Source organism: Arachis stenosperma, chromosome 4 (assembly GCF_014773155.1).
Source record: "Arachis stenosperma cultivar V10309 chromosome 4, arast.V10309.gnm1.PFL2, whole genome shotgun sequence".
Classification (NCBI taxonomy): Eukaryota; Viridiplantae; Streptophyta; class Magnoliopsida; order Fabales; family Fabaceae; genus Arachis; species Arachis stenosperma.
Genome location: NC_080380.1, coordinates 81,947,928 through 82,020,016, shown reverse-complemented (window position 1 = coordinate 82,020,016; position 72,089 = coordinate 81,947,928). Strand labels below are relative to the sequence as shown.

General features: G+C 39.6%; 1 long non-coding RNA gene, 1 other non-coding gene and 1 pseudogene across 4 annotated transcripts; 2 read left to right on the top strand and 1 right to left on the bottom strand.

Moving 5' to 3' along the window:
* Nucleotides 1–14,787: 14,787 nt before the first annotated feature.
* LOC130975142 (cystathionine beta-lyase, chloroplastic-like) lies at nucleotides 14,788–41,700 on the top strand (annotated as a pseudogene).
* On the bottom strand, nucleotides 30,640–30,747 carry LOC130977386 (small nucleolar RNA R71). Its single transcript, XR_009085078.1, has one exon. It is a non-coding gene; the product is annotated as a small nucleolar RNA R71 (small nucleolar RNA).
* A 27,076-nt stretch (nucleotides 41,701–68,776) lies between the features above and the next one.
* On the top strand, nucleotides 68,777–71,328 carry LOC130977069 (uncharacterized). 3 transcript variants are annotated; one of them, XR_009084830.1, is made up of 5 exons: nucleotides 68,777–68,822; nucleotides 69,240–69,394; nucleotides 70,720–70,807; nucleotides 70,884–70,926; nucleotides 71,275–71,308. It is a non-coding gene; the product is annotated as an uncharacterized LOC130977069 (long non-coding RNA). The 3 variants fall into 3 exon arrangements; XR_009084829.1 differs by lacking the exon at nucleotides 70,884–70,926 and having other exon boundaries at nucleotides 71,275–71,328; XR_009084828.1 differs by having other exon boundaries at nucleotides 70,720–70,926; nucleotides 71,275–71,305.
* The last annotated feature ends 761 nt before the right edge of the window (nucleotides 71,329–72,089 follow it).

The following is a 72,089-nucleotide window of genomic DNA, read 5'->3' as shown; positions in this document are numbered from 1 at the left end:
CCAAACCTCCAAACAGCTACCAAAACACCATAAAATCTTATTTAACATATTAAACTACCAAATAAACTCAACTAACTAAACAAAACATGAAATCAAACTAATTTCTACCAATATTTACAAAAAGGAAAGATGAAAAGATGTTACCATGGTGGGGTGTCTCCCACCTAGCACTTTTATTTTAAGTCCTTAAGTTGGACATTTGGTGAGCTCCTTGTCATGGTCGCTTGTGCTTGAATCCATCCTTGAACATCCACCAATGCTTGAACTTCCAATAAGCTCCATCATTCATAATTAATAATTCCAATCTTTGATGGAGTTCCGCACAAGCTAAGGGCTCCCAAAATTGATCCTCATGTATGCCGGGATCCCAAATCTTATTTCTACACCCGTCTTCAAGTTGATCATCGTTAATCCATCCGGGAGGCAAGCAAGAGGAATTCTCAATGTAGTGCCAAATTCTCCTTCTAGACCCGTCTAGTTGAGCGCTAGTCCACCATTTGTATTTCATCTTTGATGTGTCAACCAAAATGAGCCTTGATTGCAACGCCAACCATGTAACATCCTTTTTTTACGCTTTATCCCGCAAGGCACCCTAAGTTGACCATCCGTTACAAGCAAGCCATACTCAAGTGGCACAATAAAGCTAATAGAGATGACTTTTAGCCACTCAAATGAAGCAGTAGATGACAACCTAGGTAGAGAAGCTTCCAAGGATCTTGATAAAGCGTATTCAACTCCCGTCCTTCTCTTTTTAAGGACCTCCACTTCTTTACAAGATTTCTCAAATTCAATCTTTTGTTCATCAATTTCATCTAACTCTTCTCCATCACTCAAATCATAAATGGGAGGATGAGAGAAATCTACCTCCACATTAGTTCCTATCTCACTGGGAGAAGGTTCTTCAAGTTCAAAGGATTCACCACCAAGAAGGTTTAATGCATGATCTTCGTCACCAATGGAACTCAATTCTTGCTTCATTCCCCCCAAGTCTTCATTCAAGAATTGTTTTGGAGGTTGTGCACTCTCCTCCTTACATCAAATTCAATTTTCTTGGAGGAATTTTCTATAACTTTAGGTTCCTATGGAGGTTCCGCATCTCCTAAATCTTCATCCACTTCTTCCTCTTCTTCAATAATCATAGGTTCCTCCAATTGTTCTAACACAAAGTAACATTCCTCATTTTCCACCGGAGTTTCCAATCTCTCCTTCATACTATGCTCTTCAATTGATTCTCCATATGTGGCCATGGGAGTTCCTTTAGTGTTCAAACATTGGGAGGCTAATCGATTTACTACCTCGGCCAAAGCGGCTGTGAATTTTAGTACCTCCCTTTGCATTTCTCTTTGCCCTTGAAGAATGAGGCCAAGGGTTTCATCTATTGGAGATTGGGATGGATAAGATGATTCATTATTTTGTGGGAAGGGTTCATGATAGGAAGATGGTTCTTCTTGGTAAGGATATGAAGGTGGTGTGTATGAAATTTATGGTCCTTGGGAGTGATTGTATAGGAATGTGGGTGGTTCTATAGGTTTTCTCTCATAATGGTCACAAGGATGAGCTAAGGGTGATTGGTTATATGATGAATGACGGTCATAGGAAGGTATTTGGTAAAAAGGAGCTTGTGAGTATGGTGGTTGAGGGCTATGTTGAGGATGGGGCTCATAGGCATATGGTGATGGTTGTTGACAACCACAATGAGGATCACCACATCCATTAGATTGATATACATTAGGAGTGGGATTATACCTATAAGAAACCAGAGGAGGTTGTTGCCAAGAAGGTTGTCCATAAGCTTGAGGCTCCTCCTACCTTTGATTGTTCCATCCTTGATGCCTATTCTCACTGAAATTCCCATTTCCTACAATATAATTTGAACCAAACTCATAGCCAAAGGGGTGAGAATTCATTGTAACAAGACAAAATAAACTCAAAAGCTAACAAGAAATAATGAAAGAAAACTACTAAAACTAGCAACAACTAAAAAAGAAGCATATTCACAATATTCACATATACACAATAACCAATAACAAGGCACACATTTGCAACTCCCCGGCAACTCCTCGGCAACGGCGCCAAAATTTTGATGTAGGATAATTGTCGGCAAATAATTTTTCAATGAAATCTCGTTGCAAGTATAGTTTTAAACCAACAAATAATCCTCATATTGAAATTTAATTTGTTTGTCACAAGAACAAACTCCAATAAAAATAACCGATGTATTTAAACCTCGGGTCATCTCTTAAGGAATTGCAGGAAAGTGTGCTCAATTATTGGTTATGGACTGTATCTTTTGGGAGTTTTTGAATAAGAAACAAGAAATACAAATGATAAGAGAGTAAATAAAATTCAAATGATAAAAAGGTCATGGCAAGGGTTGATGATTAAGGATCTCTATCCTTATCACTAACCACAACATGATAATTGCAAGGATCAATCTCATACGTCATCCTCCAACAAGTGAAGGAAAGTCAAATGAGCTTTATCAATCTCAATCCATAAGTCCTAGCCACTCACTAATGGACTTAGTGAGAGCTAGTGTCAATGGATACCAATTATCAACCACTTGGACATTAGCAACTCAAGGTCACCCAAGTTATTATCCCAAACCAAGAACACAAAAATCTACACTAAAATCCAACCAAGCATTTTGTCAAACACTTGGAAGGCATAAAAAAAAGCATAATAAATTGTAAGGAATAATAAAATCTACTACTACCCAATGCAAGAAAAGTACAATTAACAACTCAATTGAATAATAAAAGAACATAAAATGCCAGTTGCATTAAAAGGAAAGCCAAATCCAACAAGAGTGCAACAACATAACATAGGCATAAAAAGAGAGATTAACAAGGGAAACTAAGGGAATTAAGACAATAGAACAAGGAATTGTAAAGAAAACAAGATAAAAGCAAGAAATTAAACCTAGATCTAAGAGAATTTAACCTAATCCTAACCTAATTCTAGAGAGAAGAGGGAGCTTCTCTCTCTAGAAGACTAACTAAAGCCTCCTCATAACTAATCTAAGTGCCCCCCTTTGACCCATCTTGAATTCTGCATGAAATAGTCTCTGAAATCAGTTGGATTTGGGCTTGGGAAGCTGGTGCATGGATTTGTGATCATCAAGAATGGCTCCAATAACTTGGTAGTGCTCTCAAACGTGAATCACACTTAGTCACAACTCCGCACAACTAACCAGCAAGTGCACTGGGTCGTCCAAGTAATACCTTACGTGAGTAAGGGTTGATCCCACGGAGATTGTTGGTATGAAGCAAGCTATGGTCGTCTTGTAAATCTCAGTTAGGCGGATAATAATTGATTATGGAGTTTTCGAATAATAATAATAAATAAAACATAAAATAAAGATAGAAATACTTACGTAAATCATTGGCGAGAATTTCGGATAAGTGCATGGAGATGAATTGTCCCTGTTGGATCTCTGCTTTTCTACTTCCTTCCCTCAATCCTTCTTACTCCTTTCCATGGCAAGCTGTAGGTAGGGCATCACCGTTGTCAATGGCTACATCCCATCCTCTCAGTGAAAATGGTCCAAATGCTCTGTCACAGCACGGCTAATCATCTGTCGGTTCTCGATCATGTCGGAATAGAATTCCTTGATTCTTTTGCGTTTGTCATCATGCCCAACAATCGCGAGTTTGAAGCTCGTCACAGTCATTCAATCTCGGAATCCTACTCTGAATACCACAGGCAAAGTTAAACTTTCTGGATTCCCATGAATGCCGCCATCAATTCTAGCTTATACCACGAAGATTCTGATTAAGAAATCCAAGAGATATACGCCCGGTCTAAGGTAGAACGGAAGTGGTTGTCAGTCACGTGTTCATAGGTGAGAATGATGATGAGTTTCACGAATCATCACATTCATCATGTTGATGTGCAACGAATATCTTAGAATAAGAACAAGCGGAATTGAATAGAAAATAGTAGTAACTGCATTGAAACTTGAGGTACAGCAGAGCTCCACACCCTTAATCTATGGTGTGTAGAAACTCCACCGTTGAAAATACATAAGTGATGGAGGTTCAGGCATGGCCGAATGGCCAGCCCCGAAATGTGATCAATAGTCTCCTAAGATGAATAATAAAATAAAACTGAGACCAAAGATGTAACGTGGTCAAAAGACTAATACACTAGTAAAAAGTTCTATTTATACTAAACTAGCTGCTAGGGTTTACAGAAGTAAGTAATTGATGCAGAAATCCACTTCCGGGGCTCACTTGGTGTGTGCTTGGGCTGAGATTGAACTTTACATGAGCTGAGGCTTCTTTTGGAGTTGAACGCCAAGTTGTAACGTGTTTTTGGCGTTCAACTCTGGTTCGTGACGTGTTTCTGGCGTTTGACTCCAGAATGCAGCATGGAACTGGCGTTGAGCGCCAGTTTACGTCATCAAATCTCGAATAAAGTATGAACTATTATATATTTCTGGAAAGCTCTGGATGTCTACTTTCCAAAGCCGGTGAGAGCGCGCCATTTGGAGTTTTTTAGCTCCAGAAAATCTGTTTCGAGTGCAGGGAGGTCAGAATCCAACAGCATTACCAGTCCTTTGTCAGCCTTTTATCAGAGTTGTGCTCAGGTCCCTCAATTTCAGCCAGAAAATACCTGAAATCATAGAAAAACACACAAACTCATAGTAAAGTCCAGAAATGTGAATTTAGCATAAAAACTAATGAAAACATCCCCAAAAGTAACTAGATCATACTAAAAACTACCTAAAAACAATGGCAAAAAGCATATAAATTATCCGCTCATCACAACACCAAACTTAAATTGTTGCTTGTCCCCAAGCAACTGAAAATCAATTAGGATAAAAAGAAGAGAATATACTATAAATCCCAAAATATCAATGAATATTAATTCTAATTAGATGAGCGGGACTTGTAGCTTTTTGCTTCTAAACAGTTTTAGCATCTCACTTTCTCCTTTGAAGTTTAGAATGATTGGCATCTAACTTAGAATTTCAGATAGTGTTATTGATTCTCCTAGTTAAGTTTGTTGATTCTTGAACACAGCTACTATTATGAGTCATGGCCGTGGCCCTAAGCATTTTGTTTTCCAGTATTACCACCGGATACATAAATGCCACAGACACATAACTGGGTGAACCTTTTCAGATTGTGACTCAGCTTTGCTAAAGTCCCCAGTTAGAGGTGTCTAGAGCTCTTAAGCACACTCTTTTTGCTTTGGATCATGAATTTAACCACTCAGTCTCAAGCTTTTCACTTGGACCTGCATGCCACAAGCACATGGTTAGGGACAGCTTGATTTTAGCCGCTTAGGCCTGGATTTTATTTCCTTGGGCCCTCCTATCCATTGATGCTCAAAACCTTGGATCCTTTTTACCCTTGCCTTTTGGTTTTAATGGCTATTGGCTTTTTTTGCTTGCTTTTTCTTTTTCTTATATTTTTTTCTTTTTTTTTTCGCAAGCTTTTGATTTTCACTGCTTTTTCTTGCTTCAAGAATCAATTTTATGATTTTTCAGATAATCAATAACATTTTTCTTTGTTCATTATTCTTTCAAGAGCCAACAATTTTAACATTCATAAACAACAAGATCAAAATTATGCATTGTTCAAGCATTCATTCAGAAAACAAAAAGTATTGTCACCACATCAATATAATTAGACTAAATTCAAGGATAATTTCGAAATTTATGTACTTCTTGTTCTTTTGAATTAGAATATTTTTTTCTTTTAAGAAAGGTGAAGGATTCAGGGAATTATTCATAGCTTTAAGACATAGTTACTAAATACTAATGATCATGAAGTAGAGACACAAAACATAAACAAACATATAGCATAAAAATCGAAAAACAGAGAAATAAGAACAAGGAATGAGTCCACCTTAGTGGCGTCTTATTCTTGAAGGACCAATAATGTCCTTAAGCTCTTCTATGTCTCTTCCTTGCCTTTGTTGCTCCTCCCTCATTGCTCTTTGATATTCTCTAATTTCATGGAGAATGATGGAGTTCTCTTGATGTTCCACCCTTAATTGATCCACATTGTAACTCAAATTTTCAAGAGAAGTGTTGAGTTGTTCCCAATAGTTGTTGGGAGAAAAGTGCATCCCTTGAGGCATCTCTGGGATTTCTTGGTGATGAGCTTCCTCATGCGTCTCTTGGGTTCCATGAGTGGGCTCTCTTGTTTACTCCATCCTTTTCTTAGTGATGCGCTTGTCCTCCTCAATGGGGATGTCTCCTTCTATGATGACTCCAGCTGAGTAACATAGATGGCAAATAAGATGAGGAAAAGCTAGCCTTGCCAAAGTAGAGGACTTATCGGCTATTTTGTAGAATTCAAGGGAGATAACTTCATGAATTTCTACTTCCTCTACATTCATGATGCTATGAATCATGATGGCCCGATCCACAGTAACTTCAGATCGGTTGCTAGTGGGGATGATGGAGTGTTGGATGAACTCTAACCATCCTCTAGCCACAGGCTTGAGGTCCAGTCTTCTTAATTGAGCCGGCTTGCCTTTGGAGTCTCTTTTCCATTGAGCTCCTTCAACACATATGTCCCTAAGGACTTGGTCCAACCTTTGATCAAAGTTGACCCTTCTTGTGTAGAGGTGTGCATCTCATTGCATCATGGGCAAGTTGAATGCCAACCTTACATTTTCCATACTAAAATCTAAGTATTTCCCCCGAACCATTGTAAGATAGTTCTTTGGATTCGGGTTTATACTTTGATCATGGTTCCTAGTGATCCATGCATTGGCATAGAACTCTTGAACCATTAAGATTCTGACTTGTTGCATGGGGTTGGTTCCTAACCTCTTCTTTGGATCTCATGTCAAATTTCCGGATACTCATTTTTCTTGAGCTTGAAAGGGACCTCGGGGATCACCTTCTTCTTGGCCACAACATCATAGAAGTGGTCTTGATGGGCTTTGGAGATGAATCTTTCCATCTTCCATGACTCGGAGGTGGAAGCTTTTGTCTTCCCTTTTCCTTTTCTAGAGGATTCTCCGACCTTAGGTGCCATCAATGGTAATGGAAAAACAAAAAGCTTATGCTTTTACCACACCAAACTTAAAATATTGCTCGTCCTCGAGCAAGAGAAGAAAGAAAAGAAGAAAAAATATGGAAGAGAGTAAGGGAGGTGTATTCGGCCAAGGTGTAGAAGAGGGGGTTGTGTTGTGTGAAAATTAAGGAGAATGGAGGGGTTTATACAGTGAGGGGAGAGGGAGTAAGTTCGGCCATTTAGGGTGGGTTTGGGTGGGAAAGAAATTTGAATTTTGAAGGTAGGTGGGGTTTATAGGGAAGAGTGGATGGATGTGAGTGATGAAGGGGGTAATTGGGAAGAGAGATTGAGGTGATTGGTGAAGGGTTTTGGGGAAGAGTGTTTATTGGAAAGAGAGGATGAATGTTGAGAAGAGGGGAGAATATGGTAGGTGGGGATCCTGTAGGGTCCACAGATCCTGAGGTGTCAAGGATTTACATCCCTGCACCAATTAGGCATGTAAAATGCCTTTGCATGCAATTCTGGCATTTAAACGCCGAAGTGATGCATGTTCTGGGTGTTCAACGCCCATGTGCAGCATGTTTCTGGCGTTGAACGCCAATTCCATGCTTGTTTCTAGCGTTCAGCACCAGCTCTCCTCAGGGTGCATTCCTGGCGTTTGAACGCCAGTTCCATGCTTGTTTCTGGCGTTCAACGCCAGATCCATGCTCTGTTCTGGCGTTGAACGCCAGCCAGATGCTCCTTATTGGTGTTTAAACGCCAGTAAGTCCTTCCGCCAGGGTGTGATTTTTCTTCTGCTGTTTTTGATTCTGTTTTTAATTTTAATATTTTTTTCGTGGCTCCATATGATCATGAACCTAATAAAACATAAAAGAACAATAAAAAGAAAAATAAAATTAGATAAATAAAAATTGGGTTGCCTCCCAATAAGCGCTTCTTTAATGTCAATAGCTTGACAGTAGGCTCTCATGGAGCCACACAGGTGATCAGGTCAATGTTGTATAGTCTCATCACCAAACTTAGAGTTTGGTTGTGGGGATTCAACACCAAACTTAGAGTTTGGTTGTGACCTCCCAACACCAAACTTAGAGTTTGACTGTGGGGGTTCTGTTTGACTATGTACTGAGAGAAGCTCTACATGCTTACTCTCCCTTGTTACAGAAGGATAGCTGTGTGCCTTAAACACAAGGTAGTCCTTATTCAATTGAAGGACTAATTCACCTCTGTTAACATCTATCACAGCTTCTGCTGTGGCTAGGAAAGGTCTTCCAAGGATGATGCATTCATCCTCCTCCTTCCTAGTGTCTAAGATTATGAAATCAGCAGGAATGTAAAGGCCTTTAACCTTTACTAACACGTCCTCTACTAATCCATAAGCTTGTCTTACTGACTTGTTTGCCAATTGTAATGAGAATAAGGTAGGTTGGACCTCAATGATCCCCAGCTTCTCCATTACAGAGAGTGGCATAAGATTTATGCCTGACCCTAGGTCACACAGAGCTTTCTCAAAGGTCATGGTGCCTATGGTACAGGGTATTAAGAATTTCCCAGGATCTTGTTTCTTTTGAGGTAAAGTTTGCTGAACCCATGTATCAAGTTCACTAATGAGCAAGGGAGGTTCACCTTCCCAAGTCTTATTACCAAATAACTTGGCATTTAGCTTCATGATGGCTCCTAGATATTGAGCAACTTGCTCTCCAGTTACATCTTCATCCTCTTCAGAGGAAGAATAATCTTCAGAGCTCATGAATGGTAGAAGGAGATTTAATGGAATCTCTATGGTCTCTATATGAGCCTCAGATTTCTTTGGATCCTCAATAGGGAACTCCTTCCTGCTTGAGAGACGTCCCATGAGATCTTCCTCATTGGGATTCGCGTCCTCTCCCTCCTTCTTGCATTCGGCCATGTTGAGTATATCAATGGCCTTGCATTCTCTCTTTGGATTCTCTTCTGTATTGCTTGGAAGAGTACTAGGAGTGGTTTCAGTAACTTTCTTACTCAGCTAGCCCACTTGTGCCTCCAAATTTCTAATGGAGGATCTTGTTTCACTCATGAAACTTAAAGTGGCCTTAAACAGATCAGAGACTAGATTAGCTAAATTAGAAGTGCTCTACTCAGAATTCTCTGTCTGTTGCTAAGAAGATGAAGGAAAAGGCTTGCTATTGCTGAGCCTAGTTCGTCCACCATTATTAAAGCCTTGTTGAGGCTTTTGTTGATCCTTCCATGAGAAATTTGGATAATTTCTCCATGATGAATTGTAGGTGTTTCCATATGGTTCACCTAAGTAATTTACCTCTGCTATTGCAGGGTTATCAGGATCATAAGCTTCTTCTTCAGAAGATGCCTCTTTAGTACTGTTGGATGCATTTTGCCATCCATTCAGACTTTGAGAAATCATGTTGACTTGCTGAGTCAACATTTTGTTCTGAGCCAATATGGCATTCAAAGCATCAATCTCAAGAATTCCCTTCCTCTGAGGCATCCCATTATTCACGGATATCCTCTCAGAAGTGTACATGAACTGGTTATTTGCAACCATGTCAATAAGTTCTTGAGGTTCTGCAGGCGTTTTCTTTAGGTGAATGGATCCACCTGCAAAACGGTCCAATGACATCTTAGAGAACTCAGATAGACCATAATAGAATATATCTATCATGGTCCATTCTGAAAACATGTCAGAAGGACATCTTTTGGTCATCTGTTTGTATCTTTCCCAAGCTTCATAGAGGGATGCACCATCTTTTTGTTTGAAGGTCTGAACATCCACTCTAAGCTTGCTCAACTTTTGAGGAGGAAAGAATTTAGCCAAGAAGGCCGTGACCAGCTTATCCCAGGAGTCCAGGCTATCCTTAGGTTGTGAATCCAACCATGTTCTAGCTCTGTCTCTTACAGCAAAAGGGAAAAGCATGAGCCTGTAGATTTCAGGATCTACTCCATTCGTCTTTACAGTCTCGCAGATCTGCAAGAACTCAGTTAAAAACTAATAGGGATCTTCTGATAGAAGTCCATGAAACTTGCAGTTTTGTTGCATTAGAGCAACTAGTTGAGGTTTCAGCTCAAAATTGCTTGCCCCAATGGTAGGGATTGAGATGCTTCTTCCATTAAACTTGGAAGTAGGTGTAGTATAATCACCAAGCATCCTCCTTGCATTATTGTTGTTAGGTTCCGCTGCCATCTTCTTCTCTTGTTCGAAAATTTCAGTAAGGTTGTCTCTGGATTGTTGTAATTTAGCTTCTCTTAGTTTCCTCTTCAGAGTCCTTTCAGGTTCTGGATCAGCTTCAACAAGAATGCCTTTTTCCTTGTTCCTGCTCATATAAAAGAGAATAGAACAAGAAAAGAAGAGAAAAGGAATCCTCTATGTCACAGTAAATAGGTTCTTTATTATTAGTAGAAGAAGAAAAGAAAGGAGAATCCAAACACAAGGGTAAGGATAGGGGCAGTGATTTGAGATGAAGAGAGGTGAAGAGAGGTGTTAGTGAATGAATAAATAAATAAGAAAAGATGAGAGAGGGAAAAATTTTCGAAATTAAATTTTGAAAAGGAGTTAAATGATTTTCGAAAATAAAGATAAGAAATGAAATTAAAATTAAAATTTAAAATAATTAATTAATTAAAAAAAAAGAATTTTTGAAAAAGAGGGAGGTATTTTCGAAAATTAGAGAGAGAAAAGTTGTTAGGTGGTTTTTGAAAAAGATAAGAAACAAACAAAAAGTCAAATAGTTAGTTGAAAAAGATTTGAAAATCAAATTTGAAAGGATGAGAAGATAAGAAGTTAGAAAAGATATTTTAAAATCAAATTTTGAAAAAGATAAAATTTTGAAAAAGATATGATATAGATAAGATAAATTTAATTTTTTAAAATTAAAATTAATTACTTACTAACAAAACTAAAGATAAGATTCTAGATTTAAAGATTGACCTTTCTTAACAAGAAAGTAACAAACTTCAAATTTTTGAATCAATCATATAATTGTTAGCATAATTTTGAAAAATAAAATTAAGAAAATTTTGAAAAATTTTTAAAGAATTTTGAAAATAAATAAGAAAAATGAAAAGATTAATTTTGAAAAAGTTTTGAAAAGATAAGATTTTTAAAATTTGAAAATTTGACTTGACTTACAAGAAACAACTAATTTTAAAAATTTTTGACTAAGTCAACCCAAATTTTTGAAATATTGAGAGAAAAAAGGAAAAGATATTTTTTGTTTTTTGAATTTTTAATGATGAGAGAGAAAAACATAAAAAAGACCCAAAACATAAAAATTTTGGATCAAAACATAAGATGCATGCAAGAACACTATGAATGTCAAGATGAACACCAAGAACACTTTGAAGATCATGATGAACATCAAGAACATATTTTTGAAAAATTTTTGATGCAAAGAAAACATGCAAGACACCAAACTTAGAAATCTTTAATCCATGGACACTATGAATGCAAAGATACACATGAAAAACAATAAAAGACACAAAACAAGAAAACATCAAGATCAAACAAGAAGACTTACCAAGAACAACTTGAAGATCATGAAGAACACCATGAATGCATGAATTTTCGAAAAATAATGCATAAATTTTTAAAAACATGCAATTGACACCAAACTTAAAAATTGACTGAAGACTCAAACAAGAAACACAAAATATTTTTGGTTTTTTTATGATTTTATGATTTTTTTGGATTTTCTTTTAATTTTTTTTTGAAAAACACATAGAAAAAAAAAGAAAATAAGAAATCCAAAATTTTTAATAAGAATTCCAAGAATCTTTCAATGTTAGCCTAAAGCTCCAATCTAAGGGTTGGGCATGGCTTAATAGCCAGCCAGCTTCAGAAGATATAAATCAGGCATGCAACAGCTGATATTTCATCCAACTCTCTATACATACCCTTTTATGTTAACAAGTGGAAGCCTCAATCCAATTGAGTTAGACATGGCTTTACAGCCAGCCAAGCTTCAACATGCTTTATGAAACACTAGAATTCATTCTTAAAAATTTTGAAAAATCTTCGAAAACAAGTGAGAACATTTTGAAAAATGTTTTGAAAAATTATATATATATATATATATATATATTTGAAAACGTTTGAAAAGAAAATAAAAAGAAAATTACCTAATCTGAGCAACAAGATGAACCGTCAGTTGTCCAAACTCGAACAATCCCCGGCAGCAGCGCCAAAAACATGGTGCATGGATTTGTGATCATCAACAATGGCTCCAATAACTTGGTAGCGCTCTCAAACATGAATCACACTTAGTCACAACTCCGCACAACTAACCAGCAAGTGCACTGGGTCGTCCAAGTAATACCTTACGTGAGTAAGGGTCGATCCCACGGAGATTGTTGGTATGAAGCAAGCTATGGTCATCTTGTAAATCTCAGTTAGGCGGATAATAATTGATTATGGAGTTTTCAAATATTAATAATAAATAAAATATAAAATAGAGATAGCAGTACTTATGTAAATCATTGGTGAGAATTTCGGATAAGTGCATGGAGATGAATTGTCCCTGTTGGATCTCTGCTTTCCTACTGCCTTCCCTCAATCCTTCTTACTCCTTTCCATGGCAAGCTGTATGTAGGGCATCACCGTTGTCAATGGATACATCCCATCCTCTCAGTAAAAATGGTCCAAATGCTCTGTCACAGCACGGCTAATCATCTGTCGGTTCTCGATCATGTCGGAATAGAATCCCTTGATTCTTTTGCGTTTGTCATCACGCCCAACAATTGCGAGTTTGAAGCTCGTCACAGTCATTCAATCCCGGAATCCTACTCTGAATTCCACAGACAAGGTTAAACTTTCTGGATTCCCATGAATGTCGCCATCAATTCTAGCTTTTACCACGAAGATTGTGATTAAGAAATCCAAGAGATATGTGCCCGGTCTAAGGTAGAACGGATGTGGTTGTCAGTCATGCGTTCATAGGTGAGAATGATGATGAGTGTCACGGATCATCACATTCATCATGTTGAAGTGCAACGAATATCTTAGAATAAGAACAAGTGGAATTGAATAGAAAATAGTAGTAATTGCATTAAAACTTGAGGTACAGCAGAGCTCCACACCCTTAATCTATGGTGTGTAGAAACTCCACCGTTGAAAATACATAAGTGATGGAGGTTCAGGCATGGCCGAATGGCCAGCCCCCAAATGTGATCAATAGTCTCCTAAGATGAATAATAAAATAAAACTGAGACCAAAGATGTAACGTGGTCAAAAGACTAATACACTAGTAAAAGGTTCTATTTATACTAAACTAGCTACTAGGATTTACAGAAGTAAGTAATTGATACAGAAATCCACTTCCGGGGCCCACTTAGTGTGTGCTTGGGCTGAGCTTGAACTTTACACGAGCTGAGGCTTCCTTTGGAGTTGAACTCCAAGTTGTAACGTGTTTTTGGCGTTCAACTCTGGTTCGTGACGTGTTTCTGGCGTTTGACTCCAGAATGCAGCATGGAACTGGCGTTGAGCGCCAGTTTACGTCGTCAAATCTCGAATAAAGTATAGACTATTATATATTGCTGGAAAGCTCTGGATGTCTACTTTCCAACGTCGTTGAGAGCGCGCCTTTTGGAGTTTTTAGCTCCAGAAAATCCATTTCGAATGCAGGGAGGTCAGAATCCAACAGCATTAGCAGTCCTTTGTCAGCCTTTTATCAGAGTTTTGCTCAGGTCCCTCAATTTCAGCCAGAAAATACCTGAAATCACAAAAAAACACACAAACTCATAGTAAAGTCCAGAAATGTAAATTTAGCATTAAAACTAATGAAAACATCCCTAAAAGTAACTAGATCATGCTAAAAACTACCTAAAAACAATGCCAAAAAGCGTATAAATTATCCGCTCATCAGAAGCTCAGAAATCTCCCCCAGCGTTTTCACTTTATTGAGGTCACGTGCGTGCTGTGAGGCATACGCATGGGTCACGTGTACACATCGCTTGGCATTTTCTTCTCATGTATACGCGTCATGTCACGCGTACGCGTCGCCATGTAATTTCATCTCCACGCGTGCACATCTGTCACGCGTGCGCGTCGATGTATGCGCTCCAAATCCTTGATTTTCCATGAATTCTCCACTTTGCATGCTTTTCTCTTCACTCCTTTGATCCATTCCTAACCTTTTCAACCTGAATTCACTAACAAACACATCAAGGCATCTAGTTGAATCAAAAAGGAATTAAAATTAGAAAATTAAAGGCCTAAATAGCATGTTTTTACACTAAGCACAAATTAAGGGAGAATTACAAAACCATACTATTTCATTGAAAAAGTGTGAGAAAAGTTGATAAAATTTCCTAAATTAAGTACAAGATAAACCACAAAATTGGGGTTTATCAAGAAGCACTGAGTTAGCCGAGAGAGAGGCATGAAACCCTAAATTTTCTACCACCATTTTCGCCACTATTCTCGCTGCCGTTTTTGCCGCCGTTTTTGCCGCTGGCACCATTATCACTGCCGTGTCCGTTGCAGTAGAGAGCTTCTGAATCGAGCCACCTCTTCTATTAACGCATCTCTTCTCTCTATACTGTCGTTGCTGCCACTGTTGCCACCGCAGTTTTTGCTGCCATTTCTGCCACAGTTTCTGCCGTCGGTGCCACCTCCTCTATCAACGCATTTTCAGATTTGTTCACTTCGGAGCTTCTTCTTCAACGACGCTTTCTCTCACTCCAATTTCTCCTTTGAACCACTGCTGGTACTTCTTTTTCTTCTTCTTCCCTATTAATTTGCTGATATTACTCCTTTGAATGACGCGTTGTTTATTATATTTTAGGATTGCGTTGTTCGAACAAACATGAATTAGAAAGAATGCTAGCCACGTATGTTTCTTCAACTTCAATCACTTCTCGATGATTTAATTCTTTTTTCTGAGGCTTTTTTTTCTACAACGAAGATCATTGTTATTTTGTTTGAATGTTACTTAATTTTGTTTTCTTTGCCAAAGTCTCAATGCAATTATCTTATTGACTCAATGCAATGATCCTTTAGGAGCAGTCAGTAATCCGCTCTATTAGACTGCTACTTTTAAGCAGGTGAAGCTTTGATTTTTTGATAAACACTGTGACATGAACCTTTCCAATGTATATGGACATAAATGTGTCTAGATACATTGATTTTCTGATGTACTGGAAAAGTAAGAGTGCTAATTGGAATGGAGAGAGTAGTTTTCTCTTGATCTCATTATGTTTATTGACCAGTACTCTTATTCATGTAGCCTAATGCAATAGAAAATGCTCCCTATGATTATACTAGAAGTGGAAATCCCACTCGAGATGCTTTAGAAAGGTTCGCTGTGTCTTGTTAGTTGTGTTTGTTTACCATTGCAACTGCCAATATTGGGGCATTAATGTTTTCTTTTCTCACCATGTTTTACCTTGCATGCTGTGTTCTCAGTTTGTTGGCGAAACTTGATAAGGCGGATAGAGCCCTATGCTTCACCAGTGGAATGGCTGCTCTGAGTGCTATTTTTTATCTTGTTCAAGCTGGTGCCTTTTCTTTCTTGATTGTGCTATAATCTGGTTTTTCGTCATTTTTAGTTGTGAAATTTAGATTAGATTCATCACTGAGTATTTAAGAATATGAGTAGTTTCATGCTTTGGAGTCTCTGCATGCATTCACTCATGCAGTGTAGTGTCATCACTATTGGTATTTTTCCAAGATTATTCGTTTGTTGGATTCATTTGGAAAACTTACCGATTACTACACTATGGGACTGAAAGCCGTGAATTCTCAAAGGACTGTTCTTTTTCCCCTTTTTGATGCAAAAATTATATTTTCTGATATTTGGCACTGATAATATAATATAGTGTAGGTGAGAAAATTGTTGCTGGAGATGATCTATACGGTGGAACAGACATGTTGCTGTCTTGAGTAATTCCAAAGAATGGCATTGTGGTCAAGTTAGTCTAACTTGTCAGTTAATGTTGTTCATTTTTTCCCTAACTAGTAATTAATTATGGCAACAAACAAACAAGTTTGTTTGTTCCAAGAAGTAAAATACCAATTACTGATTGTAGTTGAATTCTTATGTTTGCAGACGGGTAAATACAAGTGCTCTTAATGAGGTTGCATCTACTATTGGACTCGTACTAAGCTATGTGGCTTGAGAGCCCAACCAATCCTCGACTAGAAATTACTGAAATTCGAGTATGATGCTGAATGTGAAGTTCTAAATTTTTAGTGTTGTTACCTGAAGTTTTTTGTTGTTTTCAGCTATGAAGTCATTTATAATCATGATTTTAGATTTGACTATGGAATATTCTTTGGTGGTTTCTTCTCACAATAATGATATTTTTACCCTTTATTAATTCATTAACAGAAAATATCTGAGATGGCTCATGCACACGGTGCTCTGGTGTTGGTGGATAATAGTATAATATCACCTGTGTTTCCTCGGCCATTAGAACTTGGAGCAGGTATAAGCATTATTATTATTTTTTTTATTATTACTATTATTTGATGGTATAAGCTTTATAAGGAAATAGCAATGATAAACCACTATTTTATGGTTTATATTGTATTTAATTGAGTGGTTTTATCAAGCTTTTCACCCACTTATTCATATGATTTGCATGATTTTACAATTCCTTCCTAGTTTAGTTCTATGATTGAAAACATGCTTCTTTGGTCTTAATTTAGCTAATCTTAATCTTCTCCTATTACCATTCGATGTCTTGATCTGTGTGTTAAGTGTTTCAGGCTTCATAGGGCAGGAATGGCTTAGAGAATAAAGAGGAAGCGTGCAAAAAATGGAAAGAACACAAGGAATTGAGGAGATGACCAGCGAGAAGTCACGCGGTCGCATGGCTCTCGCGATTGCGTGAAATGGAAGAAATCAGAGTGACATGATCGCGTGCCTGACGCGACCGCGTGGATTGGAAGCTGCACGAACGACGCGAATGCGTGGACGACGCGCACGCGTGATACGAAAAATGCTGAGTGACGCGATCGCGTGGACAACGCGGACGCGTGACGTGCGCGATCTGTAGAATTACAAAAGTCACTGGCAGAGATTCTGGGCCGCATTTCAACCCAGTTTTTGGCCCAGAAACGCAGATTAAAGTCAGGGAACATGTAGAGACTCAAGATGCTCTCATAATTCATAATTTTAGTTTTAGATGTAGTTTTTAGAGAGAGAGGTTCTCTCCTCTCTCTTAGGATTAGGATTAGGATTTCATCTTCTTCAATCACAGGTTCAATATCCCTTTTATATATTTTTCCAATTTAGTTTATGAACTCTTTATGTTTGGATTGATTTTCTTAATTAATGTTATTTGAGGTATTTCAGTTTATGATTGTTTTATTTATATGAATGCTTTTGATTTAATTTAGATATTTTCCCTTTTGGCTTATGTTGAATAATTGGTGACTCTTGAGTTATCAAACTCATTGTTGATTGAAAATTGGAATTCTTCAAGAATTAATTCGAGATCCAATAACTCCAACTTTTCCCAAGGAAAGACTGGGACTTGAGGATTCGAATTAATTCATCCACTTAACTTACCTTCATAGTTAGAGGTTAACAAAGTGGGAGAAAAATCCAATTCTCATCACAATTGATAAGGATAACTAGGATAGGACTTCCAGTTCTTATACCTTGCCAAGAGATTTTATTATTGTTAATTTATTTTACTTGTCATTTAAATATACCTGTGCCCATTGCCCAAACTTCAAAACCCTAATTTACAATCTTCATAACCAATAATAAGAACATACCTCCCTTCAATTCCTTGAGAAGACGACCCGAGGTTTAAATACTCGGTTATCAATTTTAAAGGGGTTTGTTACTTGTGACAACCAAAACGTTTGCACGAAGGGATTTCTGTTGGTTTAGAATCTATATCTTCAACGCGACTATTTTTATAAAATTCTTTACTAGCAAAAATCCTAACATCAAAATGGCGCCGTTATTGGGGAATTGCAAACGTGTGCCTTACTATTGGTTATTTTAAATATTTAAAAAAAATTTCAGATTTTAAAAATTTTTATCTTATCTTATATTTTTTTAAAAAAATCATATCTTTTTCAGAATCCTATCTTATTTTTTTTCAAAAATTATATCTTTTTTAAAATATTTTCTTTTTGTTAGTTTTTGTTTTTATTTTCTTCTACTACTATGAACTTTCACCCCTTTGGCTATGAGTCTGGTTACAACTATGTTGCAGGAAGAGGAGATTATAATGGGAAGAGGCATCAAGGTTAGAACAATCAAAGATGGGAAGAGCCACAAGGATTTAATCAACCCTCATGGCAACAACCACCTCCATACGCCTATGAACCCCCTCCTCAACATAGCTTTGGACCACCATACTCACGAATCCCTTACCACCAAACACCCTCATACGATCCTAACTCTTACCCACCATACCAACCACCATATGAGCCAAATGAACCATACACAGAACCACCACCTCAATATACACCATCTCCTTATCATTATCAAGATGAACCACCTGCCTACCATGAACCCCTTCTCCCAACAAATGAACCCTCCTATCCACCCCAAACCTCTATGGAGAAAGCATTTACCAATCTAAACTCTACTATACAAGCTCTCGCTGCTCGAATCGGACCACCAAATACCTTCAACAATCAACCCTCAAGCTCTAGTGCACTTCCTTTTCAACCACATAATGATCCACCCATCCCATCACCACCATCCATGGAAGAGCACCCACATCCATCAATCCAAGAGCAAGATGATCCCAATGATGCTATTGATATGGAACAAGAGAGAGAGGATCATCTTCGCGAATCCATACTTCATAAGGAGCTAGAGGAGGCACTAAAGATGAAGGTAGGAGAGACCCTTGAAGATGAAGGAGTAATTGAAGGGAGTTGTCACGGAAAGGTAATCATCAAGGAGGAACAAGAGTCAATGGATCATTTTCCTAAAACAGTAGATCAATTTCATGCAACCCTTCATCAATTGGAGCAAGCAATATATCAATTAGCTTCCCGACGTTCGAACACTCAAGGAACCCCCATGGCTTCATGTGTACAATCTAATGAAGAATGTAGCATGAAGGAGACATTAGAAACTCCAGTGGACAATAAGGAGCATGAATTTGTACTGGAACAAGTGGTTGAAGACTTAGGAGATGCAGAACCTCCAGGGGAAATTCAAGTCATAAAGCCTCCTTCCAAGGTATTTGAAATTGATGTTGAGGAGGGTGTACAACCTCCAAGGCATGTCATAATAGAAGAATTGGAAGAGGTTAATCAAGAGATAGAGATTCAAGAAGAAGAAGCACAACCTCCCATGCCCTTGGTGTGCAATGAAAAAGAGTTTGAATTAGAAGAAAGCTACCAAGAGGAAGAGGTTGAAATCAAAGAAGTTTGCAAAGAGGTGGACGTTGTCAAAGAGCACAAGGGAGTGGAGCTTGGAATCACCTTGCCAAAGTTGTTGGAGACCCTTCCCCCTAAGTTGCCATCATCCTTCACAATATTCAAGTGGGTAAAATTCATATCCCTTAGCTTTCTAATTCCACTTGAATATGGGCTACTGGAGACGGATGGTCAACTTAGAGCTCTTTGTGGCATTAAGAGTAAGAGGAAGATGGCCAGTGGTAAGAATTGTCAAGCAAGGTTCAACATGGTTGTGTGCTAAAAGTTTAAATGCAAAGGTTGGTGTAAAGCTCAACTAAATGGGTCTAGGAAGTTGTTTGGCCGCTTACGTGAGAATTCAGACTGCTTGCCACCCGGATGGAACAATATTGCTCAACCAAAAGACGGGTGCAAAGGCAAGGTCTGAGACCCAGGAATCCATTCTATCAATCACCACTCTTGGGGCCTTGTCACTTGCTTTAACTTACTTAAAGGCTTTCTGTGCCTAGTTTGGGACCCCGGAGGTTACTGGAATCACAAACATTGGTGGAGATTCCTGGATGAGTTCAAGCACAAGCCACCATAACAGGGAGCTCACTGATAAACCACTATTTTATGGTTTATATTGTGTTTAATTGTGTGGTTTTATCATGATCCTTACCCACTTATTCATTAATTTAGCATGCATTTATATTTCCTTCCTGAAATTATTACATGATTGAAAACTGCTTCCTAGAGACTTTTAATTATGCATTTTAATTCTCCTTTATTCCATTCGATGCCGTAATCTGTGTGTTAAGTGTTTCAGGCTTTATAGGGCAAGAGTGAGTTGGAGATTGGAAAGGAAGCTAGCAAAAATGGAAGGAACACAAGAAATTGAGGTAATAACCAGTGAGAAGTGACGCGGCCGCATGGCTCACGCATTCGCGCGAAAGAGGAGAAATCGCAGTGACGCGGCCGCATGGCTCCTGCGACCGTGCGGATTGGAAAAGCACAAGTGATGCGGAAGCGTGGACGACGCAACCGCGTGGCAGGGAAAAACACAAATGACGCGTCCGCATGGATGACGCGATCGCGTGACGAGCGCGATCTGCATAATCTGCAGAATTCGCTGGGGGCCATTTTGGACCTTATTTTGACCTAGTTTTTGGCCCAGAACAGCAGACTAGAGCCAGAGAACATGCAGAAACCAGAACAACAATTCATTCTACACAGTTTTAGTTTTAGATCTAGTTTTTACTCTTCCTCTAGGTTTTCTCTCTGGAGACATTGATAGTTCTTAGGATTTTATTTTTCTACCACTTTTTGCATTGGGATACTGAGAAGAGTTATTACCTCATCAAGACTTCGTCATTCTAGTTCGTTTTCTTTACTTGGCTTTACTCTTCCATGTCCTTTGCTTTGTTAATTTTACCATTGGAATATTTTTAGGATTATTTAATACAAGGATTATTTTTATTTTTAATTGATTATTTTGATTTTTATTTACAATGTCTTTCTTCAATTCCCTTTCATATGTTATGAATTTTACATTCACAATGAGCGAGTAGTTCCCTAACTTGATGGGGAGTTGATTGAAAGGAACCCTTGAGTTGGAAGGCTTAAAAGAAAGATTGTAATTGGGTTTATTGTTGGATTGGCCTCTAGTCACTAACACCAATCCCTTTTAATTAAGTGGGTTGCAACTTGTGAACGGACATAGCATTCAAACTTGTTTGACTTTCCCTTACCTAGTAAGAGATAACTAAACAGGATAACCTTTAATTATCAATCAATCTAGTGAGTAATCCAACAATAATGGGGCTTCCAACTAATCAACTCCCAGTCAAGGCTTTTATTTACATTATTCAAATTCTCCAATTTTATTTCCTGTTTACTTAACTCAAACCTTTTTGAAAACATCTGATTAATAAAATAGCACACTTTTCTGCAACTCGTTGGGAGACGACCTGGGATTCATACTCCCAGTATTTTAATTTTAAATTCCTGTGACACATTTCTAAATTGATAAGTGGATTTCTGGCGAGTTAAGAACTATACTTGCAACGTATATATTTTAATAATTTTTAATTCACCAATTTCCGCCGCATCACTCAACAAATGTCCAACTTAAGGACTTTAACTAAAAGCGCTAGGTGGGAGACAACCCACCATGGTATGATCGTTCCTTTTTCAATTTTAATTTTATTTAGTTTTGTTTGTTTTTGAATTTTCTTTTATTTTATTGAACCTGGAATCATACATAGCATTCACATTAAGCATTGCATTCTGCATTTTGCATAAAAAAAATAATGCACGCAACGCGGCAGCGTCGCTGACGCGTCCGCGTCACTAGTGCGCTGTGAAGAAAAGAAAGTGAACAGAGAGTCACGCGAAAGCGTGGCTGGAGGAGCGCTTTAGGCACAAACATGCTCACGCGTCTGCGTCACCCACGCGGCCGCGTCATATGGAAAATAAGCCTCCCACGCGTCCGCGTCATCCACGTGGCCGCGTGCCCTGATTTTTGACGTAAAAAGGGTGCACAACGAATTATTGTGCAAGAGTGGTGCTGGATTGGCGCTGAACGCACAATTCTACCCACGCGGACGCATGGCTCACGCATCCGCGTCATATCCCCATATTGGCCACTCACGCGATCGCGTCGACCACGCGATTGCGTCACCCAAAATTTGGCAAAATATGATTTTGAACAGAGAGTTGTGCGAGCGCGAGGCTGCCCTCGCGCCAGTAGCATAAAACGTGTCACGCGACCGCGTGACCGACGCGACCGTGTCAATTAACTTAAAGCGCAAGTCACGCGACCGCGTGCCCCACGCGTCCGCGTCGCTTGCGCCGCACAGCTTATCCTAATTTGCCAAATATCTTATCTTTTCTTCCCCAAACCTAATTTTTCCCTCCCTCCTTTCTTACTCACTTATTTCCCTTCTCATTCTTCTTATCTTTCATTTTATTTATTTGCATATTTCATTCATTGCATTTTAATTTAGTGCATATTTTTCTTTTCTTTTCTTTTCTACACTTATTATTTTTCCTTTGGTGTTACTTTTCTTATTTAACTGTTGAATCTTTTCTGGTATAATTTTTAGTGACTTGTTTTACAATGTTGGGTAATGCTATTTTTCGGTCAATGTCAATCTTTTATGATACCTGTATTCCTTTTGCATTAACATGAACTTACATTATCTTTCATTACCCAATCTCTTCCCCATTGTTGTACATTTTGTACCACTGGCATGCCATGGCTTCTATTGTTTTCTCACGTACATGTTGAAGCTTCCCTATAAATGAGACCCTTATCATTTGGCATTAACCCATCCATACTTCATTTACTTTCTTATCTTTATTTATGGGTTACTTTTCTTCCCTTTTTCTTTCAGGATGGCCACCCGGATGGGAACCGGAAGACCTTTACATGGGGAGACAAGACAAGTCCATCTGCACAATCTTTGGAGAGAAGCATCAGTTGGAATAACCCGTCCACCTGCCCATCTTAGCATGCACCGAGGACGGTGCAATCTTTAAGTGTGAAGAGGTCGATACCGATCTCCATGGGTTAGCTATTTTCTTCCTTTCAACACCATTATTTTATTTTTTTTTGTTTATTCATTATTGCATTTGCATATTTGATTGCATGTTTGTTTGATTTTTTTTTTGCATATTTTACCACTTGGTTAAAGTGATATTTTCTTTTTCAAGAAATTTTTATAGTATTTCACTAATTTGAATAAAACTTTTTGACAAAAAAACTTGTTTGAAGAAATCTTATTTTGGAACATGGTTTAAAGCTCGAACACACAAAACCAGTGAGATTTTGAGCCTATTTGATTGGTTGCATTTTATCAACCAATATTTTATTTTTGGTGTGTGTTTTTCTCTCTAAAATTGTGATCTTTGTCTTGCTTAATTCTATATTTCTATTGTTTGATGTATGCATGCACTGATATGATTGAGGCCCTTGTTTCACTAAGCTTACATACCCATATGGCCTTACCCTTTCATTATCTTTTGCAAACCAATTTGAGCCTAATATACCCATTTGTTATTTACTTTAGCTCATTACTAACTCTAAGCGGAAAACAATAATGTCCTTAATTTGAATTCTTGGTTAGCTTAGACTAGTAAAGTGCTCATGATTTAAGTGTGGGGAAGTTGGGTTTGAAAATATTAGGTTTGAATAATTGGGTGTTGTATATTTTAGTGAAAATGTGCAAAATAATAGTTGAGCACATATTATTGCATTCAATACTTTAATCATATGCATTGAGAAAAATAAAAAGAAAAAGAAAAAAATAATAAATAAATAAAAAGAAAAAAAAGTGAAAAAGAAAAAGAAAAGAGCAATTAATAAAAGGGGACAAAATGCCCCAAAGTAAATGTTGGTATCAATGCATATGTACTAAACTCAATTTTAGGATGCATGAACATGTGGAAAGCACAGTTAATGGGAAGTTAGATTTTGCATTTTAATTAAATGGATTGTCTTAAGTTAGGTGGAAAGTTTATGTTAATTAAAGATTCAGATTTTAGTCCACTTGGCCAAATACAATCCTACCTTGACCTTAACCCCATTACAACCCTTAAAAGACCTCTTGATTTGTGTATTGGTGCATTAAATTTTTGTTGATTAGATGAAGAGCAAGCTATAGAAAGCATGATTAGTAGAGAATTGAGAGAATTGACCCTAGACACTTGAGAGTTAGAATGATATACACCACCAAGTAAGGGTTCAGCGCTTAATTCTATGTCCCCTGCTTTTATGAGCTATCTTCTTCTTGCAAGTTATTTGTATTGTATTTTGTGATTTGAATTAGTAAAATCCAGTTCATATTTATTCTTGAAAGATTTATTTACTTTTTCACCAAGTAGGTAGAATCATTTTAGCATGTAGTTGCATTCACATTCATAGGTTGCATTGCATGAGTCTTGCCTTTCCCTACTCATTTATTTGGTCTCCTTGAGTTTAGCATGAGGACATGCTAATGTTTAAGTGTGGGGAGGTTGATAAATCACTATTTTATAGTTTATATTGTATTTAATTGAGTGGTTTTATCAAGCTTTTCACCCACTTATTCATATGATTTGCATGATTTTATAATTCCTTCCTAGTTTGGTTCTATGATTGAAAACATGCTTCTTTGGTCTTAATTTAGCTAATCTTAATCCTCTCCTATTACCATTCGATGCCTTGATCTGTGTGTTAAGTGTTTCAGGCTTCATAGGGCAGGAATGACTTAGAGAATAAAGAGGAAGCGTGCAAAAATGAAAGAAACACAAGGAATTGAGGAGATAACCAGCGAGAAGTCACGCGGTCGCATGGCTCACGTGACCGCGTGAAATGGAAGAAATCAGAGTGACGCGATCGCGTGCCTGACGCGACCGCGTGGATTGGAAGCTGCATGAACGACGCGAATGCGTGGACGACGCGCATGCGTGATACGAAAAATGCTTAGTGACGCGATCGCGTGGACGACGCGGACGCGTGACGTGCGCGATCTGCAGAATTACAAAAGTCGCTGGCAGAGATTCTGGGCCGTATTTCAACCCAGTTTGTGGCCCAGAAACACAGATTAAAGTCAGGGAACATGTAGAGACTCAAGATGCTCTCATAATTCATAATTTTAGTTTTAGATGTAGTTTTTAGAGAGAGAGGTTCTCTCCTCTCTCTTAGGATTAGGATTAGGATTAGGATTTCATCTTCTTCAATCACAGGTTCAATATCCCTTTTATATATTTTTCCAATTTAGTTTATGAACTCTTTATGTTTGGATTGATTTTCTTAATTAATGTTATTTGAGGTATTTCAGTTTATGATTGTTTTATTTATCTGAATGATTTTGATTTAATTTAGATATTTTCCCTTTTGGCTTTGGTTGAATAATTGGTGACTCTTGAGTTATCAAACTCATTGATGATTGAAAATTGGAATTCTTCAAGAATTAATTCGAGATCCAATAACTCCAACTTTTCCTAAGGAAAGACTGGGACTTGAGGATTCGAATTAATTCATCCACTTAATTTACCTTCATAGTTAGAGGTTAACAAAGTGGGAGAAAAATCCAATTCTCATCACAATTGATAAGGATAACTAGGATAGGACTTCCAGTTCTTATACCTTGCCAAGAGATTTTATTATTGTTAATTTATTTTACTTGTCATTTAAATATACCTGTGCCCATTGCCCAAATTTCAAAATCCCGATTTACAATCTTCATAACCAATAATAAGAACATACCTCCCTGCAATTCCTTGAGAAGACGACCCGAGGTTTAAATACTCGGTTATCAATTTTAAAGGGGTTTGTTACTTGTGACAACTAAAACGTTTGCACAAAGGGATTTCTGTTGGTTTAGAATCTATATCTACAATGGGACTATTTTTATAAAATTCTTTACTAGCAAAAATCCTAACGTCAGGCAATGAACATATTCTCCCACTTTTCTTGTATTTTATGATTTGGTCACTTAATACTCTGTTCTTATCTAATATTTACTCCATTTTTTTTAAGTAGAAATATATATTGGATGAGATAAAATGAAAAGCTTTAACTCTTTATTGTCCCCTGCAGATATTGTTATGCATGGCCGTGAGGCCAGCCTCCCAATGATCTAAGAACTAGATGTCCCAAGATATCACCTGTTCTTCAACTTGATGAATGTGATGATCCGTGACACTCATCATCATTCTCACTTATGAACAAAGTGACTGACAACCACTCTTGTTCTACAAGCATACGAGGCTTGGTGAATATCTCTTGGATTCTTTAATCGGAATCTTCGTGGTATAGGCAGGACCTGATGGCGGCATTCAAGAGAATCCGGAAGGTCTAAACCTTGTCTGTGGTATTCTGAGTAGGATTCAATGATTGAATGACTGTGACGTGCTTCAAACTTGTAACCTGCTGGGCGTTAGTGACAGACGCAAAAGAGGGATTCTATTCCAGTAGGGGAGGGAACCAACCGGTGATTAGCCGTACTGTGACAGAGTGCGTGAGCATTAGTTTTCACTGAGAGGATGGGAGGTAGCCATTGACAACGGTGAAACCCTACACGAGCTTGCCATGGAAAGGAGTAAGAAGGATTGGATGAAGGCAGTAGGAAAGTAGAGAGACGGAAGGGAAGGCATCTTCATTCGCTTATCTGAAGCTCTCACTAATGATATACATAAGTATCTCTATCTTTATCTTTGTGTTATTTTCGTTTATCACTATACCCATTTGAGTCTGCCTGACTGAGATTTACAAGGTGACCATAGCTTGCTTCATACCAACAATCTCTGTGGGATAGACCCTTACTCACGTAAGGTATTACTTGGACGACCCAGTGCACTTGCTGGTTAGTTGTGCGAAGTTGTGTTTATGCCATGGTATTGAGCACCAAGTCTTTGGAGCCATTACTAGGGATTGTTTATGTTTTGAAAAGTAGTGATCACAATTTCGTGCACCAAGTTTTTGGCGCTTTTTGGCATTGTTTTTAGTATGTTTTTGGTAGTTTTAGTTGAGTTCTTAGTATATTTTTATTAGTTTTTAATTAAAATTCACTTTTCTGGACTTTACTATGAGTTTGTGTGTTTTTCTGTGATTTCAGGTATTTTCTGGCTGAAATTGAGGGACCTGAGCAAAAATCTGATTCAGAGACTGAAAAGGACTGCAGATGCTGTTGGATTCTGACCTCCCTGCACTCGAAGTGGATTTTCTGGAGCTACAGAAGCCCAATTGGCGCGCTCTTAACGGCGTTGGAAAGTAGACATCCTGAGCTTTCCAGCAATATATGATAGTCCATACTTTGCCCAAGATTTGATGGCCCAAACTGGCGTTCAAAGTCACCTACAGAAATTCCAGCGTTAAACGCCGGAACTGGCACCTAAATGGGAGTTAAACGCCCAAACTGGCATAAAAGCTGGCGTTTAACTCCAAGAAGAGTCTCTACACGAAAATGCTTCATTGCTCAGCCTAAGCATACACCAAGTGGGCCCGGAAGTGGATTTTTATGTCATTTACTCATCTTTGTACACCTTAGGCTACTAGTTTTCTATAAGTAGGACCTTTTACTATTGTATTTAGAATCTTCTGATCTTTGGAACCTTTTTCTTGAGATCTTTTGATCACTTTGGGAGGCTGGCCTCATGGCCATGCCTAGACCTTGTTCTTATGTATTTTCAACGGTGGAGTTTCTACACACCATAGATTAAGGTGTGGAGCTCTGCTGTACCTCGAGTATTAATGCAATTATTATTGTTCTTCCATTCAATTCCGCTTGTTCTTTGTCCAAGATATCACTTGTTCTTCAACTTGATGAAGGTGATGATTGACACTCATCATCATTCTCACCTATGAACAAGGTGACTGACAACCATTCTTGTTCTACAAGCATCCGAGGCTCTAGTGAATATCTCTTGGATTCTTTAATCGGAATCTTCGTGGTATAGGCAGGACCTGATGGCGGCATTCAAGAGAATCCGGAAGGTCTAACCTTGTCTGTGGTATTCTGAGTAGGATTCAATGATTGAATGACTGTGACGTGCTTCAAACTCCTAACCTGCTGGGCGTTAGTGACAGACGCAAAAGAGGGATTCTATTCCAGTAGGGGCGGGAACCAACCGGTGATTGGCCGTACTGTGACAGAGTGCGTGAGCATTAGCTTTCACTGCGAGGATGGGAGGTAGCCACTGACAACGGTGAAACCCTACACGAGCTTGCCATGGAAAGGAGTAAGAAGGATTGGATGAAGACTGTAGGAAAGTAGAGAGACGGAAGGGAAGGCATCTTCATGCGCTTATCTGAAGCTCTCACCAGTGATATACATAAGTATCTCTATCTTTATCTTTTATGTATTTTCGTTCATCACCATTATACATTTGAGTCTGCCTGACTGAGATTTACAAGATGACCATAGCTTGCTTCATACCACCAATCTCCGTGGGATCGACCCTTACTCGCGTAAGGTTTATTACTTGGACGACCCAGTGCACTTGCTGGTTAGTTGTGCGAAGTTGTGTTTATGCCATGGTATTGAGCACCAAGTCTTTGGAGCCATTACTAGGGATTGTTTATGTTTTAAAAAGTAGTGATCACAATTTCGTGCACCAAGTTTTTGGCGCCGTTGCCGGGGAATTAAATGTCCTAACTACAGTTTCGCATTTGTTCCCTGCAATAACAGTGCCAAGTTTTGATCCGGCAACAACACCAAGTTTTTGGCGCCGTTGCCGGGGATTGTTCTTGTGTATGGACAACTGACGGTTCATCTTGTTGCTTAGATTAGGCATTTATTTTTTTCGAAATTCTTGAAGATGAATTCTAGAGTTTCATGATGATTTGTTGAAATCTGGCTGGCTGAGAAGCCATGTCTAATTTCATTGGACCGAGGTTTCAACTTATCATCACAAGAGCTTGTTGATCTTGCTTTTGGAGCAGTGATCTGCTAAGGCTTGGCTGGCCTTTGGCCATGTCTAGTGTTTTGGACCGAAGCTTTCTTTGAAAGCTTGGCTGGCTGTGAAGGCATGTCTAATTCCTGGACCGGAGTCTTAGACTAGCATTGCACTGATTCCTGGAATTCTCATTAAGAATTTTGATATCTTTTTCCACTTAATTTTCGAAAATCACAAAAAAAATTCACAAAAACCATAAAAATAAAAAATATTTGATGTTTCTTGATTGAGTCTAGTGTCTCATCTTAATTTTGGTGTCAATTGCATGCATTCATTCATGTGTCTTAAGGATCTTCAAGTAATTCTTGATGATTTCTTACTCTAATCTTTGAATTCTTTTGACTTGAGTGTTTATGTGTCTCATATAGTGTCAATAGTATACAAACTGCTAAGTTTGGTGTCTTGCATGCATTGTTATTTGATTCTTGTTGCATTTTGATTATTAAAAATCCAAAAATATTTTTAATTTGTGTCTTTGCAAGTCAATAATACAGAGAATTGAAGATTCAGAACATACTGCAGAGGAATTATACAGAAAAAGCTGGGCATTCGAAAATGCCCAGTGAAGAAGGCAGACTGGCGTTTAAACGCCAGCCAGGGTACCTGGTTGGGCGTTTAACGCCCAAAAAGGGTGCATTTTGGGCGTTAAACGCCAGAATGGATACCATTCTGGGCGTTTAACGCCAGGATGGTGCTAGGGGGAAGATTTTGTTTTCAAAACCAATTTTTTTCAAGTTTTCAAAGTTTTTCAAAATCAAATCTTTTTCAAATCATATCTTTTCAATCAAATGTTTTCAAAATTAATTTCTTTCCTTTTTCAAAGATACTTACTAATAATTAATGATTTGATTGAACATCTCTAGTATATTGCCTTTTCTGTTGAGAAAGGTTTAAATGTTTGAATCATATCTTTTCTTGTTAGGCAAGTCATTAACTTTCAAAATCAAATCTTTTTAAAATGTTTTTCAAATCATATCTTTTTAAAATTGTTTTCAAATCATATCTTCTCAATCACATCTTTTTCAAAATAAGTTTTCAATCAAATCCTTTTAACTTCTAATTTCAAAATCTTTTTCAAAAATCAATTGATTCCTTTTTCACTTTGAATTTTCGAAAATTATCAATCAAATTTTCAAAATGTTTTCAAAATATTTTTAATTGAACTTTCGAAAATTCTCTTCCCTCCTTCTCACATCCTTCTATTTATGGAGTACCACTCCTTCTCAATGCACAATTCGAACCTTATCTAAGTAAAGTTCGAATTCTTCTTCTCCTTCTTCTTTCTATTTCTCTTTTCCTCTGACACCTCAAGGAATCTCTATACTGTGACATAGAGGACTCCACATTTTCTTGTTCTCTTCTCTTTCATATGAGCAGGAGCAGAGACAAAGGCATTCTTGTTGAAGCTGACCCTGAACCCGAAAGGACCTTGAAGAGAAAACTAAGAGAAGCCAAAGCACAACTCTCTTTAGAGGACCTGACCGAATTCTTCAAAGAAGAAGAAGACATGGCAGCCGAAAATAACAATAATGCAAACAATGCAAGGAAGGTGCTGGGTGACTTTACTGCACCTACTCCTGATTTTTATGGGAGAAGCATCTCTATCCCTGCCATTGGAGCAAACAACTTTGAGCTTAAACCTCAATTAGTTTCTCTAATGCAACAGAATTGCAAGTTCCATGGACTTCCAATGGAAGATCCTCATCAGTTTTTAGCTGAATTCTTGCAAATCTGTGACACAGTCAAGACTAATGGGTTGACCCTGAGGTCTATAGACTGATGCTATTCCCTTTTGCTGTAAGAGACAGAGCTAGGATATGGTTGGACTCTCAACCTAAAGAAAGCCTGGACTCTTGGGAAAAGCTAGTCAATGCCTTCTTGGCAAAGTTCTTTCCACCACAAAGATGGAGTAAGCTTAGAGTGGAAGTCCAAACCTTCAGACAGAAGGATGGAGAATCCCTCTATGAAGCTTGGGAAAGATACAAACAATTGATCAGAAGATGTCCTTCTGACATGCTTTCTGAATGGAGCATCATAGGTATTTTCTATGATGGTCTCTCTGAACTATCCAAGATGTCCTTGGATAGCTCTGCTGGAGGATCTCTTTATCTGAAGAAGACGCCTACAGAGGCTCAAGAGCTCATTGAAATGGTTGCAAATAACCAATTCATGTACACTTCTGAAAGGAATCCTGTGAACAATGGGACAAGTCAGAAGAAAGGAGTTCTTGAGATTGATGCTCTGAAGGCCATATTGGTGCACGAAATTGTGATCACTACTTTTCAAAACATAAACAATCCCTAGTAATGGCTCCAAAGACTTGGTGCTCAATACCATGGCATAAACACAACTTCGCACAACTAACCAGCAAGTGCACTGGGTCGTCCAAGTAATAAACCTTACGCGAGTAAGGGTCGATCCCACGGAGATTGGTGGTATGAAGCAAGCTATGGTCATCTTGTAAATCTCAGTCAGGCAGACTCAAATGTATAATGGTGATGAACGAAAATACATAAAAGATAAAGATAGAGATACTTATGTATATCACTGGTGAGAGCTTCAGATAAGCGCATGAAGATGCCTTCCCTTCCGTCTCTCTACTTTCCTACAGTCTTCATCCAATCCTTCTTACTCCTTTCCATGGCAAGCTCGTGTAGGGTTTCACCGTTGTCAGTGGCTACCTCCCATCCTTGCAGTGAAAGCTAATGCTCACGCACTCTGTCACAGTACGGCCAATCACCGGTTGGTTCCCGCCCCTACTGGAATAGAATCCCTCTTTTGCGTCTGTCACTAACGCCCAGCAGGTTAGGAGTTTGAAGCACGTCACAGTCATTCAATCATTGAATCCTACTCAGAATACCACAGACAAGGTTAGACCTTCCGGATTCTCTTGAATGCCGCCATCAGGTCCTGCCTATACCACGAAGATTCCGATTAAAGAATCCAAGAGATATTCACTAGAGCCTCGGATGCTTGTAGAACAAGAATGGTTGTCAGTCACCTTGTTCATGGGTGAGAATGATGATGAGTGTCAATCATCACCTTCATCAAGTTGAAGAACAAGTGATATCTTAGAACAAGAACAAGCGGAATTGAATGGAAGAACAATAATAATTGCATTAATACTCGAGATACAGCAGAGCTCCACACCTTAATCTATGGTGTGTAGAAACTCCACCGTTGAAAATACATAAGAACAAGGTCTAGGCATGGCCGTGAGGCCAGCCTCCCAAAGTGATCAAAAGATCTAAAGAAAAAGGTTCCCAAGATCAGAAGATTCTAAATACAATAGTAAAAGGTCCTACTTATAGAAAACTAGTAGCCTAAGGTGTACAAAGATGAGTAAATGACATAGAAATCCACTTCCGGGCCCACTTGGTGTGTGCTTGGGCTGAGCAATGAAGCATTTTCGTGTAGAGACTCTCCTTGGAGTTAAACGCCAGCTTTTATGCCAGTTTGGGCGTTTAACTCCCATTTAGGTGCCAGTTCCGGCGTTTAACGCTGGAATTTCTGTAGGTGACTTTGAACGCCGGTTTGGGCCATCAAATCTTGGGCAAAGTATAGACTATCATATATTGCTGGAAAGCCCAGGATGTCTATTTTCCAACGCCGTTGAGAGCGCGCCAATTGGGCTTCTGTAGCTCCAGAAAATCCACTTCGAGTACAGGGAGGTCAGAATCCAACAGCATCTGCAGTCCTTTTGAGTCTCTGGATCAGATTTTTGCTCAGATCCCTCAATTTCAGCCAGAAAATACCTGAAATCACAGAAATCACACAAACTCATAGTAAAGTCCAGAAAAGTGAATTTTAACTAAAAACTAATAAAAATATAATAAAAACTAACTAAAAGATACTAAAAACATACTAAAAACAATGCCAAAAAGTGTACAAATTATCCGCTCATCACAACACCAAACTTAAATTGTTGCTTGTCCCCAAGCAACTGAAGATCAAATAAGATAAAAAGAAGAGAATATGCAATGAACTCCAAAAACATCTATGAAGATCAGTATTAATTAGATGAGCGGGGCTTTTAGCTTTTTGCCTCTGAATAGTTTTGGCATCTCACTTTATCCTTTGGAACTCAGAATGATTGGCTTCTTTAGGAACTCAGAATCCAGATAGTGTTATTGATTCTCCTAGTTAAGTATGATGATTCTTGAACACAGCTACTTTATTGAGTCTTGGCTGTGGCCCAAAGCACTCTGTCTTCCAGTATTACCACCGGATACATACATGCCACAGACACATAATTGGGTGAACCTTTTCAGATTGTGACTCAGCTTTGCTAAAGTCCCCAATTAGAGGTGTCCAGGGTTCTTAAGCACACTCTTATTGCCTTGGATCACAACTTTATTTCTTTCTTTTTCTTTCTCTTTTCCCCTTTTTTTTTTCGTTTTCTCCCCTTTTTTTTCGTTTGCTTTTTTTTTTTTTTGTATTCACTGCTTTTTCTTGCTTCAAGAATCATTTTTATGATTTTTCAGATCCTCAGTAACATGTCTCCTTTTTCATCATTCTTTCAAGAGCCAACATTCATGAACCACAAATTCAAAAGATATATGCACTGTTCAAGCATACATTCAGAGAACAAAAGTGTTGCCACCACATCAAAATAATTAAACTGTTATAAAATTCAAAATTCATGCAATTCTTTTCCTTTTCAATTAAGCACGTTTTTATTTAAGAAAGGTGATGGATTCATAGGACATTCATAGCTTTAAGGCATAAACACTAAGACACTAATGATCATAGGACACAAACATGGATAAACATAAGCACTAAAATTCGAATAAAGAACAAGGAAATCAAGGAACGGGTCCACCTTAGTGATGGCGGCTCTTCCTTCCTCTTGAAGGTCCTATGGAGTGCTTGAGCTCCTCAATGTCTCTTCCTTGCCTTTGTTGCTCCTCTCTCATGATTCTTTGATCTTCTCTTATTTCATGGAGGAGAATGGAGTGTTCTTGGTGCTCCACCCTTAGTTGTCCCATGTTGGAACTCAATTCTCCTAGGGAGGTGTTTAGTTGCTCCCAATAGTTTTGTGGAGGAAAGTGCATCCCTTGAGGCATCTCAGGGATCTCATGATGAGAGGGGTCTCTTGTGTGCTCCATCCTTTTCTTGGTAATGGGCTTATCCTCATCAATGGTGATGTCTCCCTCTATGTCAACTCCAACTGAATAATAGAGGTGACAAATGAGGTGAGGGAAGGCTAACCTTGCTAAGGTAGAGGACTTATCCGCCACCTTGTAGAGTTCTTGGGCTATAACCTCATGAACTTCCACTTCTTCTCCAATCATGATGCTATGGATCATGATGGCCCGGTCTAAAGTAACTTCGGACCGGTTGCTAGTGGGAATGATTGAGCGTTGGATAAACTCCAACCATCCTCTAGCCACGGGTTTGAGGTCATGCCTTCTCAATTGAACCGGCTTACCTCTTGAATCTCTCTTCCATTGTGCGCCCTCTTCACATATGATTGTGAGGACTTGGTCCAACCTTTGATCAAAGTTGACCCTTCTTGTGTAAGGATGTTCATCTCCTTGCATCATAGGCAAGTTGAACGCCACCCTCACACTTTCCGGACTAAAATCCAAGTATTTCCCCCGAACCATAGTAAGATAATTCTTTGGATCCGGGTTCACACTTTGATCATGGTTCTTGGTGATCCATGCATTGGCATAGAACTCTTGAACCATCAAGATTCCAACTTGTTGAATGGGGTTGGTAAGTACTTCCCAACCTCTTCTTTGGATCTCATGGCGGATCTCCGGATATTCACCCTTTTTGAGTGAAAAGGGGACCTCGGGGATCACCTTCTTCAAGGCCACAACTTCAAAAAAGTGGTCTTGATGCACCCTTGAGATGAACCTATCCATCTCCCATGACTCGGAGGTGGAAGCTTTTGTCTTCCCTTTCCTCTTTCTAGAGGTTTCTCCGGCCTTGGATGCCATAAATGGTTATGGAAAAACGAAAAAGCAACGCTTTTACCACACCAAACTTAAAGGTTTGCTCGTCCTCGAGCAAAAGAAGAAAGAAGAGAGGAGAAGAAGAAGAAATGAAGAAGGAGGGAATGGCTTAGTGTATTCGGCCAAGGAGGGGGAGAAGTGGTTTTTTGGTTGTGTGAAAATGAAGGAGTGAAGAAGGGTATATATAGGAGAGAGGGGAGATGGGGTTCGGCCATATTGGGTGGGTTTGGGAGGGAAAGTGGTTTGAATTTGAAGGGTGAGGTTGGTGGGGTTTATGAAGGATGGATGTGAGTGGTGAAGAGAAAGATGGGATTTGATAGGTGAAGGGTTTTTGGGGAAGAGGTGTTGAGGTGATTGGTGAATGGGGGAAGAAGAGAGAGAGTGGTGGTGGGGTCCTGTGGGGCCCACAGATCCTGTGGTGTCAAGGAAAAGTCATCCCTGCACCATATGTTGCTCAAAATCACGTTTTGAGCCATTTCTGGCGTTAAACGCCGGGCTGGTGCCCATTCCTGGCGTTTAACGCCAGGTTCTTACCCTTTTCTGGCGTTTAACGCCAGTCTGGTGCCCCCTTTCTGGCGTTAAACGCCCAGAATGGTGCCAGACTGGGCGTTAAACGCCCAACTGCTAGGTTTACTGGCGTTTGAACGCCAGCAACATCTTCCTCCAGGGTGTGCTGTTTTTCTTCCTGTTTTTCATTTTGTTTTTGCTTTTTTAATGGATTTTGTGACTTCTTATGATCATCAACCTACAAAAAACATAAAATAACAAAAGAAACTATATAAATTATAATCATTGGGTTACCTCCCAACAAGCGCTTCTTTAATGTCAGTAGCTTGACAGAGAGCTCTCATGGAGCCTCACAGATACTCAGAGCAATGTTGGAACCTCCCAACACCAAACTTAGAGTTTGAATGTGGGGGTTCAACACCAAACTTAGAGTTTGGTTGTGGCCTCCCAACACCAAACTTAGAGTTTGACTGTGGGGGCTCTGTTTGACTCTGAATTGAGAGAAGCTCTTCATGCTTCCTCTCCATGGTGACAGAGGGATATCCTTGAGCCTTAAACACAAAGGATTCTTCATTCACTTGAATGATCAGTTCACCTCTATCAACATCAATCACAGCTTTTGCTGTGGCTAGGAAGGGTCTGCCAAGGATGATGGATTCATCCATGCACTTCCCAGTCTCTAGGACTATGAAATCAGTAGGGATGTAATGGTCTTCAACTTTTACCAAAACATTCTCTACAAGTCCATGAGCTTGTTTTCTTGAGTTGTCTGCCATCTCTAATGAGATTCTTGCAGCTTGTACCTCAAAGATCCTTAGCTTCTCCATTACTGAGAGAGGCATGAGGTTTACACTTGACCCTAAGTCACACAGAGCCTTCTTGAAGGTCATGGTGCCTATGGTACAAGGTATTGAAAACTTCTCAGGATCTTGTCTCTTTTGAGGTAGTTTCTGCCTAGACAAGTCATCCTAGTTCTTTGGTGAGCAAAAGGAGGTTCATCCTCCCAAGTCTCATTTCCAAATAACTTGTCATTTAGCTTCATGATTGCCCCAAGGTATTTAGCAACTTGCTCTTCAGTGACATACTCATCCTCTCCAGAGGAAGAATACTCATCAGAGCTCATGAATGGCAGAAGTAAGTCCAATGGAATCTCTATGGTCTCATTTTGAGCCTCAGATTCCCATGGTTCCTCATTGGGGAACTCATTGGAAGTTGGTGCACGCCCATTGAGGCCTTCCTCAGTGGCGTCCACTTCCTTTCCATCCTCTCCAAATTCGGCCATGTTTATGGCTTTGCACTCTCCTTTTGGATTTTCTTCTATGTTGCTTGGGAGAGTACTTGGAGGGAGTTCAGTAACTTTCTTGCTCAGCTGTCCCACTTGTGCCTCCAAATTTCTAATGGAGGACCTTGTTTCATTCATGAAACTTTGAGTGGTTTTAATTAGATCAGAGACCATGGTTGCTAAGTCAGAGGGGTTCTGCTTAGGATTCTCTGTCTGTTGCTGAGAAGATGATGGAAAAGGTTTGCCATTGTTAAACCTGTTTCTTCCACCATTATTATTGAAACCTTGTTGAGGTCCCTCTTGATTCTTCCATGAGAGATTTGGGTGATTTCTCCATGAAGAATTATAGGTGTTACCATAGGGTTCTCCTAGGTAATTCACCTCTTCCATTGAAGGGTTCTCAGGATCATAAGCTCCTTCCTCAGATGAAGCATCCTTAGTACTGTCCGGCGCATGCTGCATTCCGGACAGACTTTGAGAAATCAAATTGACTTGTTGAGTCAATATTTTATTCTGAGCCAAAATGGCGTTCAGAGTGTCAATCTCAAGAACTCCTTTCTTCTGACTTGTCCTATTGTTCACAGGATTTCTCTCAGAAGTGTACATGAATTGGTTATTTGCAACCATTTCAATGAGCTCTTGAGCTTTTGTAGGCGTCTTCTTCAGATGAAGAGATCCTCCAGCAGAGCTATCCAAGGACATCTTAGATAGTTCAGAGCGACCATCATAGAAAATACCTATGATGCTCCATTCAGAAAGCATGTCAGAAGGACATTTTCTGATTAATTGTTTGTATCTTTCCCAAGCTTCATAAGGGATTCTCCATCCTTCTGTCTGAAGGTTTGGACTTCCACTCTAAGCTTACTCCATCTTTGTGGTGGAAAGAACTTTGCCAAGAAGGCATTGACTAGCTTTTCCCAAGAGTCCAGGCTTTCTTTAGGTTGAGAGTCCAACCATATTCTAGCTCTGTCTCTTACAGCAAAAGGGAATAGCATCAGTCTATAGACCTCAGGGTCAACCCCATTAGTCTTGACTGTGTCACAGATTTGCAAGAATTCAGCTAAAAACTGATGAGGATCTTCCATTGGAAGTCCATGGAACTTGCAATTCTGTTGCATTAGAGAAACTAATTGAGGTTTAAGCTCAAAGTTGTTTGCTCCAATGGCAGGGATAGAGATGCTTCTCCCATAAAAATCAGGGGTAGGTGCAGTAAAGTCACCCAGCACCTTCCTTGCATTGTTTGCATTATTGTTGTTTTCGGCTGCCATGTCTTCTTCTTCTTTGAAGAATTCGGTCAGGTCCTCTAAAGAGAGTTGTGCTTTGGCTTCTCTTAGCTTTCTCTTCAAGGTCCTTCCGGGTTCAGGGTCAGCTTCAACAAGAATGCCTTTGTCTCTGCTCCTGCTCATATGAAAGAGAAGAGAACAAGAAAATGTGGAATCCTCTATGTCACAGTATAGAGATTCCTTGAGGTGTCAGAGGAAAAGAGAAATAGGAAGAAGAAGGAGAAGAAGAATTCGAACTTTAATTAGATAAGGTTCGAATTGTGCATTGAGAAGGAGTGGTACTCCATAAATAGAAGGATGTGAGAAGGAGGGAAGAGAATTTTCGAAAGTTCAATTAAAAATATTTTGAAAACATTTTGAAAATTTGATTGATAATTTTCGAAAATTCAAAGTGAAAAAGGAATCAATTGATTTTTGAAAAAGATTTTGAAATTAGAAGTTAAAAGGATTTGATTGAAAACTTATTTTGAAAAAGATGTGATTGAGAAGATATGATTTGAAAACAATTTTAAAAAGATATGATTTGAAAAACATTTTAAAAAGATTTGATTTTGAAAGTTAATGACTTGCCTAACAAGAAAAGATATGATTCAAACATTTAAACCTTTCTCAACAGAAAAGGCAATATACTAGAGATGTTCAATCAAATCATTAATTATTAGTAAGTATCTTTGAAAAAGGAAAGAAATTGATTTTGAAAACATTTGATTGAAAAGATATGATTTGAAAAAGATTTGATTTTGAAAAACTTTGAAAACTTGAAAAAAATTGATTTGAAAACAAAATCTTTCCCCTAGCACCATCCTGGCGTTAAACGCCCAGAATGGTATCCATTCTGGCGTTTAACGCCCAAAATGCACCCTTTTTGGGCGTTAAACACCCAACCAGGTACCCTGGCTGGCGTTTAAACGCCAGTCTGCCTTCTTCACTGGGCATTTTTGAATGCCCAGCTTTTTCTGTATAATTCCTCTGCAGTATGTTCTGAATCTTCAATTCTCTGTATTATTGATTTGAAAAGACACAAATAAAAAATATTTTTGGATTTTTAATAATCAAAATGCAACAAGAATCAAATAACAATGCATGCAAGACACCAAACTTAGCAGTTTGTATATTATTGACACTATATGAGACACATAAACACTCAAGTCAAAAGAATTCAAAGATCAGAGTAAGAAATCATCAAGAATTACTTGAAGATCCTTAAGACACATGAATGCATGCAATTGACACCAAACTTAAAATGAGACACTAGACTCAAGCAAGAAATATTTTTGGTTTTTATGGTTTTTGTGAATTTTTTTGTGATTTTCGAAAATTAAGTGGAAAAAGATATCAAAATTCTTAATGAGAATTCCAGGAATCAGTGCAATGCTAGTCTAAGACTCCGGTCCAGGAATTAGACATGGCTTCACAGCCAGCCAAGCTTTCAAAGAAAGCTTCGGTCCAAAACACTAGACATGGCCAAAGGCCAGCCAAGCCTTAGCAGATCACTGCTCCAAAAGCAAGATCAACAAGCTCTTGTGATGATAAGTTGAAACCTCGGTCCAATGAAATTAGACATGAAATTTCAAAATCATCAAAAATCTAGAATTCCTAATCTAAGCAACAAGATGAACCGTCAGTTGTCCATACACAAGAACAATCCCCGGCAACGGCGCCAAAAACTTGGTGTTGTTGCCGGATCAAAACTTGGCACTGTTATTGCAGGGAACAAATGCGAAACTGTAGTTAGGACATTTAATTCCCCGGCAACGGCGCCAAAAACTTGGTGCACGAAATTGTGATCACTACTTTTCAAAACATAAACAATCCCTAGTAATGGCTCCAAAGACTTGGTGCTCAATACCATGGCATAAACACAACTTCGCACAACTAACCAGCAAGTGCACTGGGTCGTCCAAGTAATAAACCTTACGCGAGTAAGGGTCGATCCCACGGAGATTGGTGGTATGAAGCAAGCTATGGTCATCTTGTAAATCTCAGTCAGGCAGACTCAAATGTATAATGGTGATGAACGAAAATACATAAAAGATAAAGATAGAGATACTTATGTATATCACTGGTGAGAGCTTCAGATAAGCGCATGAAGATGCCTTCCCTTCCGTCTCTCTGCTTTCCTACAGTCTTCATCCAATCCTTCTTACTCCTTTCCATGGCAAGCTCGTGTAGGGTTTCACCGTTGTCAGTGGCTACCTCCCATCCTCGCAGTGAAAGCTAATGCTCACGCACTCTGTCACAGTACGGCCAATCACCGGTTGGTTCCCGCCCCTACTGGAATAGAATCCCTCTTTTGCGTCTGTCACTAACGGCCAGCAGGTTAGGAGTTTGAAGCACGTCACAGTCATTCAATCATTGAATCCTACTCAGAATACCACAGACAAGGTTAGACCTTCCGGATTCTCTTGAATGCCGCCATCAGGTCCTGCCTATACCACGAAGATTCCGATTAAAGAATCCAAGAGATATTCACTGGAGCCTCGGATGCTTGTAGAACAAGAATGGTTGTCAGTCACCTTGTTCATGGGTGAGAATGATGATGAGTGTCAATCATCACCTTCATCAAGTTGAAGAACAAGTGATATCTTAGAACAAGAACAAGCGGAATTGAATGGAAGAACAATAATAATTGCATTAATACTCGAGGTACAGCAGAGCTCCACACCTTAATCTATGGTGTGTAGAAACTCCACCGTTGAAAATACATAAGAACAAGGTCTAGGCATGGCCGTGAGGCCAGCCTCCCAAAGTGATCAAAAGATCTAAAGAAAAAGGTTCCCAAGATCAGAAGATTCTAAATACAATAGTAAAAGGTCCTACTTATAGAAAACTAGTAGCCTAAGGTGTACAAAGATGAGTAAATGACATAGAAATCCACTTTCGGGCCCACTTGGTGTGTGCTTGGGCTGAGCAATGAAGCATTTTCGTGTAGAGACTCTCCTTGGAGTTAAACGCCAGCTTTTATGCCAGTTTGGGCGTTTAACTCCCATTTAGGTGCCAGTTCCGGCGTTTAACGCTGGAATTTCTGTAGGTGACTTTGAACGCCGGTTTGGGCCATCAAATCTTGGGCAAAGTATGGACTATCATATATTGCTGGAAAGCCCAGGATGTCTACTTTCCAACGCCGTTGAGAGCGCGCCAATTGGGCTTCTGTAGCTCCAGAAAATTTACTTCGAGTACAGGGAGGTCAGAATCCAACAGCATCTGCAGTCCTTTTGAGTCTCTGGATCAGATTTTTGCTCAGATCCCTCAATTTCAGCTAGAAAATACCTGAAATCACAGAAAATCACACAAACTCATAGTAAAGTCCAGAAAAGTGAATTTTAACTAAAAACTAATAAAAATATAATAAAAACTAACTAAAAGATACTAAAACATACTAAAAACAATGCCAAAAAGTGTACAAATTATCCGCTCATCATTATGCATTCAACTACCAAATTTATTTCTGGAAATAGTGATATTATGACTGGTGTGCTTGCTGTGAAAGATAAAAGGTGGTTCCTGATTTTTAAGGTCTATCTATCCCTTAGTATGTTAATTTCTAAGCTTAAATGATTATGATTAATGTACTTTTATGTGATTTGATGAAATTTGATTGGTCAAAGACTCACATTATTTTTTACGTTTCAATGATCTATTTGTAATTTGTACAATTCAATTTCCGGTCTTGTAGCTTCTTCTATACTTATCAGATTCCTTTTTTTATTGATATAGTGATTGAGAAAATTTGATTTATCCAAAACACTTTGATTGTCATTTTGTATTTTATGTTTATCTGTATGTGATTTCATAGGATTACAATTTGTCATTTAGTACTCATAATCGTAATGTGTCATATAACTCAAAATATTACACATGGTTTTGCTCCAGCATCTTGTCTACTTCCTCAAAAAGGAAAAAATTGCATATTGAAGAACATAGCTATTCAATATAGGGCATTCATGCTTTCATGGTGTTATGGTTTAAAAATAGACATTCCTTTTTTATCCTCATCAACTTTTATCATGGCCAATGACATGTTTGATTTGTGTTGATGAATATTAATGAGGGTATTATGTGAAGTTGTCAACCTCTTCATTGTCTTTTTATTGTTTGGAGCTATACATGCCTCATGTAATTCATGTAAAACTCCTCTAGTAGGAAAAAGGCTTCTATCATTGTTGTATGTTGTTAACAGCATAGACACATGCATATTTTAAGGATGACACCAGCTATTTAGATGATTGATGCTGTTCATACCCTGACCGGGCTCCTCCAACTCGGCAGATCCATAAAAGGTCCGACCTCGTCCTAAGGCCCACGCCTAAAGGTCGGACCTCGGACAATGAAGCAAAGGAAGGCCCATCAAAAGGAACACAGCCCAAAACCCAAAGGCCGAAAGGGCCTAGAAAAGGCGGTTCCACAAAGATAGAGATAAAACTCCCAAAAGATAAGATAAGATAAGAATAATCTTATCCAGGGAAAGATCACGGCCAACTACTATAAATACACTGGAACACCCAGGTATGACATTCATTCCACATTCTACACATATCTGCTTGGACCCATGCTAACTTAAGCATCGGAGTGTCATTGCAGGTACAACCACCAACCACTCCACACATCAAGCTCGGGTCACGGAACCCCCACCTCGGGCCTCTCCAGACAACCGAGCTACACGTTTCAGGTAACCCTCGGAACATTGGCGCCGTTGCCGGGGACCTGGAAATCATCCCTCTATCATGGCGGACGACCCTCTCAACAATGACCACGCTGCATCTGAACAAGAGGACAAAATTGACACCGGAGAACGACCGGACAGCCCTCTATCACCACGCACCCCAGGAGGAAACAAACAGAATCGCCCAAAGACATCACTCCCAAACAAAGATCCACAAAATTCCGAAAAAGAAAAGAACTCGGAGATTCTAGAAACAGTCCGGGCACAACAAGACCGACTGAAACAACTCGAAGAGGACATAAAGAAGCAGAAAGAAACTGAACAAGATCTGAGAAGGGAGGCTCGCAAGCGCAGAGAATTAGAAGAAAAACTACGGAAAGTAGAGGCCAACCTGAAAAGCCGGACAGAGCGCGGCACCACCCCCGAAGGCAACCATGATCCCTTCACACAAGAGATCATGAAGGAGAAGGCACCACGAAACTTCAAGCCACCCGATATGGATCTCTACGACGGCACCACCGATCCAAGTCACCACCTCAGCAACTTCAGAAGCAGAATGTACCTAGTCGACGCCTCCGACGCGATTCGGTGCAAAGCCTTCCCCACCACTCTCACCAAGTCAGCCATGAAGTGGTTTGACAACCTGCCACCAAGATCAATCACCAGCTTCGAAGACCTAACCAAAAAATTCCTAACAAGGTTCTCTATTCAAAAAGACAAGACAAAACATGCCCCCAGTCTACTCGGGATCAAGCAAGGTAACCAAGAAACTCTCCGAGAATACATGGAGCGATTCAACAAAGCCTGCCTGGACATACAACACTTGCCCACTGAAGCAGCCGTCATGGGACTAGCAAACGGCCTAAAAGAGGGGCCATTTAGCCAATCCCTATCCAAACGATACCCGACCTCCCTATACGAGGTGCAGGAGCGGGCAGAAAAATATATCAACATGGAGGAAACCTCCCAGCTAAAAGACTCTTCTAGGAAAGAATCAACCTACCCACTCCGAGATCGGGATCGGGAACAGAAGAAAAAAGAAGATCCCAACTCGGACAAGCCATGGAAGTACCACAACTACACCCCCCTCCGGGTCTCTGGTGCGCGAAATTGTGAACTATACTTTTTCACAACTCTCATAATCCCTGGTAATGGCTCCAAAAACTTGGTGCGCTCAATACCATGGCATTACACAACTTCGCACAACTAACCAGCAAGTGCACTGGGTCGTCCAAGTAATAAACCTTACGTGAGTAAGGGTCGATCCCACGGAGATTGTTAGTATTGAAGCAAGCTATGGTCATCTTGTAAATCTTAGTTAGGCAAACTCAGATATATATATGGTGATGAATGAAAATAACATAAAAGATAGAGATAGTGATACTTATGTAATTCATTGGTAGGAACTTCAGATAAGCGCATGAAGATGCCTTCCCTTCCGTCTCTCTGCTTTCCTACTGTCTTCATCCAACCCTTCTTACTCCTTTCCATGGCAAGCTCGTATAGGGTCTCACTGTTGTCAGCAGCTACCTCCCATCCGCGCAGTGAAAGCTAATGCTCAATACTCTGTCACAGTACGGCCAATCACCGGTTTGGTTCCCTCCCCTACCGGAATAGAATAACTCTTTTGCGTCTGTCACTAACGCCCAGTAGGTTACAGGTTTGAAGCACGTCACAGTCATTCAATCATTGAATCCTACTCAGAATACCACAGACAAGGTTAGACCTTCCGGATTCTCTTGAATGCTGCCATCAGTTCTTGCCTATACCACGAAGACTCTGATCTCACGGAATGGCTGGCTCGTTTGTCAAGCGAGCACTCGGTTGTCAGGCGATCAACCATGCATCATGCAATCAGGAATCCAAGAGATATTCACTAAGCCTTAGATGCTTGTAGAACAAGGATGGTTGTCAGTCACCTTGTTCATGGGTGAGAATGGTGATGGGCGTCAATCATCACCTTCATCATGTTGAAGAACAAGTGATATCTTGGTAAAAGAACAAGCGGAATTTGAATGGAAGAACAATAGTAATTGCATTAATACTCGAGGTACAGCAGAGCTTCACACCTTAATCTATGGTGTAGAAACTCCACCGTTGAAAATACATAAGCATAAGGTCTAGGCATGGCCGATGGCCAGCCTCCCAATGATCTAAGAACTAAAATGTCCAAAGATGATCTAGAGATCTAAAAGTGATCAAAAGATTTCTATACAATAGTAAAAGGTCCTACTTATAAGAACTAGTGGCCTAGGGTGTACAGAAATGAGTAAATGACATAAAAATCCTCTTCCGGGCCCACTTGGTGTGTGCTTGGGCTGAGCAATGAAGCAATTTCGTGTAGAGACTCTTCTTGGAGTTAAACGCCAGCTTTGGTGCCAGTTTGGGCGTTTAACTCCCATTTAGGTGCCAGTTCCGGCGTTTAACGCTGGAATTTCTTGAGGTGACTTTGAACGCCGGTTTGGGCCATCAAATCTTGGGCAAAGTATGAACTATTATATATTGCTGGAAAGCCCAGGATGTCTACTTTCCAACGCCGTTGAGAGCTCGCCAATTGGGCTTCTGTAGCTCCAGAAAATCAACTTTGAGTGCAGGAAGGTCAGAATCCAACAGCATCTGCAGTCCTTTAGAGTCTCTGAATCAGATTTTTGCTCAGGTCCCTCAATTTCAGCCAGAAAATACCTGAAATCACAGAAAAACACACAAACTCACAGTAAAGTCCAGAAAAGTGAATTTTAATTAAAAACTAATAAAAATATACTAAAAACTAACTATATCATATCAAAAACATACTAAAAGTAATGCCAAAAAGTATACAAATTATCCGCTCATCACAACACCAAACTTAAATTGTTGCTTGTCCCCAAGCAACTGAAAATCAAATAAGATAAAAAGAAGAGAATATGCAATGAACTCCAAAAACATCTATGAAGATCAGTATTAATTAGATGAGCGGGGCTTTTACTTTTTGCCTCTGAATAGTTTTGGCATCTCACTCTATCCCTTGTAATTCAGAATGATTGGCTTCTTTAGGAACTCAGAATCCAGATAGTGTTAATGATTCTCCTAGTAAAGTATGATGATTCTTGAACATAGCTATTTATTGAGTCTTGGCTGTGGCCCAAAGCACTCTGTCTTCCAGTATTACCACCGGATACATACATGCCACAGACACATAATTGGGTGAACCTTTTCAGATTGTGACTCAGCTTTGCTAAAGTCCCCAATTAGAGGTGTCCAAGGTTCTTAAGCACACTCTTATTTGCCTTGGATCACAACTTTATTCTTTCTTTTTTTTTTCTTTTTTTTTTCGGTTTTTTTTTTTTTTTGAAATGCTTTTTCTTGCTTCAAGAATTATTTTATTGATTTTTCAGATCCTCAGTTAACATGTCTCCTTTTTCATCATTCTTTCAAGAGCCAATATTCATGAACCACAAATTCAAAAGACATATGCACTGTTCAAGCATACATTCAGAGAACAAAGTGTTGCCACCACATCAAAATAATTAAACTATTATAAAATTCAGAATTCATGCAATTCTTTTCTTTTATCAATTAGGCACGTTTTTATTTGAAGAAAGGTGATGGATTCATAGGACATTCATAACTTTAAGGCATAGACACTAAGACACTAATGATCATAAGACACTAACATGGATAAACATAAGCATTAAAATTCGAAAAACAGAAGACAATAACAAGGAAATCAAAGAACGGGTCCACCTTAGTGATGGCGGCTCTTTCTTGCTCTTGAAGATCCTATGGAGTGCTTGAGCTCCTCAATGTCTCTTCCTTGTCTTTGTTGCTCCTCCCTCATGATTCTTTGATCTTCTCTAATTTCATGAAGGATGATGGAGTGTTCTTGATGCTCCACCCTCAGTTGTCCCATGTTGGAACTTAGTTCTCCTAGGGAGGTGTTTAGTTGCTCCCAATAGTTTTGTGGAGGAAAATTCATCCCTTGAGGAATCTCAGGGATCTCATGATTAGTGAGATCTCTTGTGTACTCCATCCTTTTCTTGGTGATGGGCTTGTCCTCATCAATGGGAATGTCTCCCTCTATGTCAACTCCAACTGAATAACAGAGGTGACAAATGAGATGAGGAAAGGCTAACCTTGCCAAGGTGGAGGTCTTGTCTGCCACCTTATAGAGTTCTTGGGCTATAACCTCATGAACCTCTATTTCTTCTCCAATCATGATACTATGGATCATGATGGCCCGGTCTATGGTAACTTCGGACCGGTTGCTAGTGGGGATGATTGAGCGTTGTATGAACTCTAACCATCCTCTAGCCACGGGCTTGAGGTCATGCCTTCTCAATTGGACCGGCTTTCCTCTTGAATCTTGCTTCCATTGTGCGCCCTCTTCACATATGACTGTGAGGACTTGGTCCAACCTTTGATCAAAGTTGACCCTTCTAGTGTAAGGATGCTCATCTCCTTGCATCATAGGCAAGTTGAACGCCACCCTCACACTCTCCGGACTAAAATCCAAGTATTTCCCCCGAACCATAGTGAGATAGTTCTTTGGATTCGGGTTCACACTTTGGTCATGGTTCTTTGTGATCCATGCATTGGCATAGAACTCTTGAACCATCAAGATTCCGACTTGTTGAATGGGGTTGGTAAGAACTTCCCAACCTCTTCTTTGGATCTCATGGCGGATCTCCGGATATTCACCCTTTTTGAGTGAAAAGGGAACTTCGGGGATCACCTTCTTCAAGGCCACAACTTCATAGAAGTGGACTTGATGCACCCTTGAGAGGAATCTATCCATCTCCCATGACTCGGAGGTGGAAGCTTTTGCCTTCCCTTTCCTCTTTTTAGAGGTTTCTCCGGCCTTGGATGCCATAAATGGTTATGAAAAAGCAACGCTTTTACCACACCAAACTTAAAATGTTTGCTCGTCCTCGAGCAAAAGAAGAAAGAAGAGAGTAGAAGAAGAAGAAATGAAGAAGAGGGAGATGGTTGTGTGAAAATGAAGAGTTGAAGAAGGGTACTTATAGGAGAGAAGGGGGTGAAGGTTCGGCCATGGTGGGTGGGTTTGGGGGGGAAAGTGGTTTGAATTTGAAGGGTGAGGTTGGTGGGGATTTATGAAGGATGGATGTGAGTGGTGAAGAGAAAGATGGGATTTGATAGGTGAGGGGTTTTTGGGAAAGAGGTGTTGAGGTGATTGGTGAATGGGGGAAGAAGAGAGAGAGTGATGGTAGGGTCCTGTGGGGTCCACAGATCCTGTAGTGTCAAGGAAAAGTCATCCCTGCACCAAATAGCATCAAAATCCACGTTTTGAGCTATTTCTGGCGTTAAACGCCGGGCTGGTGCCCATTCCTGGCGTTTAACGCCAGGTTCTTGCCCTTTACTGGCGTTTAACGCCAGTCTGGTGCCCCTTTCTGGCGTTAAACGCCCAGAATGGTGCCAGACTGGGCGTTAAACGCCCAACTGCTAGGCTTACTGGCGTTTAAACGCCAGCAGCTTCTTCCTCCAGGGTGTGCTATTTTTCTTCCTGTTTTTCATTCTGTTTTTGCTTTTTTCATTGTTTTTGTGACTTCTTATGATCATCAACCTACAAAAAAAGATAAAATAACAAAAGAAAATAATTAATTATAAAACATTGGGTTGCCTCCCAACAAGCGCTTCTTTAATGTCATTAGCTTGACAGAGGGCTCTCATGGAGCCTCAGAAATGCTCAGAACCGTGTTGAAACCTTCCAACACCAAACTTAGAGTTTGGTTGTAGCCTCCCAACACCAAACTTAGAGTTTGACTGTGGGGGCTCTGTTTGGCTCTGTTTTGAGAGGAGCTCTTCATGCTTCCTCTCCATGATGACAGAGGGATATCCTTGGGCCTTAAACACCAAGGATTCTTTATTCACTTGAATGATCAACTCTCCTCTATCAACATCAATCACAGCCCTTGCTGTGGCTAGGAAGGGTCTGCCAAGGATGATGGATTCATCCATGCACTTCCCAGTCTCTAGGACTATGAAATCAGTAGGGATGTAATGGTCTTCAATCTTCACCAAAACATTCTCTACAAGTCCATGAGCTTGTTTTCTTGAATTGTCTGCCATCTCTAATGAGATTCTTGCAGCTTGCACCTCAAAGATCCCTATTTTCTCCATTACAGAGAGGGGCATGAGGTTTACACTTGACCCTAAGTCACACAAGGCCTTCTTGAAGGTCATGGTGCCTATGGTACAAGGTATAGAAAACTTCCCAGGATCCTGCCTCTTTTGAGGCAGTTTCTGCTTAGACAAGTCATCCAGTTCTTTGGTGAGCAAGGGTGGTTCATCCTCCCAAGTCTCATTTCCAAATAACTTGTCATTCAGTTTCATGATTGCTCCAAGGTATTTAGCAACTTTCTCTTCAGTGACATACTCATCCTCTTCAGAGGAAGAATATTCATCAGAGCTCATGAATGGCAGAAGTAGGTCCAATGGGATCTCTATGGTCTCAATTTGAGCCTCAGATTCCCATTGTTCCTCATTGGGGAACTCATTGGAGGTTAGTGCACGCCCACTGAGGTCTTCCTCAGTGGCGTCCTCCTCCTCTCTTTCCTCCCAGAATTCGGCCATGTTAATGGCTTTGCACTCTCCTTTTGGATTTTCTTCTGTATTACTTGGGAGAGTACTAGGAGGGAGTTCAGTAATTTTCTTGCTCAGCTGACCCACTTGTCCTTCCAAATTTCTGATGGAGGACCTTGTTTCATTCATGAAACTTTGAGTGGTCTTTATTAGATCAGAGACCATTGTTGCTAAGTCAGAAGTATTCTGCTTAGAACTCTCTGTCTGTTGCTGAGAAGATGATGGAAAAGGCTTGTTATTGCTAAACCTGTTTCTTCCACCATTATTGTTATTGAAACCTTGTTGAGGTCTCTCTTGATTCTTCCATGAGAGATTTGGGTGATTTCTCCATGAAGAATTGTAGGTATTTCCATAGGGTTCTCCTAGGTAATTCACCTCTTCCATGGAAGGGTTCTCAGGATCATAAGCTTCTTCCTCAGATGAAGCATCCTTAGTACTGTTTGGTGCATTTTGCATTCCAGACAGACTTTGAGAAATCAAATTGACTTGTTGAGTCAATATCTTGTTCTGAGCCAATATGGCATTCAGAGTGTCAATCTCAAGAACTCCTTTCTTCTGACTAGTCCCATTGTTCACAGGATTCCTTTCAGAAGTGTACATGAATTGGTTATTTGCAACCATTTCAATCAATTCTTGAGCTTCTGCAGGCGTCTTCTTCAGATGAAGAGATCCTCCAGCAGAGCTATCCAAGGACATCTTAGATAGTTCAGAGAGACCATCATAGAAAATACCTATGATGCTCCATTCAGAAAGCATGTCCGAGGGACATCTTCTGATTAATTGTTTGTATCTTTCCCAAGCTTCATAGAGGGATTCTCCATCCTTCTGTCTGAAGGTTTGGACTTCCACTCTAAGCTTACTCCATCTTTGTGGTGGAAAGAACTTTGCCAAGAAGGCATTGACTAGCTTTTCCCAAGAGTCCAGGCTTTCTTTAGGTTGAGAATCCAACCATATTCTAGCTCTGTCTCTTACAGCAAAAGGGAATAGCATCAGTCTATAGACCTCAGGGTTAACCCCATTAGTCTTGACTGTGTCACAGATTTGCAAGAATTCAGCTAAAAACTGATGAGGATCTTCCATTGGAAGTCCATGGAACTTGCAATTCTGTTGCATTAGAGAAACTAATTGAGGCTTAAGCTCAAAGTTGTTTGCTCCAATGGCAGGGATAGAGATGCTTCTCCCATAGAAGTCGGGAGTAGGTGCAGTAAAGTCACCCAGCACCTTCCTTGCATTGTTGGCATTGTTGTTGTTTTCGGCTGCCATGGGTTCTTCTTCCTTGAAGAATTCGGTCAGGTCCTCTAAAGAGAGTTGTGCTTTGGCTTCTCTTAGCTTTCTCTTCAAGGTCCTTTCGGGTTCAGGATCAGCTTCAACAAGAATGCCTTTATCTCTGCTCCTGCTCATATGAAAGAGAAGAGAAAAAGAAAATGTGGAATCCTCTATGTCACAGTATAGAGATTCCTTGAAATGTCAGAGGAAAAGAGAAATAGAAAGAAGAAGGAGAAGAAGAATTCGAACTTTAATTAGATAAGGTTCGAATTGTGCATTTAGAAGGAGTGGTACTCCATAAACAGAAGGATGTGAGAAGGAGGGAAGAGGATTTTCGAAAATTCAATTAAAAGATTTTGAAAACATTTTGAAAATTTGATTGATAATTTTCGAAAATTGAAAGTGGAAGAGAAATCAAGTGATTTTTGAAAAAGATTTTGAAATTGGAAACTAAAAAGATTTGATTGAAAACTAATTTGAAAAAGATATGATAAAAAAAATATGATTGAAAGGTTATTGTCTTAAAAAGATGTGATTGAGAAGATATGATTTGAAAACCATTTTAAAAGATATGTTTTGAAAATTATTTTAAAAGATTTGATTTGGAAAATTAGTGACTTGCCTAACAAGAAAAGATATGATTCAAACATAAACCTTCCTTAACAGAAAAGGCAAAAAATGTTCAATCAAATCATTAATTGTTAGTAAGTATCTTTGAAAGGAAAGAAATTAATTTTGAAAACATTTGAGTGAAAAGATTTGATTTGAAAAAGATTTGATTTGAAAAACTTGAAAAAAATTGATTTGAAAACAAAATCTTCCCCCTAGCACCATCCTGGCGTTAAACGCCCAGAATGGTATACATTCTGGCGTTTAACGCCCAAAATGCTACCTCTTTGGGCGTTAAACGCCCAACCAGGTACCCTGGCTGGCGTTTAAACGCCAGTTTGCCTTCTTCACTGGGCATTTTTGAATGCTCAGCTTTTTCTGTATAATTCCTCTGCAGTGTGTTCTGAATCTTCAATCCCTTGTATCATTGACTTGAAAAGACACAAATTAAAAATATTTTTGGATTTTTAATAATTAAAATGCAACAAGAATCAAATAACAATGCATGCAAGACACCAAACTTAGCGGTTTGTATACTACTGACACTATATGAGACACATGAACACTCAAGTCAATAGAAATTAAAGATTAAAACAAGAAATATATGCATGGATTCGAAAAATGTAACAAAAACATGCATTTGACACCAAACTTAAGATGAGACTCTAGACTCAAACAAGAAATATTTTTGGATTTTTATGGTTTTGTAATTTTTTGTGTTTTTCGAAAATTAAGTGGAAAAAGGTATCAAAATTCTTTAATGAGAATTCCAGGAATCAGTGCAATGCTAGTCTAAGACTCCGGTCCAGGAATTAGACATGGCTTCACAGCCAGCCAAGCTTTCAAAGAAAGCTTCGGTCCAAAACACTAGACATGACCAAAGGTCAGCCAAGCCTTAGCAGATCACTGCTCCAAAAGCAAAATTGATTAAAATCAACAAGCTCTTGTGGTGATAAGTTGAAACCTCGGTCCAATCAGATTAGACATGGCTTCTCAGCCAGCCAGATTTCAACAAATCATCATGAAACTCTAGAATTCATCTTCAAGAATTTCGAAAAAAAATACCTAATCTAAGCAACAAGATGAACCGTCAGTTGTCCAGCCTAAACAATCCCGGGCAATAACACCAAAAAATTGATGTTGTTGCCGGATCTTGGCACTGATGTTACCAAAGGCTTGCTCAAAACTAGAACAATCCCCGGCAACGGCGCCAAAAACTTGGTGCGCGAAATTGTGAACTATACTTTTTTCACAACTCTCATAATCCCTGGTAATGGCTCCAAAAACTTGGTGCGCTCAATACATGGCATTACACAACTTCGCACAACTAACCAGCAAGTGCACTGGGTCGTCCAAGTAATAAACCTTACGTGAGTAAGGGTCGATCCCACGGAGATTGTTAGTATTGAAGCAAGCTATGGTCATCTTGTAAATCTTAGTTAGGCAAACTCAGATATATATATGGTGATGAACGAAAATAACATAAAAGATAGAGATAGTGATACTTATGTAATTCATTGGTAGGAACTTCAGATAAGCGCATGAAGATGCCTTCCCTTCCGTCTCTCTGCTTTCCTACTGTCTTCATCCAACCCTTCTTACTCCTTTCCATGGCAAGCTCGTATAGGGTCTCACTGTTGTCAGCAGCTACCTCCCATCCGCGCAGTGAAAGCTAATGCTCAATACTCTGTCACAGTACGGCCAATCACCGGTTTGGTTCCCTCCCCTACCGGAATAGAATAACTCTTTTGCGTCTGTCACTAACGCCCAGTAGGTTACAGGTTTGAAGCACGTCACAGTCATTCAATCATTGAATCCTACTCAGAATACCACAGACAAGGTTAGACCTTCCGGATTCTCTTGAATGCTGCCATCAGTTCTTGCCTATACCACGAAGACTCTGATCTCACGGAATGGCTGGCTCGTTTGTCAGGCGAGCACTCGGTTGTCAGGCGATCAACCATGCATCATGCAATCAGGAATCCAAGAGATATTCACTAAGCCTTAGATGCTTGTAGAACAAGGATGGTTGTCAGTCACCTTGTTCATGGTGAGAATGGTGATGGGCGTCAATCATCACCTTCATCATGTTGAAGAACAAGTGATATCTTGGTAAAAGAACAAGCGGAATTTGAATGGAAGAACAATAGTAATTGCATTAATACTCGAGGTACAGCAGAGCTTCACACCTTAATCTATGGTGTGTAGAAACTCCACCGTTGAAAATACATAAGCATAAGGTCTAGGCATGGCCGAATGGCCAGCCTCCCAATGATCTAAGAACTAAAATGTCCAAAGATGATCTAGAGATCTAAAAGTGATCAAAAGATTTCTATACAATAGTAAAAGGTCCTACTTATAAGAAACTAGTGGCCTAGGGTGTACAGAATGAGTAAATGACATAAAAATCCTCTTCCGGGCCCACTTGGTGTGTGCTTGGGCTGAGCAATGAAGCAATTTCGTGTAGAGACTCTTCTTGGAGTTAAACGCCAGCTTTGGTGCCAGTTTGGGCGTTTAACTCCCATTTAGGTGCCAGTTCCGGCGTTTAACGCTGGAATTTCTTGAGGTGACTTTGAACGCCGGTTTGGGCCATCAAATCTTGGGCAAAGTATGGACTATTATATATTGCTGGAAAGCCCAGGATGTCTACTTTCCAACGCCGTTGAGAGCTCGCCAATTGGGCTTCTGTAGCTCCAGAAAATCCACTTCGAGTGCAGGAAGGTCAGAATCCAACAGCATCTGCAGTCCTTTAGAGTCTCTGAATCAGATTTTTGCTCAGGTCCCTCAATTTCAGCCAGAAAATACCTGAAATCACAGAAAAACACACAAACTCACAGTAAAGTCCAGAAAAGTGAATTTTAATTAAAAACTAATAAAAATATACTAAAAACTAACTATATCATATCAAAAACATACTAAAAGTAATGCCAAAAAGTATACAAATTATCCGCTCATCAGTCTCCCTGGTAGACGTCTACAGAGAAGTATGCCACACCGAAAAGATCCCACCGCCCCGACCTCTAAAACACAAGAGAACGGGAAGAGATCGGTCCGAATACTGTGAATATCACAAGCTCTACGGTCATTCTACTAACGACTGCTACGACCTAAAAAATGTTATAGAAAAGCTGGCCAGAGAGGGAAAACTCGACAGATACATAGCAGACAAAGGAGAAGAGACCAGGAAGAGAAGGCGGGGGGATAACGAAGGTCGGGCCGAACAAACCCCGCGAACCCCTGAAAGACACGTTCACATGATAAATGGAGGTTTTGCAGGCGGAGGAACATCCAGATCCTCGCGAAAAAGACACCTCAAAGAAATCTATCATGTCCGAGAAGACGGTCCCCTGCCCGAATTACCTACTATCTCATTTACCCGAGAAGATGCCCAAGGGATAATTCCCGGGCACGATGATCCAATGGTAATCACCATTATCCTAGCAAACGCCAACTTACATCGAACCCTGATTGACCAGGGAAGCTCAGCAGATATCCTGTTTAAAACGGCCTTCGACAAGCTCGGACTTGAAGAAAAAGAACTAAAGGCCTATCCCACCGACCTATTTGGGCTAGGGGATACTCCGATCCATCCCTTAGGATACATCTCGCTACACACTACCTTTGGAAGAGGCGAGCAATCTAAAACATTAAGCATCGACTACATTATAGTCGACGTCACTTCGGCATACAATGCCCTCATTGGGCGACCAACACTAAACAGGCTGGCAGCTATAGTCTCGACCCCACACCTCTGTATGAAGTTCCCTACCGCAAAAGGAATCGCTACCCTAAAAGGCGACCAAAAACTAGCGCGGCAATGCTACAACGAAAGCTTAAGCCTAAAAGGGAAAGAGGTCAACACAATAGAACTCGGACGAGTTCAAGCCCGAGAAGATCTTCGGCCACAACCAGAGGGAGAAACCGAAAAAGTCCAGATTGGGAACACACCTGAAAAAATAACAAACATAGTAGCGAACCTCAAAACAGGCCTAAAAGAGGAACTCATAACCCTTTTAAAGGAGAATTCCGACCTCTTCGCCTGGAAAGCCTCCGATATGCCAGGCATAAGCCCCGACCTGATGTGCCACAAGCTGTCAGTTTACCCGGGATCCCGACCTGTCCAACAAAGACGCCGGAAGCTCGGACCCGAGCGCATGCAAGCAATAGAAGAACAAGTACAAGCACTACTAGATGCAGGGTTCATTAGGGAAGTAAAATACCCCCTATGGCTCGCAAACGTGGTTCTGGTAAAAAAGCCCAACGGAAAATGGAGGATGTGCGTCGATTACACAGACTTCAACAAAGCCTGCCCCAAAGACCCATATCCACTACCAAACATCGACGCCTTAGTAGACGCAGCCTCAGGCTACAGATATCTCTCCTTCATGGACGCATACTCGGGATACAATCAAATCCCGATTTACGGGCCCGACCAAGAAAAGACCTCGTTCATAACCCCAAGGGCAAACTACTGCTACGTAGTAATGCCCTTCGGGCTGAAGAACGCAGGGGCAACCTACCAGAGGCTAATGAACAAAGTGTTCTCAGAGCACATCGGACTACAGCTAGAGGTGTACGTCGACGACATGCTGGTAAAGACACAAGAAGACAAAAACTTGCTGACCGACCTCACCAGCGTCTTCGGCACCCTCAGAAAACACAACATGAGACTTAACCCGACAAAGTGCACCTTCGCTGCAGAAGCCGGAAAGTTCTTAGGCTTCATGCTGACTCAAAGGGGCATCGAAGCAAACCCGGACAAATGCCAAGCGATACTTAATATGAAGAGCCCGACGTGTGTCAAAGAAGTACAACAACTGAATGGAAGGCTAGCCGCCCTATCACGATTCTTGGCAGGATCAGCAATAAAGTCACTACCTCTCTACTCACTCCTAAAGAAAGGGAAACCCTTCTCATGGACCCCGGAGTGCGAAAAAGCCTTTCAAGAATTCAAGGAATTCCTCGGGCAGCCACCAATCCTAACCCGACCTTTAAAAGGAGAAAAACTCGTATTGTACCTCTCGGTTGGACATCGAGCAGTCGCTTCAGCATTAATACGAGAAAACGACCAAGGACAACACCCCATATACTTTGTAAGCAAGGCACTACAAGGGGCCGAATTAAACTATCAGAAGATAGAAAAATTCGCCTACGCCCTAGTATTTACAGCTCGGAGGCTCCGTCCCTACTTTCAAGCCCACACCATCAAAGTCCGGACAAACCAACCCATGAGACACATCCTCCAAAAAACAGACCTGGCAGGACGAATACTGCAGTGGGCGGTGGAACTGTCCGAGTTCGACCTCCACTATGAAACCCGGACTGCCATAAAATCTCAGTATCTAGCCGACTTCATCGCAGAATACACTGAGACCCCTGGAACCCCACTCTCATGGAACCTGTACGTCGACGGATCCTCAAACAAAACTGGAAGCGGAGCCGGGGTTATACTCGAAAGCGACCAAGGAACGCGGATAGAACTATCCCTAAAATTCGAGTTCCAGGCTTCGAACAACCAAGCCGAATACGAGGCCCTACTAGCAGGTCTAAAGCTAGCCGAAGAGGTCGGAGCCCAGCAAATCACAATCTTCAGCGACTCCCAGGTCGTCACATCACAAGTAAATGGAAGCTACCAGGCCAAAGACCCAACTATGAAAAAATACCTGGACCAAACAAAGGCACAATTACGCCACTTTCCAGAGGTACAGATCCAGCACATACCTCGGGAACAAAACGCCCGGGCAGACGCCCTCTCGAAGCTTGCCAGCACCAAGCCCAGAGGCAACAACAGAAGTCTCCTCCAGAAAACCTTACAATCTCCCTCCGTGCTAAGAGAGGAAGAAACGCTAAATATATCCGACCAACAGCAAGGATGGATGACCCCCATACTCAGCTACCTGAAGTCGGGAACTCTCCCCGCCGAAAGAAAGGAAGCTAAAAGACTCACGAAAGACGCCCAGAATTATACACTAATTCATGACGTATTATACAGAAGAGGATTCGCAAACCCCCTCCTTAGGTGCGTCCCGACCTCAGAAACAAAGAATGTCCTCGAAGAAGTCCACGGAGGCATGTGTGGGAACCATCTTGGAGCTCGGGCATTATCCAAGAAAGTAGTCCGGGCCGGGTTCTACTGGCCAACTTTGCAAAGGGACGCAACGGAGTTCGTGAAAATATGCCCCCCTGCCAAAAACACGCCAATTTTCACAAGGCACCACCCGAAGACCTCATCAGCATCACCGCACCATGGCCCTTCGCAAAATGGGGACTCGACCTACTCGGCCCGTTCCCCCAAGGACCGGGGCAAGTCAAATACCTCATAGTAGGGGTCGACTACTTCACAAAGTGGATCGAAGCTGAACCCTTAGCCACCATCACGGCTCAGAAAAGCCGCAAATTCCTATACAGAAACATCGCCACAAGGTTCGGAGTCCCCTACTCCATCACAACAGACAATGGAACACAGTTCACGGACACAAGTTTTCAGAACTTGGTGGCCGAACTAAAAATCAAACAGCAATTCACCTCAGTCGAGCACCCACAAGCCAACGGACAAGCAGAGGCCGCAAATAAAGTCATCTTGGCCGGGTTAAAACGAAGACTCCAAGAGGCCAAAGGGGCATGGGTCGAGGAGCTCCCCCAAGTATTATGGGCATATCGGACAACTCCACACTCTACAACGGGAGAATCACCATTCCGACTAGCTTACGGGATGGAAGCAATGATTCCTATCGAAATAGATGAAGGGTCACCCAGAGTCATCTTCTACAACGAAGAAGGTAACCCGCAGGCACAAAAGGAAGAACTCGACCTCCTCCCCGAGGTCCGAGAAAGAGCCCGGATCTGAGAAGAAGCCTTAAAACGGCGAACGGCCCTCAGATACAATCAGAAAGTAATAAAACGAAGCTTCTCCACTCACGACCTAATTCTAATCCGAAATGACATCGGAACACAAAAGTCGGGAGAAGGAAAGCTAGCTGCAAATTGGAAAGGACCCTACAAAGTAACAGAAGTCTTAGGAACAGGCTATTACAAGATATCCGACCTAGAAGGCAATGAGCTGCCCAGGGCCTGGCACGCCTGTAATCTAAGACGATACTACAGCTAGAAAAATTTGACCCGAGGTGTACTCTTTTTCCCTACAAGGGTTTTTTAATGAGACACCCGGTCAAGTAAGGCATCCGACCTAGTCAAGGGTAAACACTCTGTAAATATTCTTTCCTTTTTAATACTAATCAAATTTTTCTATTTTCTTTTGTTCTTCCTCGTGATAAAACAAATCCTGAAAAAGTACCCCGCCAAGGCGCATTAATTTATGCTCGACAAAACGCAAAAAATCATTGCCGAGAGACCACACAAGGTCGGCAAAGATAAAAGCGACGAGGTTCAAATTAATGTGAGAAGTTATAAAGTAACTCTGAAAAAGGCTCAAAAAGCCAAATAAAAAGAGATTACAAAAATAACTTAAAAGGCCGACCAACGACAAAGTCGGACCCAACAAAGGGTGTACTCGACCGCCCAACCCGAGGTCCGGGAAAAAACCCGGACCCGAGAAGGAAGCCTTAAAACGGCGAAAACAAAGATTTCGAAAACGCTTACTAAAAAGTTGCTATACAAAAAGCAACTAAAAAGTACAAGCGAAAAAACGAAATCAAAAGGAAAAAACAAAAAGTTTCAGAGAAAAAAGCGCTAGCTAAAAGGTTGTTATCCAAAAACAACTAAAAAGCATAAAAGCGGAGCAAAACACCACATAATAAGCTAAAAAGTTACTACAAGTAGCTAAAAGCAAGAAGGGTGTCCAAAGCATTCACGGAAACCATCCAAAAACAAAAAGAGCCCACAGGCCGGGCAAAAAACCAAAAGATAAAAGGATTACAGAAAATCAAAGATCCTTTCCGGATGCCGCATCAACAGAAGGCTGCGGAAGAAACATAGAAATCGGGACAGCATCGACGGCACCGTCATCTCGATTTAAAACCTCCACACCAGATCCATCCCCGGCCAAAGGTGAAGTCGGGCTCGCCACCGGAACTGTGGGATCGGACACCGGAACCTTGGGGTCGGACACCGGAACCTCATCCTCGTTGGGAGCAGGAACAATCTTACCCTCCACAACAACGTTATCCATACTAAATAAACTCAGATCCAGGTCGGGAGCAAGAACCCGGACCTGAGCCTTCAAATTTTCATACATAGCATCCATGCCCTTAGCCACATGCCCTTCTAGCTCGTAAAAATCATCCTGAGCAGATTGCAACTTCTCCTTTGTGTCCACAAGCTCGGCAAGTGTCCGAGTATACTTCTCCTTCGCCGCTTTCGCCATCTCCTCGGACGAACTCGCCGCCGCCACAGCCGCGGTAGCTTTAGCTTTCTCCTTCTCCAAAGACTCCTCCAGCTCAGCAATCCTAGCAGCCTTCAGTTTACTAATTCTCTCGACCTCAGACTGAGCTTTCTCAAGTCGGGAACTGGTCGCACCAATAGGAGATTTCTTGAACTCCCGGGCAATAGCGGCATGAAGACTAGCCATCCGGACACAGCTCCGCGCCATATACTGAAAATGGTGCTCCATAGACACATCATCAGTAGAAATAAAAGTCTGAGGGAGAATATGCTGCTCAACCCAACCAAGAGCATCGAAATCCTTGTCATTGAAACCCGCAGGCTCTTGAGAGGTCTTCTGTTTCTTGGGAGGAGGACCCGAGGACGAAGGAGGAGAAGAGGTAGCAGGTCTAGACGTCGGAGGATCTTGATTAATAGCTCGAAACTGGGGAGTCGGAATAGTCTTTGACCGAGTAGTGACACCCACAGTAGTCTTCTCCGGAGAAGATCGGGCAGAAGCCCCCCCAGCCTCAATATTCCGAGCGGCCACAGACTTCTTCGTCCGACGAAGGTACTTCATGGAATCCGCCTGAGAAGACATCTCTGCAGAAATAAAAGAAAAAGGATTACCACAACAGAAATTCCACCAAAACAAGCAAAGCCAAAAATACTAAATCTCGGAGAGGTCGGGAACTACCTAACTCGGAACGGAGAAGGCTTGGATCTCCCAACATTTTCTTCGTGTCCAAGTGAGGTGCCCGACCCCATAAACTGCTTACCACACCCACAAAAGCCTGCTCCACCTCATCTAGACTCTCAAAAGTATACTTAGTAGACACTACATTCTCCTGCCAACAAAGAGGAAAAGAAGGCTCCCCACTCTCATCTAGAAAGAAAGGTCGGACGTCTCCAGTAGCCCAGACCTTGAAATAATAGTTCTTAAAATCGTGAAAGGACTCATCATACAGGGTACAAAACTTCCTTCCCTGGTTAGCCCTAAAAGAGACCCAAGATACCTTCCCTCCACCCGACCCCGGCTTCGTCAACACAAACAAGTAGGAAAAAAGAGAAATAGAGGGAACGACGCCCAAAAACTGACACAAAAGTTGAAACAGCTTTAAAAACGCCCAAGAATTCGGATGGAGCTGCGTAGGGGCAAGGTTACAAGACCATAACACCTCGGACTCCAGGTCGGTAAAAGGAAGTCGGACACTCAGCTTAGAGAAAAAACAATCATAAGCATAAAAGAAGAGCTTCTCGGAACTATCTAGGGGCGGGAAGCACACTCTCTCCTCGGAATCCGGGGCTACTAGTTCATAATCCCTCTCAGACTCCCTATTTTCACATATGCTACAGTGCCTACGGAACCTAGCTAAATACTCAGAATCTACCACAGAAGGGACTTTTAGAGGAAGAGGGTCTACCCAACCAAGACCACTTGGAATCTTGGTCGACATCGCTTGAAGAACCTTTCGAGACATAAAATTCTTACCTACAAAGAAGAATACAACAGCAAGCAAAAATCACATAAAAGAAGACAGCAAAAACCCATTCAGCAAAACCCGAAACAAAAAGCCAGAGAACGAAAAAGAGCCCCCCCATATGCAAACAACAACGGCGGCGCCTCTTTTTGGGGCAACCCAGGCGTGAAGAAAAAAGAAACAAACAAGAGCCACACAAAGAACAGAAGCATATGATCACAAGAAAAACATGGGAAACAAACCTGGAAAGAAGAAAAACGAAGGCGAAGAGCTCCGAATCAAGGAGAACGAAACGGCGGCGCAGATGAAACCGCGGAAAGACACACGGAAAAATTCGGGAAGAAGAACAAAGAGAGAGAAGAAGCGGTGCTCGTAAAAGGAGATGGCAAAACTTAGAAAAACAAGGAAGGGAGCAAATAAATAAATGCCTCCACAGAGCCCGAACGGAAATCGAGGAGAAACGGTAAAATGCAATAAATGCAGGAACGGCCATTTTTTGAAATTTGAAAAACTACTATGCCCGAGCTCGACCTCCCAAAAAGGACGAACTCGGGCAGGGGCACTGTTCATACCCTGACCGGGCTCCTCCAACTCGGCAGATCCATAAAAGGTCCGACCTTGTCCTAAGGCCCACGCCTAAAGGTCGGACCTCGGACAATGAAGCAAAGGAAGGCCCATCAAAAGGAACACAGCCCAAAACCCAAAGGCCGAAAGGGCCTAGAAAAGGCGGTTCCACAAAGATAGAGATAAAACTCCCAAAAGATAAGATAAGATAAGAATAATCTTATCCAGGGAAAGATCACGGCCAACTACTATAAATACACTGGAACACCCAGGTATGACATTCATTCCACATTCTACACATATCTGCTTGGACCCATGCTAACTTAAGCATCGGAGTGTCATTGCAGGTACAACCACCAACCACTCCACACATCAAGCTCGGGTCACGGAACCCCCACCTCGGGCCTCTCCAGACAACCGAGCTACACGTTTCAGGTAACCCTCGGAACAGATGCAATGATGTGTGGCAGAAGAAACATATATCTTTACTTATATGATGATGAATGTTTCTCTAATAAAGCATGAGTGTTATCAGATTGGTCTATTACTGAATATTGAAACAACCCTTTTTAATTTTTTATGTGTTGTGCATTGTCCAACTTGATGCTTCGTATTTTTTTGTTTTTCCTCCTTATTTTTTCTATTAATAATGGTTGATATTTTAAGGAACATGCTTAAGCGTGTCCATTTACACAGGAGAGATAAAGAAACTCAGAACCCTTATGGTGGATGCAAAAACAAACGATATTAATATGCCTTTTTGAGCCAACTAATTCCTCCAACTTGAGTTGAGGCTTTGAATAGAAGTAAAAGCATTCAAAATTGTTAATCTACTATGAATGGTTGAAAACTTCCTCGAGAAATGGCACATGCAATTTAAATTGGTGCAATTTAGATTCATGTTTTGGTTAGAATAGTTGTTTTTGATTTGCACTTTGCTTGAAGTGCAAGTTTTGTTTGTATTGTCTTTGAAAAATTTTTCAAAAGCTAAAAAGATTTTTGTTAAGTTTAAAATTTTGGTTGGTTTAGAGTGTAAATAGGGTAGGAGAGTGTTTAATTCTGTTTTTATGCTTTCTTTAAAAAAAAGAGTAAAAAAAAGTGACGCCCATGCAAACACGTGGCTGACTGGTGCACGAAATTGTGATCACACTTTTTACAACTCCGCACAACTAACCAGCAAGTGCACTGGGTCATCCAAGTAATACCTTACGTGAGTAAAGGTTGATCCCATGGAGATTGTCGGCTTGAAGCAAGCTATGGTTATCTTGTAAATCTTAGTCAGGAGATTAATGATAAAAATGATTTTGTTTATGAAAAGTAAATAACATGAAATAAATGATACTTGTGATTCAGTAATGAGGAACAGGTTGAGGTTCCGGAGATGCTCTATTGTCTGAATCTCTACTTTCCTACTGTCCTCTTCTCCAAACACGCATGGCTTCCTTCCAAGGCAGGCTGTATGATCCTCTCAGTGAAAATGGTCCAAGTACGGTTTCTGCACGGCTAATCATCTGTCGGATTTCTCGTCTCGGATGAAAAATACCAGGCACAGCTACCACACGGCTAATCATCTATCGGTTCTCACTTGTGTCGGAATAGGATCTCTCTATCCTTTTGCACACTGTCACTGTGCCCAACATTTGTGAGTTTGAATCTCATCACAGTCATCCCCTTCCAGATCCTACTCGGAATACCACCGACAATGTTTAGACTTTCTAGATCTCAGGAATGCTACCAATTGGTTTTAGCCACTACCACGAAGGTTCCAATCTCACGGACTCGGTCCGTGGATCAGAGACCCAAGAGGTACGCACTCAAGCTGTCACCCAATGACTACGTTAAGCTCAAATAAAACGGGAGTAGTTGTCAGGCACGCGTTTATAAAGTTGAGGATAATGATGAATGTCATGGATCATCATATTCTCTATTTTGAAGTACGAGTGAGTATCTTAGAATAGAATCAAGCGTGATTGAATAGAAAACAATAGTAATTGCATTAATCCATTGAGACACAGCAGAGCTCCCCACCCCCACCTATGGTGTTTAGAGACTCATGCCGTAGAAGATACAATATGAGATGTAAAATGTCATAAGTTACAAAATGAATCTCTAAAAGTAGTTTTTATACTCAACTAGTAACCTAGGTTTACATAAAAATGAGTACCTAAGTGCAGATAGTGCAGAAATCCACTTTCGGGGTCCACTTGGTGAGTGTTTGGGCTGAGCTTCCAAGCTTCCGCATGCATATGCCTCAAAGTGGAGTTAAACGCCACCCTGGGTGCCAAAATGGGCGTTTAACGCCAAGAAGTATGCCAGTTCTGGCGTAAAACGCCAGAAAAGGGTTTCTGGCTGGCGTTTAACGCCAGTTTGGGCCATCAAATCTCAGGCAAAGTAAGCCCAAGATGTCTACTTTCCAACACAATTGAGAGTGCGCCAATTGAGCTTCTGAAACTCTAGAAAATCCACTTCGAGTGCAGGAGGGTCAGAATCCAACAGCATCTACAATCCTTTCTCAGCTTCTGAATCAGATTTTTGCTCAGGTCCCTTAATTTCAGCCAGAAAATACCTGAAATTACAGAAAAACACACCAACTCATAGTAAAGTCCAGAAATGTGATTTTTGCATAGAAACTAATAAAAATATAATAAAAAGTAACTAAAATATACTAAAAACTACCTAAAAATGCCAAAAAGCGTATAAAATATCCGCTCATCACCGACGCGCATGCATCGCATTGATGCTGCTGCTGCATGGGCCAAAAACCAGAGAGTTGTGCTGGTGGGGTGCCAAAAATATGCGTCTAGCATAAATTCCACCCTACGCATACGTGTGACCCACGTGTACGCGTCATCTCCATTTTTCCCATGTTACGCGTACGCGTGACCCCCTGCCCTATTCACACACCTTTCTTTTCTTCTCTTCTTTCCATTTCTTTTCTTCTTCTCTCTTCTTCTCTTTTACTTCCCTCCTCCATCCATCACCCACCACTATCATTCACCATCCGACATTTTCTCCTTTAGTTAGTTAGTTAGTTAGTTAGTTACTTCAATTTTCTGTTTTGGTGCTAAGTGTTGGATTATTGATTTAATTTGCTAATTTTGATGTTAATTGCTGCTGATTACCCATGAGATGCTATCCTAGCATCATTGTTGCTAATATTCATTGTTGGAATCCTTTATTGAGGTTATAATTTGTTACTTGGTTTTGAGTTCTTCATGCTTAATTTTGTGCATACCAAGTGCATGAGAATTGCCTTTCAAGCATTCTAAATCTTTTGAATTGCATGTGGTAGCTAGCCAATATGTGATTGGAACTCTTTACTTTGACTAGACAATTTCTTGATGTTGGATGTTGTGCATTTATCTCAATGCATTGTGTTGTTTGATCATATGCATTCATATGTTATGCTTATGCCTTAAGGACATGTTGACCCTCAATTGTTTAACTATGAGCTCTACACATACGTGAAACTAGTCATTTTGGCATAATTCTCCAATTGTGAATTTGGATTGTAAGCTCACCTAGTGACATTTTTTTGAAATTGTCAAGCTATATGAACCTTGCCTGCTATGTGAGTGATTTCACCTCTAGTCTCTTGATAGCAACCATGTGTCCTATTTTATGTCCACTAGGTGATAGAAACCAAAATTCAAAGTGTGTCATTGGTTGATGTGTGATTTTCATGGTTCCTTTATCATTAAAGTCTCCTTGCACATCAACCAATGTTCCTTCATCTTCCATTTCACAATTATTTGATTATCGCTTGAATGCTTTCATGCTTCTTTATGACTTGTTTGTTGGTCTTAACTTACAAGTTTCCTTTGAAGAATCTCAAGCACACTAGATTGAGTGAAGTGCATATTCCTTTTGTGTAACTATGACATAGCTTTTTATGTTAGTGTGTTTTCTAAACTGCGCACAACTTAGAATGCACACTTACTTTTATCCATGTCACGCATTGGGTCACTCACTTCATTCTAGTGATTATTATCTCATTCCAAAAATATATGCTTCCTCACTTTTGCATTTACTTGTTTTCTTATCTGGTTTTCTATTTTTCATGGAGGATGCACCATAAGCAACAAGAGAAGCGGAAGAAAGAACATGCAGCAACCGGTTGATCCACCAGCTGAAGGTGGCAATCCAGAAAGTCACGATATCCCCCTTGCTCATCTTTGAATGCACCGATGACGGTGCAAACTTTTAAGTGTGGGGAGGTCATCCGACCGAAACGGTCATTTTTGGGTGACAAATTTCTAATCCTAACACTTTCGCATTTTATTTTTCTTTTATTATTTGGTCTTTTAGAATTTTTAGATGAATTTTCTAGGTTTGCATATATATATATATAATAAGCTCAGTTAAAATAATGAAATTCTCCAAGAAAAATATTCTTAATAGGGACTTGATACCCCAATTGATTTGAGTAAAAATTTTTCATTGAACTTGCTTGAATTATACATTGTGGAACATGTTTTTGAGCCAAGAACATACAACCATATGAGTTTTGAGCCTAATTGTGTGTGATTATTCTCTTTCTATGATTGTAATCTTTGATTTGTTTGATTCTTTATGTCCATTATTCCATGTACACATGCATTTATATGATTGAGGCCATCATTTCATTTAGCTCACTTACCCAAATAGCCTACCGTTCATCAACCATTGTTAGCCAATTTTGAGCCTATTTTAATCCCCTCTTGTTCTTAATTTTAGTACATTACAAGCCTTAAAGCGAAAAACAATAAAATGTCCTTAATTTAGATCTTTGATTAGCTTATGCTAGTGAGTGTGTGTATCATTCAAGTTTGGAAAAACTTGGGACATTGGTTGAGAGGTAAAATTATGTTTTGTATTGTTGTTAAAGATCTTGGAAATTGTGTACATACTCATGCATTCAATATTAAACCATATGCATTAATACTCTTGTATATATTTTTAGTTTGAAAAAAAATAAAAGAAAAAGAAAAAATATATATATAAAAAAAAGAATGAAAAAGAAAAGAAAAAAAAGAAATCAATAAAAAGGGGACAAAATGCCCCAAGGTGAAGCTAATAATAACAATGTATATGTATTGTGATAAAAAAGAGAATGCATGAGTGTGTGAAAAAGTGAAGAATGGGTAGTTAGGTTTGTATTTGAATTGTATAGGTTGTAGCTTAGGTGAGGGCTTAAGTTAATCAAAGATTCAAATTTTAAAGCTCACTTGACCAAATACAATATTACATTGACACTAGCCCCATTAGAACCTATGGATAAGACCTCATGATATTTGTATGCATGCACCGAATAACTGTTGATTGTTAGATGAAAAACAAATCTTAGAAAGCATGATTAAAGGAGAATTAAGTGTATCAACCCTAAATACTTGAGTGACTAGAGCGGATACACATCCGATGAGGGTTCGATTGCTCAATTTTATGTTTCCACCTATTATTATTTCGTTTCTTGCAAGTTTGTAAATTCCTTTCAATAACTCCATTCAATTGCAGAGTTGATTTGAACATGATTGCCTTAGCCCTCGTATTCATATATGTATTCTTGGGAATTGATTTGTTTTGACCAAGTAGTTGTATGCACTTAGATTGATTGCATGTAGATAGATTGCATATAGGTAGTTACCTTGAATAAATGTTCATACCGTTTCTTATCCTTCTTGGTTTAGCATGAGGACATGATATTGTTTAAGTATGGGGAGGTTGATAAACCCCATTTTTAGGATTTATCTTGTGTTGAATTTAGAGGATTTTATCAACTTTTTCCACATTTATTCACTAAAATAGCATGGTTTTGTAAATTTTGTAAAATAGCCAAAAACATGATGTGAGAATTATTGTCGGTCTAGAATTTCTCAATAGAAAAGAGAACTTCATTGTAAGCATAGTTCCAAACCAACTAATAATTCTCCATCAAAGTTTAATTTTGGTTGTTACAAGTACAAATCCCAATAAAAACTGAGAGTATTTAAACCTCGGGTCATCTCACAAGGAATTGCAATGAAGTACTCTATTATTGGCTATGAAGAAACAAAGGGGTTTAATTTGGTGATTGGCAAGAAAAGTAAATAACAAGAAAGTAAATGACAATTAACTAATAAAGGAAAGGAAAAGAATTCTTGGTTAAGGCATGGAAATTGAGATCACCATCCTTGTCTAAACAACTATATATTAACAATTATGAGGGACCACTACAAGAAAAATACCCATTCAGCCACACTTTTTTTAAGCTACATTTGAAAAGCGTAGCCTATTCATAGAATAGGCTACACTTTTTTCAGTGTTGTCTTTTTTTTAGAGAAAAGGAAACACAATTCTGGCATCATTTAAAAAGTGTAGCCTTAGGTATTATAGAAATCACTTATAAAGCGTAGCTGAATGTTAATACCTATGGATTCACTTTTTGTGTCAAAGAGAACGCTTTTTGAGCGTAGCCTGTTTATTAAGTTTTGGGTATGCTTCAAAAGTGATGCCTAATGCCCTAATAAGCGCTTTTCCCCTTTTTTTTTTCCCGATCCAAAGCAAACTCAAAACACTTGGTGAAACTTTTGTTCCCTCCAAAGCTCATTATCCTCTTTCTGAAACTCACAGCACTTGGTGAATCACAGCGCCTTTATCCCCTTTCTGGAACCAGACGAATCACATCGCCTTTGTTCCCTCTAAAGCTCATCACTCATCATCGCGAAGAACCCTCTCTGATATTTTTGTTATCAAATGCCTTTATCCCCCTTTCTGAAACCCTCTCAACATCGCGAAGAACCACACGCAGCACTCACTATCGCCACTGACCGTCGCTCCTCTTCGCCCTCCTGCACTGAGCTGCGCCACTCTCAGCATCGTCATCTCTGCGCTTCTCATCATCTTCCCCTTTCAGTTTGATCGTCATCTCTGTAACCATCACCTTCGCCATTCTCGGTTTCTCACCGTTGCTGGTGACCGTCGCCACCCAGTAACCACTCACCGCCAGTCACCGTCGCTGTTGCTGCACTAATCATCGCTCTTCTTTGCCATTCTTCTCATCATCGTCTTCTCTGTGCTGCTTACATCGTTGAGTATGTATGTATTGATTTGTATTTGGTTCTACAATTTTAGAGTTTTAGGGTTCTAATTTTAGGGGTTTTAATTTGGGGGTTTTAATCTGTGAAATATGGGTTTGTAAATTGTGATTTGATAACATGCATGCTGTTCTTGATGAAGATGCGTGGTTTAATAGATTATTTTTCTGCCTGTTTTGTACTTATAAATAACTAACTCATTCGGGGGAAATTGTTTCTGATATTCTGTTATTTATTAAGAATTAGAATGCTCATGATAAGACACAAGTAAAAACTGGAAGAAGTTAGGGAAAAGAGTATTGGCTTTTACAACAATGATGATGAATAAATTCAGTTATTAATGAAAACTAACCTATGACTAGAATCATATTCAAATGCTGCTGCACCTATAGACTATAGTGAAATTCTAACTAAAAGCATGTATCGAAGCTCAAAAATTATATTCATTCATATGATTGCTGATTGCAGATCCTTCTTCACGGGCATCTACCTGAGGGAGGCTAGTGCTTTCCAACAATCTACTGAGGTGAGAGCATAATCAGCTTGTTGTCCATTGATGATCAAAGCATATCTTTAGGTCAGATATTTGAAAACTGTGATGGATTAAAGATCGGAATGTGGGAAAACTAATAAATGATGAGTGATGACTGTGCATTTTCTAATTCTAATAAACTCTTGGATGAAATAACAAAAAATTGTTGAATTCATGAACAATATTAGTGTACCTTCTGAGGCGATAAAAGGACAAGAGTAGTGTTTGCTTAGATTTAGTTTGTTAACAGAAATTGTTGATGAGGCATGTAATGAAACTTGATAACAGTCTCACAATTGTTCTTTTGCTGGTGTAATTGCTGATAAGTGCAATGTTGTTTGCCATTCTAAGTTAATTGTAAATTTTAGTTTGTGCTCAAATGGCAATTTATTTTATGACTTGTATTTACAGTGGACAGTGGAAGTTGATCCAAAATTTCATGAGGATGCCAACAAAATTGAAGAATTGGCTGTGTTTGAGGAGCACATTGAATTACATTCTACAGATAGCTCAGTTGTGAAAGCCCCTGATTATCTACTGCTCACTAAGAATGGTCGTACCTTCAAGTTAGTCAATGTTCCTTCACCGTTATGTTTTCAGTTTTAGGGTACATGGCCATTTATTTAAAATGCAAGTGTTTTCAGTCAGGTGTGCTTTAGTCAATTAAGTTTATTTCTATGCTTCTTTCTGCTGGTGACTTAATGGTTTTCAAATTTTGAGATTATGTATAATGCATTGAGATCATGTTGTGTAGGCTATTTTCCAGTTGTCTTTTATTTTCTCTAATAAAGAAAGTGTTATTGGACACCTTACTTTGTCTTGAAATTGTTTTATCATATGGCATTTGTCGTTCTGGTCGAGTTTCTGTTCTCTAGTTGTCTTAAAAGCAATAATTGTGTTAAAATTTTTTGCTTCATTACTCCATTACGTGTTTCATTATATTTGAATGTTTAGATTGTCTTTTTCTTATTATTCTGCTACTTTTGCATTTGACTTTACTTAAGCATGTTTAGGTGTACCAATTAACAAAAGAAAAATAGAAATTTTGTTGATAGTTTAGACTTAGAGTATTTTGATTGTTTACTTGTTCAATTGCTTTTGTGTTTTTGTTCATTTATATATGTTTTGTAGGACTCATGATGACCTTTTTGTGCTTTCCTATTCTCTCTTAAGAGTAATTTTATTTTATCATAACTTTTTAGTAATTCATTATGCTTATAAGATATTTTTGAAATGTAAAGTTTACACAAACTGAGACTAACTTTTTCCTAAAGCACTGAGATATCCTCGTATATGAGTTGGTTCTGCAAGTTATATATTACATATAAGTAAAATCAGAATCATCATCACTATATATATGGCCAAAAACACCCAAGGTTTGCATGGTTTTACTACCCTTCATGATCTAACTTATTTGAGGGCAGAATCAAGCTGTTGTTCTAAATTCTGAAGCTCTTTTAGACTTAAGCATTGCAGATCTTGTCCCATAAAATTCCTAAAAAAGAAAAATTAAAAAGCATATAATATAGGAACACAAACCCTTGCTTTTACTTAATTATTTTCTTTGATACCTTTGATTTCTCTCTAAGACTTCCACCCTTGCTTTGAGCCTTGCATATTCTGGAGTCCAATTTTCCTGACAGCGTGGATAGATATGAATAATTGAATAATCGTAGCGAATTAATAATAAGTAATTAGATAAAAAAAGTTAAACAATTCATTAGAAGAGTTAAATCCAAGCAATAATACTTCAGTTGTATTCATTATTGTCCTATTGTTAGAATCTTTTATAGAAATTAAGGGATTGCTGAGTGAAATTACTTCTTGTGTTTTCTTTGGTGTTTGCTTTGTACTGTGCTACATTTTCCTTATCTTGTTCCTCTCTTCACAGCAACATTTGGATTGACTCTGAGTATGCACCATATGGAACCTCGAGTGTATATTGGGTGCATAAAATCCGGCCCTGTGCTTGCTCAGAAGTAAGAAAAGCTTCGCTTTTACTTTTTAGATAAATTAAATTCGAATCCATTTTCTAGTGTAACTGTTTTACCACAGGGGAGTGAAATATCATAAACATGAATACTGGAAGTTTGGTGAGGTAGGAAACAAGTACTTTTATTCTGTGAATTTACTTTTAGAATTTCCACTATTGGATCATTGTTTTTGTTTTTGAATGTTGGATGATCTATTTTGTTATGGTAAGAAATATGCATGCTGAGATAGAGATAGGAAGCTTGCGCGATTTGTTAATAATGTTGATGGTTTGATTTATGAGCTTATTGATTGTGTGCTCCTTTTAGTGATTTTGCACTTGAGCTGTTTGATGAAATGCGCAATAGGCTTATACATGTAAAATCTTGATATAACAAAAATTCCATTTAATTTTTATAATTACGAATGTCATTATAAATATTCTTCTAACTACTTTTCTATATAATTATGCAAGGTATCAATGAAGATTATGCAATGAAGATTAAGCTTATTATAATTGTGGTTTATTGGCTAAGATAGAGTACTGTTTAGAATCTTTATATGTATGGTGACTAATGACTTTTATTAGAAAATACTTATGTACATAGGATATGTTTTTTTGTAGAGTATTACTAGTAAATTCTAAGTGATATTATGGTTATTTTGATATGGTTGTGCTTACTTTAGTGTGAAATGAATGAATTTTTACAATTAACTTCATTCTAGTACTTTTGGATCATTATTATAAATATATTTTGGTTAGAGATAATTTTTATTATTTAAAGAAATTATTTAGTATAATTAAGTATTTATTTTTATTTTATAAAATTCAACTCATTTAAATAAAAATGCAGAATTATTATATATGTAATTATATTATTAACTATTATGTTGTATTAATAATTATTAGAAAATTATATATATATATATATATATATATATATATATATATAGAGAGAGAGAGAGAAAAAAAAGAGACCTAAGGCTACACTTATATATAGTAGCTATAGTATATATAAAAAAATGAGGGACCTAAGGCTACACTTATAAAAAGTAGCCATGGTATACAATGTGGCTACGCTTTAAAAGTGATGCAGTAGCATTGAAAAGCGTAGCCTATTCTGGCAAAAATGGAAGCTGAAAAGCGTAGCCTTTGGTCCTGGACAGCATCACTTGAAAAGCGTAGCCTTTGGTGCAGAAAAGCGTAGCCTTTGAGAATAGGCAACGGCCGAATAGGAATCACTCCAAAAAGCGTAGCCATAGCCCAAAAAGCGTAGCCGTAGCCTAAGG